At 30.9% G+C, this 72,089-nt stretch overlaps 6 protein-coding genes across 18 annotated transcripts in view; 3 read left to right on the top strand and 3 right to left on the bottom strand.

Annotated features, from left to right (window-relative positions):
- The first annotated feature begins 451 nt into the window (after positions 1 to 451).
- On the top strand, positions 452 to 3,550 carry LOC122514856 (organic cation transporter protein-like). Its single transcript, XM_043631974.1, has 7 exons — positions 452 to 699; positions 1,200 to 1,371; positions 1,483 to 1,741; positions 2,443 to 2,713; positions 2,804 to 3,021; positions 3,087 to 3,140; positions 3,243 to 3,550. Exons 1-7 carry the CDS (start codon positions 452 to 454, stop codon positions 3,407 to 3,409), a joined length of 1,389 nt encoding a protein of 462 aa, XP_043487909.1. The 3' UTR covers positions 3,410 to 3,550.
- A 210-nt stretch (positions 3,551 to 3,760) lies between these two features.
- LOC122523444 (phosphatidylinositol-3-phosphatase SAC1) lies at positions 3,761 to 7,835 on the bottom strand. The gene is given in 9 exon segments (XM_043645192.1): positions 3,761 to 5,247; positions 5,303 to 5,470; positions 5,535 to 5,912; positions 5,979 to 6,322; positions 6,449 to 6,560; positions 6,640 to 6,756; positions 6,758 to 6,978; positions 7,047 to 7,138; positions 7,478 to 7,835. Coding segments are annotated over 9 exon segments (1,749 nt in total). The 5' UTR covers positions 7,516 to 7,835; the 3' UTR covers positions 3,761 to 4,968.
- Positions 7,836 to 8,322: 487 nt separating this feature from the next.
- Positions 8,323 to 11,042, top strand: LOC122523450 (malate dehydrogenase, cytoplasmic). Its single transcript, XM_043645205.1, has 5 exons — positions 8,323 to 8,469; positions 8,917 to 9,112; positions 9,419 to 9,741; positions 10,170 to 10,547; positions 10,682 to 11,042. Exons 2-5 carry the CDS (start codon positions 8,917 to 8,919, stop codon positions 10,778 to 10,780), a joined length of 996 nt encoding a protein of 331 aa, XP_043501140.1. The 5' UTR covers positions 8,323 to 8,469; the 3' UTR covers positions 10,781 to 11,042.
- Positions 11,043 to 11,808: 766 nt separating this feature from the next.
- LOC122523384 (E3 ubiquitin-protein ligase HECTD1) lies at positions 11,809 to 25,884 on the bottom strand. Of its 12 annotated transcripts, none has more exons than XM_043645155.1 (26): positions 25,447 to 25,884; positions 25,009 to 25,063; positions 24,698 to 24,743; positions 24,089 to 24,228; positions 23,776 to 24,010; positions 23,316 to 23,656; positions 22,164 to 23,223; positions 20,629 to 21,025; positions 20,367 to 20,402; positions 19,927 to 20,193; positions 19,142 to 19,695; positions 18,787 to 19,061; positions 18,431 to 18,683; positions 17,951 to 18,329; positions 17,731 to 17,880; positions 17,594 to 17,637; positions 17,224 to 17,484; positions 16,862 to 17,069; positions 16,463 to 16,663; positions 16,014 to 16,273; positions 15,725 to 15,895; positions 15,420 to 15,635; positions 15,096 to 15,340; positions 14,345 to 14,921; positions 13,208 to 14,244; positions 11,809 to 13,103 (listed from the first exon to the last, which is right to left on the bottom strand). In XM_043645155.1, the coding sequence occupies exons 4-26, from the start codon at positions 24,226 to 24,228 to the stop codon at positions 12,821 to 12,823; spliced, it is 7,590 nt and encodes a 2,529-aa protein (XP_043501090.1). In that variant the 5' UTR covers positions 24,698 to 24,743; positions 25,009 to 25,063; positions 25,447 to 25,884; the 3' UTR covers positions 11,809 to 12,820. The 12 variants fall into 12 exon arrangements, with proteins under 12 accessions (XP_043501090.1, XP_043501084.1, XP_043501075.1 ...); XM_043645149.1 differs by having other exon boundaries at positions 17,594 to 17,640; XM_043645140.1 differs by having other exon boundaries at positions 17,594 to 17,655.
- Positions 25,885 to 26,535: 651 nt separating this feature from the next.
- Positions 26,536 to 28,596, bottom strand: LOC122523460 (E3 ubiquitin-protein ligase RNF8-like). The gene is made up of 4 exons (XM_043645217.1): positions 28,307 to 28,596; positions 27,348 to 28,203; positions 26,824 to 27,231; positions 26,536 to 26,738 (listed from the first exon to the last, which is right to left on the bottom strand). The coding sequence occupies exons 1-4, from the start codon at positions 28,430 to 28,432 to the stop codon at positions 26,704 to 26,706; spliced, it is 1,425 nt and encodes a 474-aa protein (XP_043501152.1). The 5' UTR covers positions 28,433 to 28,596; the 3' UTR covers positions 26,536 to 26,703.
- A 21,934-nt stretch (positions 28,597 to 50,530) lies between these two features.
- LOC122521202 (DE-cadherin) overlaps positions 50,531 to 72,089 on the top strand; it is a 157,682-nt gene continuing 136,123 nt past the window's right edge. For both annotated transcript variants that reach the window (XM_043641764.1, XM_043641847.1), the window contains exon 1: positions 50,531 to 51,236. In XM_043641764.1, coding sequence (XP_043497699.1) covers positions 51,125 to 51,236 — 112 coding nt within the window. In that variant the 5' untranslated portion in view covers positions 50,531 to 51,124. The remainder of the gene's footprint in view (positions 51,237 to 72,089) is intronic.

Below are 72,089 nucleotides of genomic sequence, written 5' to 3' on the forward strand. Positions count from 1 at the left end.
TTCATTTTTCCTACCTATAAATCATCTTAGGATATTTCCAGATCGACACATCGTAAGCTTATACATAGTTTTACTACAATATTTACTCCTTGTAGTAAAAGATTTACTATTGAAAAACTATACACCTTAATAGTATAAAATTTCTAAATCATTCATGGATCTTAGATTTTAGCATAAATTAATAAAAAATAATAAGATAAATAATAAATATTTGTATTATTTAAAAGACTACAATTATAAACAGAATAATTGAGAGAAATAGCGAGATATTGCGAAACGTACTTAGTAAAAGTTGAATAAGCAACAAAATAAATTCATGATCAAACACCATTAAGAAGAACAAATATTGATTCCTGATATTTTTAAACGGTAAGTTACATATTACTATTTACGTAAATGTTACGTTAAAGATATTACGTGTACTAATTCTAAGAAAACGTTGACAGAAAAAATGAATCCACTACTGATAGACACCATTTTAACTAAGGACGACTTCGAAGTAGCTCTTGCCGCATACAGTAAAAGGACATGGTTTATCACTTGGCTATTTATGCTGTGTTTCACATCGTGTACACTAAATGGTTTCCACGTGATGTCCTACGTCTTCTACAGCGTTTCACCGAAGCACTGGTGCTCGATTCCAGCATTGGAGAAAGCGAATTGGACGTCCGAGCAAATACGAACTGTATCTAGTCTCAGGTGGTTGATAATCCGAACTAATGCCAATAGGATCGAATTAGATATATGTTCTCGTACTGATTCACAATCGAGAGAGAGAAAGAGAATTTAGGAAGAGGAGAGAAGAGAGGGATGGACAAAGCAACTCGAGGAACGACGTATTCATTAAACTTGACAAATTGCATCATGATGGGAACGTAGTGGTATCGATCACAATGCCCTGCCCAGCCCTCTTTTATTCTTACCGTCGTTATACGAAATTTTGCGGTATTCATAGGGTGATAAATGATACGTCGTACCACAAACGAACGATCAACGATGTAAAACACAAGATACATCTGGGCATAATTCTATATTCGCTCCACCATAGGCGTAAATAAATTATCACGCGTATATGAATGATGGAATAAGAGTATATATGTAATATATATATATACCTGTATATCGAATAATACAGAAAGAAATTTACAGCTTGAATTGTCGCGTTAAATCGGTCGAAGTTAATCTTTCTTTCTTTTTAGTCCAGACGAATTATCCAACTGCGAATATTACGATTGGAATTATGAAGAACTAGCAAATATGGGCTATGATACAGCTTTGAAGAAAGTGGAGACCGATGAAAAGCCTAAAACCATTCCTTGCAAACAATTTTCTTATGAAATAGAATATAAGGACTCATCTTTTGTACCAGAGGTGCGATATAAAAATGATAAGATTAAAGATAACGTTCATGTGTTATTTCCTCTATTATAAATTCTTATGAATTATTATTATAATTCACAAGTCACAAATCATTTCTTACAGTGGGATATTGTATGCGATCGTCTAGTAATGAAAGCTACGGTTCAAACTGCAGTTTCCGTTGGCAAATTCGTTGGTGCCTTCATTTTTGGAGTGTTAGCTGATAGATATGGAAGGAAAATAACCTACCTCATTTCCTGTGTGATTTACATGATTAGTGGACCACTTATTGCCTTTACACATAAATATATCATCATGCTGATCTGCAGAGTTGGTCTTGGAGTAGCTGGAATCGGTATCTATCAAGCAACTTATTCGATACGTAAGTTCACACAAATTATTAGATATAATATACGTATATAATATAATATATACTATATATAATATATCAAGATCATCACTGTATTGATTTAATTGAAATTTGAAATCATAGTATTTTCAATAGATCACATAAAACACAAATTCAGTGGATATACATTTGAGACTCTTTTTACCCAATGAAAGCATACCGTGTAAAAAGATTATAAAAAAATTCGTGAAATTACTAATTTTTTACTAATAATAAGTATAAAATTTATGTTAAACTAAAGCAAACAATAAAAAAAAATAATTTTAAATATATAACTGCATTCAATAACAACATTTTATTTAATAAACAAATAAAAGAAAAGATAAAGTATATTTAAAAAATCAAAAAGTATCTTTTTTAAATTGACATTTTATTCATCACTCTCTAATATACGAAAACGAATACGTTTTCTTATTACTTGAAAAAAAATCACTTTCGTCACTCGAAATATTTAACAAAACATTAAGAATATCGTGTCAAACAAAGAGAAATCATTAAGAAAACCATGGAAATATGAATAAAAAGCGTTAAAAAATCGTTTAAAAATTAATCGTGCAAAAAAGTACCGTGTAAAAAAAGTCCCAGGTGTATTATATTTGTACATAGTTATATATTATATCTCGTTATCAAAAATCAATAATCAATGATCAATAAAATGTATCTTTCTGTTGAAGTGATAGAAATAAGTCCACCGCATCTGCGCTCCACTTTAGGAGTAATGTTTAATCAAAGTTATGCATTCGGAATGATTCTGATCGCAATAATTGCATATTTTATCAGAGAATGGAGAATATTACAAACGTTTATTTCTCTGCCGACGTTCATTCTGATTCTGCACATGTTAGCTATACCGGAGAGTCCAAGGTGGCTTTATTATTCAAAACATAAAGCGCGTGCTTGGAAGATGGTAGAAAATTTTGTAACACCCGAACAAAGGCAAATGATGTATGTTTTCGAACTAAACGAATTGGTCGTTAAAACGCGTTCTATTTAATTTCTTCAATTGTGTCTTTTCTCATCTTTTTTCTTCGTCAGTGCTGAACAGAGATTGAGTGTCGTGATAAAGGAAGAAAAAAAATTTACCCGTATTCAAAAATTCAAGATAATTCTAGGATACTTAAAAAACAAAGAGATGAGTGTTAGATTAATTCTCAATTGGACCATTTGGTTTTCTACGTCTATGTGTTATTACGCATTATTGATTACCGCTAGCCTTTTAAAGATAGACAGCTATCTTTACACCGGACTTTCTGGTAAATTAATACTTTTCTTTAAAAATGTGCACTTTCACTCACAGCTTATACTTGTTTTTTTGTAGGTATAGCCGAAGGACTCAGTTATATCATAGTCATACCTCTATTAAATATGCTTGGTAGGCGAGTTACATCATTCTCTTTACTTCTATGTGCATCTGGAGCATTTACAATTCTTCTCATTGTACCAAGTCACTTGAAAATAATTACAATGTTCACAGCTCTTTTTGGTAAACTCTGCGTTAGTAGCGTGTTCATTGCTGTGATAATACACTGTAGTGAACTTTTTCCAACTGTTATGAGAAACATAGCAATTGGTAGCAGTTCTACATGGGCACACATTGGCAGTACAATTGCACCGTACCTTGTGGATTATTTTGTAAGTTAATGAAAAAGATTTTTTTCTAAATATAATGGATTTTTAAAACTTCAAAAGAAAAACAGAAAAACGCGCTGTTAAGTTTTTATTAACACAATTAAATATCTACATCGTTTGTATTTAAATTGTTACGGCTGCTTTTTTCATTTATTTTTTCTTTTGTTAATACTAATACTAAAGTATACTACTACTTATTGAATTTTATTACAGAAAAAGTATTATTAATATATTAAAAAATATTTTTCCCTGCAAAGCTTTTTTTTAATTTCATTTGTATGATTTAGAATAGATACAAATATAAAATAGTTAGGAGGTACTTTGGTTTCAAGTATATGACTATAAATAATTTGGCTGATGAAATATTTTGCGTAACGTTGTTTATCGTGGCAGTTGAAAAATTAAATTTTGTATGTATATATGCAAAACAGGCTCATATTCATGATTACTATGTACGTACGCACACGTACATACAAATGTATTTATTATTATATATATATATAGCTTATTTGCTCCTCGTAATCTGTTAAAATATCGAAAATCAGTTAAATAAATTTCCATAATTTATTTTTCAACCTAATTATAAGTTTTAGTAATTGATACCAGTACTACGATCTCCAAATACCATTTCATGCAGAATAGTAAATGGGACGTAAAATTGTACAATCCCTGAAAAAGCTTATCTGGACTTTCCAAAATTCATTGATAATCCTTATTGCATTGTGCTATTATATATCAATTGCTTTAGTTAATCTACCTAAAAATGTTATATATTATAAATGCGGAAATATATTCTGACGTAAAAGTTATAATCCACGTAATCGTGTAATTGCACAACATATGATATTAATTTTTAAAAAAAGGATTATATCTCTACTTTATAGTGCAAATGCTCTTTTTATGATTATTGTATTTCTTTCTACTAAGTATATATTTTTACCGTAAGATACAATACCATTTATAATACACTAAAATCCAAAAGATTTGGACGATTGGAGAAATAAAGATGTTAAATATAATTTTATTACAATTACAGATTATTTATGGATGGTGGGTGCCAAATTCAATTTGTGGCTTCACAACATTTTTAAGTGCCTTACTAACACAAGTATTACCAGAAACTAAGGACTTAACTTTGTATAATACAATGGATGAGTTTATTTCAAGATGTAAAGCCAATCCCGAAGAACAACTATCTTGGAAACATAATATAGTATTCACAATACTTAAGAAATTGCAAATTGTCAAAAAACCTACACCTGAAACAACCTCTCAAGAAGAATGAAAAGCAATTCCACCATACACTTGTCCACCTCATAAAGAATATATGTACATCTTAAAATGTATGAAAATATGCACTATAATGTTTTACAATTCACGAGGAAAAATCATATGGAATGCAAGAATATACAGATGCTTCTTTAACTTCCATACAATAAAATACTTCTACTTAACGGCCTAATAATAAAATGTGTATGAAGTTAAAACTTTTCTTGATTTAAATCATCTTTCCTTGTTAATTATAAAGTTTTTATAGTGCATATGTCTTAAAAACGAATTGCATATTCCTTCTATATTAATTTAGGTTTATCTACATATTGCTTTCCATGATGAATAATGGTTGCAAAAGTTCCAGCAACCATAGCACCCCAAAATAACATATAGAGTAAAGCTTCTGTAGTATATCGAGAGGGGAGAATTATATGTGCAACAAGCATCGATGATGCAATCAGCAAAACAAGTGGGAATGTAGCATATCGCCAATTTCGATCGGATTCCAAAGGACACTGAATCAAAGTACATTCGCCATCTTGCACAATATAGCGACCTAGGAAGAGTTCCAATGAATCCTGTAAAAATATATAAATTAATATTGAACCATTTATTTTAAAGTAAATTACGTACCTGTCGATAACCATCAGCGAAATTATTTTTATAGTATCTTGTTAATGAGTTGATACCATCTCTAAAAGCACCCAATTTTGTACGTTTTCCAGTTCGTGTAAAATCAGTTTTTAATGCACCAGTACCAGAATATTGTATGCTTATAACGTCTGCATTATCAGCCCATACCTAAAATAATAAACGAAGTTTTTTCTCTTTCTAATGTATTTATTATTTCATATTATATAGATACCTGTTTGAAAAGGTTTTCAAAAGAAGGATGATCTTCGATTTTTCGAAGTACTTCCAGCTTTGCTAATATTTCATTTAAAACTCTTTTTGCTAACATACTTTGAACAACGTTAGTGCGATCAAGACAGTCGATACAATTTGTACGGAAAACACCATCTTGCGCAGAAAGTAATAGTCCATCTCTCGTGAGAAGGAAATAGCCCATTTGCTCCTGATCATGAGCTAATCGGTCCATCAAAATATTTAATCTATCCCATCTTAATCTTCTACATTCTGCGTGAAAATCGAAACCTTCATACCGTACATTTTGATTATTAATTCTTTGAACTACATCGCGATATGATTTTTCTAATGTACCTTCTAGCCCATGTTGCTCAATCTAGAAAATAATATAAATTTCTTTAGACAAAAATTATATACATAAATTTAAAATCTCATAACTTACCAAGTTTACCAAAATTTGTTTTCCATAATGGAAAATTTGAGAATCAAAATGTCTGGCACATGCAGTTTGATGATCTTCATGAACACTTAACTGTGGCTTAGGTTTATATTTCAAATTTGGAGCTTGATACCAAAATAAAGGTATGGAACCTCGCGTTTGTACAAAAGAACTACGATACCCATTTAACTCAATTAACTGTTCTGTTTCTACATAATTAGAAACATTTCCAGTAGAATCTATACCACGTGAAAAAAGTCTTGTACCTGCGCGATGAATACTACGCCTTGAAACAATACCCCAATTGAATGCGATATTATTGACAACAACAGTGTTCAGAGATACGACTATAGATATTAAATGTCAAGGAATATATTGATTAAACTAATTTTTTATATTAATCGTAAACAATAAAACTAATGTAAACAAATTACTGATATATTTGAAAAATATAACTTTCTTAAAAAGGATACATCCATGTATAATAGGCAAGCAAAATTTGTATAGCTCAACCCTTGCCGTTAAATCTTGCAAAAGGTAAGAGTTCCATACAAATCGAGGATCTGCCCTGTCATGAAGTGTCATCTAAATAAAATCATGGAATTATTAATAGAAATGATAGATACATACAGACAAACTGTTAGAATATCTATATAATACTAACTTGTAAAAATTCGGGTGTGGTGTTATGTAGCCTTTGTGTAGTATGACTAAGGTCGTATGTATAACTAAAGTAAAAGTAAGGTGTATTTAGAACGGATTTAACCATCTCTAAATATAGCATTATTCTGTACTTGTTTTTCACTCAAATGTAAAGATGATCTCGAATATGGTATCACATCTGTGGAAACAATTCTATAAATTTGTTGACCAGCTATTATTCCAATCATTAGCGCATCTGTAATTACTATAAGATAACGACACGCTAAAAGGCGAATATTTCCTACTATTCCCCATATCTTTCTACGACTTGCAGTAGGTGGTATTAAGCTGGCAGTACCAACTAGAAATAAAAAAAAATTTATCTAGCAACATGATTGTAAATAATAGAATATGTAAAATATAACTTACCTTGAGTATAAACTTGTTGACTTACTCTATCAACTACGAGTAATACTTTAGTACCCACTGGTTCGACATAAAATTTCTCTGGTGTAGCATATCTGAAAAAAATGAAATATAAATCAGATATTCTGTGCACAAGAGTCATTTATTTGTCAAATTGATTAACTTCCTAAAACAAGAAGTAAAGAAAATTGTTGAAGTTACATACATTATCATATCATTTATTGTTCAACGGCCATACAAAATTTTGTTGTTTAATGATATTAAGCTCATTATTAACAAAATTAATTTTAAATATAGAAAGTTAAACATCAATTAAGAGCTTCTGCACTAAAATTTAAAAAAATTCTAAAAGTGGAGATTTAAATCGCTTTGGCCTGTGAGTGGTTTATATAAACTTAAAAACTAGATATTTCCTACATATATACAATACTTACAGATATAAGTTATCATACAAATCCGTACTTAACTTCATATTGCGTGAAGCGTATTAGTACTAAATTATAAATATTTTATCTCACAAAAAAAAGGAGTATTGCAGCTCGTGATCGCTTAGACAAATAAAACTATAAGAATATTAACATAAATACACTGAAAAAACGTTATGATAAAATATTGTCAATTTAATCTTAGAATTCGCATTATCTGTCAAAATTACAGTAAAGTAATCACTGTAGTTAGGTTACGGTCGACTTTCTTACGTAGCACTATCTTGATACACTGACGTTTTCTATGATTGGCTAATGTTAAAGTATTCGACCAATCCGTAAATTCACAATAAAATACCTGGTAATAGCAACTTTAAAAAAAAAAACGTTCGAATAAAATTAAAGATATTATAATTACAGTTATATTACAATAACACAATTTAACATTATAAATTTATAAAAAGTTATATAATTTCTTAAAATCTTCTATTTCGAACAAATATAATTGAACATTCACATATGAAAATTTGTTATAGCTAAATTTATAAATATTCCACCAAACACTGTAATTTAATACTTATACTACTATAAAATATTAGAAACAAAATAGACACTAGCTTGACTTTGATAAAGATAAGAATTTAATTTGCTACCAATCATAAATTGAGATAAAGTATAATGTATCTACATAAACAGAATTCTAATCATAATAGTTTATTTTTAAGTAAATTTTTTCATAACTTTTAACAAAACATATTAAGTATACTTATTTTATACGTAATATCAAACTGTACTATTGAAAGTAACACGTGATAGATCTACGTTCTTATTGGTTGAATAAGAATGATTGGTTTCCAGCGTTCTTATTAGATCTGCTGTCCAGTGAGTGCATCGATGGAATCATTAAACGTCATTGCTTAATCGCATACTTGACAGTATTTTAACCGAACTTTGTTACATTACTGAATTATTAATTTTATTTGTCGAAAATTAAATAAGAGGTAAACTTTTTATATTTTTATTGTAATTATTATTTCAGAAATATTAAAAATATTTTATTTGATACAGCTGATGACTTTAAGAGTGTGATAACTATTGTAATGAAATTATCATTCCACTAATATAACCTACATTTGACCTTCGCTCTTTACAAGATCATTAATACTTCATATTTTGTTCTTTTTATAACCGAATTATTGGCTTAAATAATATTTTACCATTTACTTAATAAATTTTTTGTTGTGAAAATTTTCTGCAATTGACTAAATGTAGTATATTTACTTTATGAATATAATATTATATATATAATTTTATTTATATTATAAATTCATGCTTGCTTTCTTAACAGCTGTATTTGTATGATAAATATATATATATATATATATATATATAAATCCAAAAAGTTAACTTTTTTTATTAAAACAATAAATTGTTTTTCATGGTTTTAGATGGAACCGATAAATGTTGTTGTAACTGGGGCTGCTGGCCAAATTGCTTATTCTTTACTGTATCACATTGCATCGGGATCAGTTTTTGGTCCACAGCAACCAATTAAACTTAAATTATTAGATATACCACCCATGATGAAAGTTTTAGATGGAGTAATTATGGAACTCGAGGATTTAGCACTTCCTCTTCTTAGAGGTAAATGAACTGAAATTTCATTTTCATTATTATATATTTTTTGTATTGAAGTATATAACTTCTATATATTCATATTAGAGCTAGATATTTCATAGATAAAGGTGACACGTTACGTAACAAAAATGTTATGTAATACCTCAGTATATTGATAGTACTTATATGTTGTTATTATACAAATGAAATATGTGAGAAAAAAGATGTATGTGAATTTAACTATACTATAGAAAGTAATTTCCTTCTTGAAAATTAAAAAAAATACAAAGTTAAAAAGAGAAAATACAATACTATGAAAAATTTGGTTTACAGAAATTATACCAACAACCGATCCAGTTGTAGCTTTTAATGATGTAGCAGCTGCTTTCTTAGTTGGCTCTATGCCACGAAAAGAAGGAATGGAACGCAAAGATCTTTTAGCTGCCAATGTTGCGATTTTCAAGGTACAAGGGGAAGCACTAAATAAATATGCAAGACGAGATGTAAAAGTCTTAGTTGTTGGAAATCCGGCTAATACAAATGCCCTTATATGCGCACATTATGCACCATCTATTCCAAAAGAAAATTTCTCAGCAATGACAAGATTGGATCAAAATCGAGCTCAAGCTGCTTTAGCAAATCGACTAGGTGTTCAAGTAAACTAAAATTATTAAAAAAGATATTACTTTCTTAACACTTTAATGGCAGCGCTTTTAACAAAAAGGTTTGCTCTTGCCACCAGAACACAAATACAGTTAAGCTTCTTTTTCTTGCAAAAAAAATATTTCATATGTTCTTCATGGATTGTTTAATTTTCCTTTTTCTATGATTTAGACAATTTTACGCTGTCGCATTTCCAGATTTAATCTGTTAATTTTGTTTAATAATTTTTACAATAATGTTTATTATTGATAAAATCAATAATTTATGCTAGATAATAAACACATTAACTAAATTAATTCATGCGTACATGAAGTCGGTCAATAATCACTGGCTCAGTGAACTCACGTATAGGCGAATCCGGCCGTTAAAGTGTTAATTTGCAATAAGTACATTTCAATACTTTTGATTTTCTTATCTATAGGTTGATAAAGTAAAAAATGTTATTATTTGGGGCAATCACAGTTCAACTCAATATCCTGATGCAACGCATGCTACTGTGACCATTGACAATTCTTCTAAAAGTGTACCATCTGTAATAAATGATAATGATTGGTTAGATAATACTTTTGTAGAAATGATTCAAAAACGTGGAGCTGCTGTGATTGCAGCAAGAAAAATGTCTTCTGCCATGTCAGCAGCTAAAGCTGCGGCAGATCATATGAGAGATTGGTGGGTGGGAACCAAACCAGGTCACTGGGTGAGCATGGGTGTTATGTCAGATGGAAGCTATGGTATAGCAAAGGACATTGTTTTCTCTTTTCCTGTTACCATAGAAAATAAACAATACAAGATTGTTCAAGTACGTATTACTTGTAGAATCCTTAATTATTATAATTTTAATATTCCATTATATTAAGTACATTCTACATTATATTACTTTTTATAGATAATTGCACCTTTTAATTGAAATAAAAATGATTTATTATTTTGCAGGGACTTTCAATTAGCGAGTTTGCTCAACGTAAACTAAACCTTACAGCCCAGGAATTAGAGGAGGAGCGTAAAGAAGCAGATCACGTCCTTCAAAATTGACTAGAATCTGGAAAAGATTCTATTTTAGAAAAAGAACTATCTATACCAGCCAAGTTATAAAAAATATCTAATCTGTTGTATATAGATCATATTAAAGGAGATATGGGAATAATCATGTCTCTTAAAGAATAGTAATTTGCTATTACGGGAATCAATATTATAAATATTAGTAGTAAATTTAAATAATAGTTCAAATTCGACTTGATATTCATTTGAAATGTTACTTTACATTTATAAATAAACTTTTTCTATGTAATACAAATCATCAGAATTAATTAGAAATAATAAAATTAAGATATTAAAAAATATTACTGAAAATTTTACTATACAATTACATTTAATATTCGAAAATTAGTAATAGTATTTTACATTTAAGAAATCATAATCTAAGTGAAAACCCATAAAATCATTAAGTTGTCACTTTGTCTTATTTGCCCATAATTAATAATAGAACCAATGAAAATGTAAATGTTAAACAACACATATACTTTATAACGTTTTTTTTTCTTTTATTCTTCTCCCCAAGATTCAATAATAATTTATATTACAGTAATAGTAACTATTTTTCATGTCCATATTTTCACTCACTTTTTCTGACAATTATATTATTTTTATATCTTTTTTCCTAAGCACTATTATTATAATCATACTGATTTTTGCCTACAAATAGAATTATTTTGTGAGCATTAAGTAGCATATTGTACAAAGATGCAGAGTGCTTGGTTTTACAAAATTTCTATACGCTCGCATTAAAATCAAATTATATACTTGGTTCGCTTTGTTCTGAAAATGTCATTTCTGAAGATATTTAAATTTTAAAGATATAACAACCGCATAAAGACACTTTATTAGAAGGACAGATGTTTAAAAGCTGTAGTAATTGGTCTGGATGCTGAAAAACATCACTTTCATAGTGATAATAATAAATTAGCATTTTTGCAAACAATTTTGATTAGCATCACTTCTAAGTGATGCTAATAGCACAATGCATTATTATGGCTAAAATATTTGTATAAAGAAAATATGAATTTTCATTGAAATTGCATCTTATTTGAATCATTTTCCAAGCACAACAATATTTCACATAAAACGGTACGAACATTGTTCTAAATTTGAGGAACTACAAAGTTCTTGTTTCATAAAGACAGCAAATACACTTGAAAACACTCGCAAATATTACGTTTTTATGGGAAAATACATTCTCTCATGTTGGACAAAGCTTGCAATATGCTGTACGTGAAATACCTGGAACAGACTGTAAGAAACTATTGTTTATGTGTAAAATATAAATTTGTTGCTCCTTTTGTAACGATTATAATATAATAAATTAACAGATCCTTTAATGTTATAAATAGAACTTAATCTTATATAATTATTCGTCTATTTAATTGGGTAGACATCATGTAAAATATAATTAGTTCGATAAAATCTTATTATTGAAAATTATGGTACCATAATCAATGACCCAAATAAAAAATACTTGATGTTACTAAATGAGATTGATGAAAGTTAGAGATGCAATATACTCTCTTTATTACACGATCGCGTACATTACCAATGACTTGTGAGCATATAATATAAGCAATAAATCATTAGAAAGACTTAATTTCACTCACTATTCAGTATACATTAAATATAAGATTTAATTAAATACTTTATTTATATAGTTACGTGAATAACCCCTCAAATGAATGAATTTAACAGTATCTTATACTGCTAAGCATTCAATTCTATGATTTTTAATTTTGTATTCTAATAAGTAAGAATCCTTTTGATATACATATACATATATGTATATGTATATAGAAAGTAATGAAAACACAATGCTTCCGTTCCAGGCTACGTACATCATTATCACTTACAACTGTATTATTTTTATTGGACACGGTTTGACGTAATTGTCAAATAACACTTAAAGGCCGTATTGAGTTTTCATATCTGAATTGCACATTTGAATTAGCCAAATAAGTTCAAATCGTGCAGTTAACGATCAAATATTTCTTTTTGCTATAAAACAATTCCTTGCTTGAGTAAAAATATTTAATTCAAGTGGAATCCTCTTTCTCTGGTAGCAGCCAATAATCGTTCTTTTAAAATTTCTTCTGTAGGATATTCTGGCAATTTTAAATAATGTACGCAAGTATTAACGGAAGGATAACCACCAGACCCAGCATCTACTTTCCGCACAACTGTCAATCTAGGATGTAAATTACATAAACCTCCTGGTGGTAATGCTGAGCATCCTGTAGCAAATTGTAGGAAAGCTTTTCTCTCTGGACCAGTTAGTGATACTAGTACATTGACAAATCGTTGAAAACCAGGACTATAAAGGGAAAATTATATTAATATCGCACGTCATTTCTTGTTATTAATAGATTTTGGAAAATAAAGAATATTAAGAATTATAAATAAGATATAACCATTTACCTTTCTCTTGTATAACCAAGTTTTGGTTCTGTATAATTAAGCAAATCTTCTTTAGTCCATTGTGGATTTTGTTCACCGCACAGCATAGCTCTCACTTCTTCTGGACTGAAGGCATGTAATTTTTCCATAGGAAAAACTTTAGAGAAGCCAGATTTAAATGCTTCAAGCTGCCTGCAAATGCCTCTATCCAAACAATAAGTGCTTGTTAAATCAGCATATTCCTTAGCATTCTCAACAGTTACAGGAATCTCCGATCCTCCTTCTATTAATTCCACTTGATCATGTTGAAAAACTCTCGAACTTGGAGAATATGTCATACTCAAAGCTAAATCCTCGATAGCTACTGACGTTCCAGATGGATGAGTGATACATAGTGATGTTTCTTCATCGGCAGAACTGCGTCCATCGGAAAGTGTCCTATCACGCTTAGCTATTCTATTTAATATTTCTTTTATGAATTCACCTCTCACTGGATCAACAATAACGAGATCTTCGATATCCAGAAGACCACTATACCATGGAGAAGGTTCTAATGCCGAATAAGCTGCATCAGTCTCACCTTCCTCTGAGATGAAACTACTTGACATACTAGATGACATACTCTCTTGTGTTACACCAGTTAAACCAATTTTTTCATTTACATTATTTGTAATATCACCACGGCACATTAACTTTAAAAAGGGACGAGATAACGGTAGATCAACTAATCTATTATCTTGGAGAACTTTTGCCAAAAATACACCAAGGAACCAAAAATATCTGACAGCACGATCACAAGCTGCAGAATCCTGAGGTAGAGGAGCAGGAAACAACCCACTAGGGCGTACAACATAATATCCAGCTGGACGCACCTGTTCTCCAGAGACACATGTTTGCTGATTATCATTCGATTCCTCATCGTCGCATAACCAAAGGCCTAAATCTTTACGCTGTAATTCTGCTGCTACTAATGCAAAAAATTCCAAGGTTGGTCCCAAGCCAGTACCTTCCTCGCCAACAAACTCGACCTCTAATATGCTCTTGCGGCTTGCATGTACCTAGAATAAATATTAGAAATATATTGTTAAGGGGAATTATATTAACATAATAATTACTAGAGTTTTAATATACTAGTATAGGGCATATAAGATATTGTACCTTTAATACTTGTTCAGCCCAGTCTAATAGTTTCTCTCCCCTTGGTACACTAACTCTTTCATGCTTAAGTCTGCCCACGCGAAATTCGTGACTATCATCGCGTCGTGGACTTAACCCAGGTGCTCTCTGCCTTTCAAGAACAGCATCTCTTTGTGTTTGTAACCAAACAATAGATCGAGACGCACCAAATGCAGTGCAACTAAAGTATAATCGCCTAGTCTCAAAAGGTAATAAAAATGGACAGCTTCTTGCTAATTCTTCACACCAATTTGGTAATGCACCAGCAGCTAAAGCCAATGGGTCCTGAATTTGTTGTACTACTTTGTTTGTTATCTTTTTTGAGGTAAAATCATCTGGATGTACCCAGCACATTGCATCCTCTGATTCTACAATGTCTGATACAGTGCTTTTAACATCATCACGAGTAGTACTCAAAACAAATACGTGTCTTAACAATTGCAAAACATCTTCTACAGTACATGCGTTTGTATTTTGTGTAGAATTACGAGAATACAGCGTTACAATTGGGGTCGCTCTACCAGATGATTCTTCTTCTCTGGCTTCTTTATATATTATACTGTAAATAAAAATATTATTAAACTCTCGATAACAAAAGATTAAGAAAAATTACTTAATAATCTTCATAAGTTATTAGGCACAGACTTTACCAAGCTGCTAGGTAGATAATTTTTTATAAAATCTATACTTCCTTGAGCCAATAAAGTGTTTTAAAAATAAATATTCATCTTACGTGTATGTTGGTTCCCATATTCTTCTTAATTTTTCTTGACGACTGCCTAATTCTGTTAACTGCATCAATTCTTGAACTGCTTGGAAGATACTAGCGTGTGGTTCTAACAGCGGCAACTCTACGTCTGGTATTCCTGGAAGTCCTGGACCTTTTAATGTTAATGAGAGTCTTGGCATTGGCAACGATCCGACTCGCGTATTTATTTGTGTTTCACTACCAGGTGGTGGAACTTCCAAATCTGTTGTCTATTTATAACATCGTCTTATAATATTGCACGTAATGTGCCTTATTAAGTATTTAAAAGAATAAAAAGAGGTAACTTACTTGATTTATATTTGTTCTACCGGGTCTTGGGTCAAAAGCAGGAATAAGAGCAGAAAATTGACGTTTTAGAACGAATTCATCATCCCATGCTCGCCTCTTACTGCTTTGTGGTGCTTCTTCTTCCATGAACGCTGCTAATAAATTACGACTGACCATAACTTCTTCATACTCTCCTTCACAACCATCACCTTCTTCTTCATTTTCTTCGTCATCTTCCTATATTAAACAATTTACAATTAAACATAAGATCTATATAAATCAATGACATGTTCGTAGTAAATGTCATTAGAAATTCTCTCTCTTACTTCTTGATCATTTTCATCGTTATCTTCCTCTTCTTCTAATACACCATCTTCATCATCTTCTAATTCGGTAAGAAGCGTAGGACCTCCAGTAGTCCTACCGCCACCAGCGCTAGAGCCTGCAACTCCACTGCAAGACTCCAAAAAATCTTCGAGACTAACCTGAAGCCATAACTACTCATTACATTAAGGAGAAAGGTGTCATATAATTTATTTTTAGCTCTTTTACATTTTTACAATTATACTACTTTACAATAATAATGATACTTATTTAAAACAGATTAGATCTTACCTGTTCACTATCACTACTTGTGCTCGTAAGTGACATAGTAAGTCCTTGTCCTAATCCTGCTCCAGTTGTTGTTGTTACTCCACTACCAGCAACTTGACTACTGCTGGTCAAACTTGGATAACTCTGAGCTGTGCTAAGCAAACCACCAGGGAAGTTAGGACTTAGTGCCAATCGAACAAGACTTGAAGAAACCGAGTTCGGTCCACGTGGATTAGAACCAGTATTAGAATTAGAAGCTATATGCTGTCCACCTGTAGGCCCTGAAACAATTGGTGCTTAAATGATGATAGCATAACTTATTAATTAATTGTTTCTTACAATTGAGCAAACTAATGAACGGACTAGTTTATTATCGTTTCTTATAACTTTTGGCATGATGTAGTTTATGTTTTGTGATATATCAACTACAAAACAAGCATGCTTACATGCATTATTATTTATGAACTGACCTAAAGTTCGTCTTCTTGCCATTGCAGCAAACGTTTCCAGTAACCCGGTAGCGGACGCTGGTTCCAAAGTATTGTTAGTGTCAGAGCAAGCAAGATTGGGCACAGACACAGACATAGGATTTGTAACCACTACAGGACAACCTCCTGTAGTATTTTGGGCAGAGGAGCTAGCTTCTTTGTCCCGACTGCATTCTTTACCAGCTAGTTGGAGAATAAAACTGAACTTCGTGAGTACTTACAATTTCACAAAATGAAAATCGATAATAGATTTTCTTCAAATTATGATTTATCCGGTTACTTCAAATTATATGCTAATGAAATTTCGAAATTCGGACTGTACTGTGTCTGTCGCATATGAAGTAAATATATTTCACTAGGGAAGAATGAAATAAAACATACCATCCGTGATACCAGGATGATGTCTTGGCACAGGTTTAATTCTGAGTGAACTTTCGTCTGTCTCTCCAGACACACTGATTCGAACAGGCACCAAACCAAGCAATTCACCACTCAGGAAGCTGTTTGTATTATTACGTAATCTATCAGCTCCTTCTCTCATACGATCTAGTACTTCTGCAGCTTCCAAACTTAATAATCCTGCACTAGGCTAAAATTTCATAATGTAAATAACAATATGTTATTTTATATTTTATTACTATGTATGATCGTAACAATATAATATTAAGGTATATAATAATATATAAAGCTTATAATATATATAATAGTTATATAAGATATATAATAATAAATAAATTTAATACCTTATTTCCTCGAACAGCAGCAAATAATGATTTGGAACTACTAGAAGCGCGATTGCTATTACTATTCGCTGGACAATCTGTATTAAGAGCAAGACTTTCGACAATAGTAGCTAAATCACTTGTAACTGTAGTATCGGGCCTCGGATGTAATACGACGGAAAGCTCCCCTGTTGAATTTGCTCCACCTTCCCCAGTTACAGCTACTACTGCTTCAGCGCGAGCAACTGATAATACACTTTCTGCTATCGATTCAGCTGCTTGCTATTTGCATTAAATAATTCTACTTTTTATCGAATTTTATATGTTACCTTCATGAAAAGTTTACTATTTAATTACAAATATTTTATCAAAATTATGTTATATATTATACCTTAGCTGCAAGATTATCAGCACTCGCTGCTTGATCAGTGGAAGCTACTGAACCACGTATAGCTGTATCAGTACAATCAGGTAAACTAGGAGTACTACTAGATTTTCTTCCTGTTAATACTCCTCCACTACTTTTACCTTTTGCTCCACCATCCACGTCTATACAAGTACCAACTAATCTTAAGTCGTATTTGCCTTCTGCGCCCATTCTATATGAATTAGAGCCGCCATGGTCCCATGTTACATCAATCCAACCATTGTGCAGTTCTCCTGTAACTGTACCTTCACCTGATATTAAAAAGGAACAATTATTAGTTTGTATAGATTTTATATCAAGTATAACACGCAAAATATAAACCTGGTGGCACACCATCTTGATCCCTCCACTTCCAATCCAATCCTCTAATGACTCTAGCACCTGCGACTAAATGCCTTAGAACCTGTGTTTTAATTAATCTTCTTTGCTTTCTTACACCAGCTTCTGCTTCTCTAGCAGCACGACCAAGATCTTCACATACACCAGTAACTTCACCATAAACTTCAAATCCAGATACGGATAAATAATGTGTTTGACCGGAAGCATTTTTCCCAATTTGTTGCAATCGTAAATGACGCCATCCTTGTACTTCATCGCTCGGTGGCTCAAGAGTCCACGTTGCCGTACTACCAGGCTCATTTAAAGAACAGTCATCCACATGAGCATATAGTGTTGTCCAAGTGATACCATCTTTTGACGCCTGAATAAAAATTAAATAATTTTATTATAAATTTTAATATCTATAATTGTAATAAATTATAAATAATATTAAAAAATACTATAAATAATATTTATTGTTACCTGGAACACCCAATTTCTCAATGCACTTCTACCATATCCTCTAGCATGTCTTAAGGTATAAGAACTTGGAATAACCCACACTCCTAAATCTATTGAAAACCAAGCTCTTTTATCATCATTAGTATGACAATTTAACGCCGAAGAATCTCGACTAAGTATATCCTCAAGATGTCCATACGGTAAATTCCGCCCATCGCTTGAAGTAACAACAACTAAACCATATTGACCAGGATTTACCCACTCTGTACAAGATCTAGAAAAAAATAATAGAAAATAAATCAACAAATTTTTGTATTAAGTTGTTACATGTATTTCTTCTTAAGAAAAATGGAGAAAATTCATTAATTGCTATTTACTTTGCATTGGTTCCAATCCAATATAATACACCGTTTTCATCAAAATCATGTTGATACTTAAAAGTTAATCTACTGCCTTCTTTTAATTTTTTTACAAAAGTAAATGTTGATCTATCGTGATCGTGCCATTGTTTTGCTACCATTTTTAATAAATGATTTTCTAGTTGCTGTATAGTGCTCAACGGTTCCATCTTTAGACTTCTACCGGATCTATCGATAAGAGAACTTTCTCCTGAAGCTTTTTCTAAGCGAAAACGTAACCTCCTTGTTAAAATCTGTATAATAGAAAAGTTAATGTCAAATTTATATATATTGGTTGTATGTAAAAATATGAAAGTATAAAAATATTATTAACCTGAAGGCCATAACCAGAACCTGGAGTATCATATAAATAAACTGGTAATTTTTCTATAGATTCTAGTACCGAAACAAGCTTATGCACTAAAATTTTTGCAGAATTATGTTCTTTGTTAACATCTTTCGTTTGAAAGCAGCTTTTGAAAACGGCTATCCTCTGTAACCGCATCTTTGTTGCTCTGAGTGTTGGTGGCTGTGTTCCTGGTGGTGCAGCCAATAAAGATAATAATGTTTGTACCAATCCACTGGAGTGTAGCTCATATGCAGAAACTCTTCCTTCTTCATTCAACAATATTTTAAGCTCTTCTAACGAGCTCTGCAATATAGTACGCCACTCGCGATTCCCAGACTGTTGCTTTTGACAAGCTTTCTCTATTTGGTTTACAATAGTTCCGAGTTTGGCAACTACTCCACGTGGCTGTGCTTGTGCAGCTTTAAAGTAATGTTCATAAATATCTTGAGCCTGTACTTTAACTTTTTGCTTTATAGCTTCAATTTTGGATCTTAATCTTTTTCCTCGTTTTCCAGCCCAACCAGCTGAAAATTCTGGACCTAAATAATAATTAGTAAATTAGAAAATATATATGTTACCGGCAAAGTTCAAAATCCGACATTCTACAGAATGCCTAGGTATTGTTGATAATAATTCTTATATTTCATACATTGCCTAAAAACGCCAAACATTATGTACAATGCCTAGGCATTCTGCAGAATGCTGGCTTTTAGTACAATGCCGGTAACATATACATGTAATTATAGTTAAAAATAAAAACTTTAATATACCTAGACTTGTTTCTGCTGTAAAAGAGTGTTTTGTACCACGATTTGATTCAAAAATAAAACCGGGAAGGTCTTCTTTCAAAATAGTAGCTTGTTGCTGACCATCACTATTGTGTATGCATAATTCACTTTCTTTTTTGCTAGATAATGCCCAATTTCCTACAACTAATCTAGTAGGACCAGGACGAGATAGTACAGGTTGACTTGCAGAATTCGGTTTTACTTGACTACGTGTTCTCTGAAGTTTTTCCAAAAATTCACCGCGATTTTCTGCAATAAACATATAAACGTAATTACAATCATTTAAGACCATAAACAGATACTTTATTTCTTATAAAGTAGAACGGGTTGAGGAGAAATATTTAGAATGTTTTCAGAAAGTGAAATTTTAAGTTGGAGGAAATGTAAACCCAACAAAGAGAGTTATATATTTATGTACCTACCTTCGGTAGTAAGCGACTCTGTGTTCCTCCCCTTTCCTGTAGGCAGTTAGTAAAACCAGTTATTTACTAAACTAGACCCCTCGTAAAAGTTAATCACAAATGAAAAAGATAAAACATAAATCAATGATTTAAAAAAGTGAAATTATAACATTGCGCACTAAGAAGGGAAGAAAAGATAGCTTCGAGAAAAACAGTGATAAAATGAACAAATTATTGGGTGAAACATCATATCATACTGTTCAAAAAATAAGCATCTACTCACCTGATGTATCAGTTCCACCTTCTGGGCTTCCACTAGAGTACATTGTTGCTAATTTGCCATCAAGTATAAATCTAAACCATCCATTGCTTCCATTTGATAATTCTAAAGCAGCGGCATCTGACCAAACATATAAACAATCTCGACCTCTACAAATACACCAATCTCTCCAGTGATATGCTCTTCCAACTAACAGCTCTCGAGCGTCTTCCATGGTTTGTTCCTGTCCTGATTGATTTTGTTCTGTTTCTGGTTCTGGAGCTGTTTCCTGTGGTCCGGCTAATGAAGCAACTTTAGAAAATACTCCAAGACGAGCAAAGTGTTCCAAAAATTCATCCTTTCCTTTAATCATCAAATCTTGTATCATTTGCAGGACTACTAAATGTCCATCTTCATCTTCCTGTTAAAATGTTAAATTAAAAATAATTTATAGTATAAAAATACTATGAATATCTAAATATGAATCGAGCGAGATAGAAACAAGAAATACAATTTTTCCTCACTTAACAAACGCAAACACTACACAACTTTTTTAAGCACTAGAGTACCAGCGACCTTTAGTTCTTTTTAGCTAAATTATATGAGACACAAATAATATAAAATAGACATTTTTCGAGCAGGAAGTGAGTGCACTTCTGTGGAGTTTAAGCATATACTTCAACTGCAGGATACAAACAGTCGACAGAAGTGGACAAATAGTTTTATTATTACTAAAAAAGTGACTAAAACGAAATAAGTAAGAAATGTTTATGAAAAGCCCTTTTTTAGAACATACTGCCAGCTACCCAGTTTATGATTAGCCAATTATTTAAAATTTTCTAATATAAATATATGTAACTGTCCTCTTTTGTCAAATATTGTGCCCAAAAAGAAGTAGGACATCATGTTACTCATTGATGTTAACACCACCGTATAAAGTCAATATTTTTGCATTTTGTATAGCAGTAAATACTATGGTGCTATAAGACATTTTGAAACTTATTGAATATATAAATACATAAATATATATATTCTTTTTCTGAGTAGACGAGCAATACATGCGTAAGTTTGTTAGATCTCACGCTTTAAATAAATTATGATAGGAGCATTATGTTAATAATAAATATAAAGAGAATATTTATGTAGTCATTAATAAACTCAGCAGAAAAACTGAGTATATGAAAAGGATAAAAGGAGAAAAAAGGGACGTTGATCTAGTGAGCGGCAGAAATATGGTACAGACGTTACCGTCTTATCAAGAATGTAGTTCTGGGAACTGGCAGACTTGCGTGATGAAATGCAGGGCAATTTGGGGCCAATGATCGGCTTGAGAGGCAGAGGCGGTGGCGATGGCGCCTTTATCTCAACCTCCTGTGAACAATCTTAACTAAATCACTGGCACTCTTTGCTTGTCTGTCTGTTTGTCTATCTATCTGTTGGAACGTGTTCTTGGGTTATTAAAATGATTCAAAGAGTCATACTTTTTAATAGCGTTTGCTATGGAAGTATTAAAGAATATCTAACATATACTTAATACATAAAAAGAAATTTTATCTTACCTCATTATCTAATACATTTGCAATAACTTCCACAAGCATAGCACCACAACCACCTGTACTATCTGAACCACACGTTTCAACAAGTAATTCTGATTGGATATAATGTACCATTTTTCTAATTAAACTTAAGCTTGCTTTTCTAACACTCGGGAGCATTGTTGACTGGAAAGTTGTACAAAATACCGGTAAAAGTCTTTTTAAATATACTGGAGCCATTTCGGGATCACCCTTTGGTTCTGTAAATTCTTCCGTTTCTGCTTCTGGTTTTCTATGCTCTTGATTTGGCGGTAACATCCACTCCCCAGGTGATTGTAATATAGCTGCAACTTCTCTATGACCTTCATCCACGCGTTCTCTAGCTTTATCTAGAGGAGTCTTTCCATCTTCGTCTCTAAGATCAGGATTTGCTCCATGCCTAAGCAAAACTTTTGCAATCGCCGGCCTTCCAAAACAGGCTGCATAATGCAAACTTGACGATCGTTGACCTTTATTAACATCCGCTCCTCTATCACATAAAAATTCAACCATTTCTTGTGTACCAAATGCCGAAGCCCAATTTAATAGTGTTTGTCCAACATCATCCATAAAGTTAACTTCAATACCTCCAGAATCTATAGCTTCTATCAATGCATCTGTGTCTTTGGATCTTATGCAATCAATTAGTTGTCTATGAGACTTTTCACCTGCACTATCCAAACGTCTTAATCTTGGTAATAATGGCCCTGAAGAACCTCCTGTAGTGCCACGACCAAGAGCTGATCTACCCTCAAACAATAAAACCAACAAAAGATCAACTAGCCTCATAGAATCGAGAGCACATCTTTCATCTCCTTTCAGGGCCTTTTCTATTGCATCTGGTAATTCTGAGCGTAAAAGATCATGAGTTATTGATGGAGATCCCCTACATAATGTAGATAGAAGACTGATTATAGTGGAAACTGAAGCACAAGACTTTGGTTCTGGAGTAGGAGCAGTTGTTGCAGCAGGAGGCAGTGGAGGTGTCTTTTGATTACTGGAAGCTGCTGTGATAGATGTACCAGGCCCTGCAGCGTTTGATAATCTATATGGCAAATTAATTTAGAATATTCATTACAATTTATATAAATATATATATCATAGATGATTAGTTTCATATTTGTTATCAATTCTTACCTATAGAGAAGTTCAGAAACCAATCCATTGCAAGCTAATGGAGCAGGATCAGTTCCTCTTCTGGAAAATCTATCAGCCAATGATGCAAAGCAACGAAGTGCGCCATCTGCCACATGTGCATCCTCATGCCTAAGCAAAGTTGATAATGCTTCTACACAATCGGGCAAAGTTTTATCTTGAGGTTCAACTTTGCCACATAAACGAGTGACTACAGCCATTGCAGAATGTAATGTATCTCGATGAACGCGTGCTCCATGTTCTCTGATGAAACATAATGCACATGGAAGGCCTCCTGCTTCAAAAACAGCACCTGCTTCTCTTGCACAAACGAGTTCTAAAACCTGCATATTAAAATTAAGATATAAATATTATTATAAAATAATTACAATTACAACTAACATGATTACAATTGATTTACTAAATGAAAAAAAATTCCTTTCTCCTTATTTATTTATTATACCTTTATGCATTGTTCTGCGAGGTCTCTGCTAGCTCTGGAACCTAATCCAGCACCTGACAGACGACCACAAATCGCTTTTACTGCACCTTCCATAGCTACTACTCTGCGCGTACATTCTGCAGAAACGTCTAAATAATATGTTATTGCTCGAGCTGTTACTTCTAAGACACTGTCAGGTGCAAGTTCGTCTAAGAAAATTCTACATAATGCAGGCAAAAATGTGCGTGGTGGACAGCTGAAAAGTTAATAAATATTAAAATAGTCAACTAAAACAACTTAAATGAATGGATTATTGCTTAAAAACATTACATACCATTCGAAGCAACGATCGACATTATCAGACATAAGTAGTAACATGCATAGTTGTTCTAATGCAATTAATTGCATATCTCTCTCATCCCCCTGGCCCATACTGAGCCATTCTAGTAATGTTTCCGGATCTACGTCTGTCATCTAAATACAGATGTATGATAAATATAAAATATCATTATACTTTATGCTAATATAATAAAAGTAATATGATATTAATAAAAAAACAATGAACTATATTCTCTTTATTAACCAGTTAGTTGTGATTGATGAGTATAATCGCCATGAAAAATAACAATATTTTGTGTTATCGCTTCATTTTTGTTACACAATTTATGTACACACTTTTCAAAGAGGTTATCACAGCTAATTGGTTAAATAGCAAATGGTAACTATTTTCCCCGTATGACGAATATACTCGTCAATCACAGTTATCTAGTTAATAACAAAAATAATTATTATATATATAAATTGAAATAAATAAACATTTTTACTGAACATCAGTCGACAATATTTTAAGCAAAAAACAAAGAAAGATTATTGTCAGTAAGATGTTATAAATAACACACTTTGTTCTATCGTTACAAGATATATAGAATTTCAAAATGCTTACCTTATGTCTTTTATAGCACCAACTAAATGGGTTTCAATCTGACGATCTGAAAATATAATATTGCACTATACTATGAAATAAAAAATGACACAGCTAAATTATCTAATATAAAATTGATTTAGAGGTTCTTTTTTTCTTCTTTCTTTTTATCTCGAAAAGTAAAAATACTTACGATAACAAGAATAAAATAATAAGTTGAAAAAATAATTCGTTAATTATCGTATTTCAAAATTTAACATCTAACGTAACGAATCACAAATAAACACAACTGTTTTTTTCACTAGAAGCAGCAGCTCTATATTAAGACTCACTTTGACAGCTTTCTCTCTCCCGTGGTGTATACGGCTTAGGCTGAATGTTATTTTTCTAGAAAGAGGCGAGAAGGATAATTGAACGCTGCACTTGTTAAATGTTAAACGCGCGCTCCGGATAAGACTTGAACAGTTCGATAAATAAAGGCACGTGGCATTAAGAGATAGCACGATGTCCTATATATATATATATACATATATATACATTGGTACTTGCCGTTAGAACACAAAAGGGTTGAAAAAAAATTAAACACGACAATGGCAATCATTAGGAATGTTCTCATTCATCGAAATAACGTCTAAGAGGCAACCTTTGACCGTGTTACGTGCACAACTTTTGTAAACGAATCAAAGACGATTATCGGTGTCATCCAATATGCACACTATCATCTAGAACTTTTTTGCTCGAAAATATAGCAAACAACGAAGATACATTACCGTTTCGCACAGTATTCCATTCTTCGTAAGGGGTCAGGTCGCCATCCTTTACGAAACGTCTCGTTTCCCGACGAGAAAACGAATGCGACGACGTACTTGTTCCGTACTTTGTACGAACAAATTTATTGGCAAATCACGAACGAATTAAGTGCTCCAAACGAGCAAGGATATATTCTTATTTTCCGTCAAAGTATTGTCGTATATGTCTCGCCATTTACATGACGTTCCGAACACTTCGGAATCACGAACTAACAGCAGCGCTACCAAGCGTTTTCAATGGCTTTCAACGCAACGATTGCAGGAAGAGTTTTTCGCTTAGGTGGATTCTCATGTATTTTCTCATTCGCTCTCTCCCACATACCTAGCCATCACAGATCTCTTTATCGGTAGACAGACACAATTTCATGCCTCTTCATCGCATGAATCACGGTCATACATTAAACGAGTATATATATATAATGATATGAAATATTATATATATATATATATATATATAATACTACTCATTATCCTCATCTATCATTACGATTATATTCCTAGTTAATTTCTAATATACTTCGATATAATTGAAAACATTCGTTATCTGTGAATAAATGCTTTTCAATATCGTCCAATTGGTAACATGCATTACGTGGAATTTCTATTGTTAATTCATGAATTTTAAAAGTCAAATCAATCCAACTAAATTTTTGCATACAAGGCGCTCCTACAAATCGATTGTCTGGATGTGGTAATCGATTAGATTGTTCGACTTGCGCGTCTGCTTAAATTACCATTATTCTCATATGATGAAATTACTCAATCAGCAAGTTTATGAATATTTCCTTATGCTATAAAAAATATTTTTTATATGTAAATATAGAAGGATTCAATCATTGAAAAAATATATAAAGAAACATTAATTAATGTTTTTTTCTTTTCTTCTTTCTATCTCCAGGTTTCAATACAAAATCATTTTCATAATATTTTCTTATAAAGGTTTTGTATATTTATCAAATAAATTATAATTATCACTGTTCTATTAAACTACAATTTATAACAAAATTAAACTCTTTCTTTTTGTCGTTTTCTACAAGTAGATAATCATTAAATAAAAAAAATTATATTCAATATTTATAAAATATATAACCCGCCGTATAACAGTTGGCAAGTACAAAATTTGTAGTGAGTCCTATTGACAACTCTGTTTTTTTACAAATTTCACACTTGACTATCCAGTATATATATATTTCAAAGTTTTACACCTCCTTCTACTACCTATTTTATACGGCCTTTTTTCATCTTTTCTAAAACTGTGTGAGAAAAAACATTATATATAATTTTATGATACAAATAAAATATAGATAACATGATTATACACTAGGGAAAGGAACATACCTTTACGCTCTCTTACAATTTCAGCTCTTTTATCTTTCATATGCGTAGGCAAACTGTCTAACATCTTTTCAATAAAATTATCTAGAACTAAAGATCTGTTCATAGATGTAACAAAAACTCGACAAATTGGACATTCTCTGCGTTTCTTACTCCATTCGTTAATGCAATGAAGACAAAATGTATGCATACAATTTAAAGTTGTTGCATTTATAAATAATTCGGAGCATACACTACATGTCAATTGTTCATCCATTATAGTACTAACTTTGTTCATCACATCTTTGGATGTTATGCTGTTGTCTTCATTATTTTCTGTTAAATCTATAGTATCTATGATACACACTTTTGAGTTATCCACAACTTTAAGTAATACGCAGCTGTCTTCCGTAAACATGGTAGTTCCAGATTCTTGTAATTTTGGAGGAAAAAAGAAAATAAAAAAAATAAAATGTAAAATAAAATATTAAAAATAAGTAGAAATTATTTAAATATATATCATATATCTTATAATTAAAAAGAAATACCATTTTCTGATCCTAGGGATTCTGATTTTATTTGTTTATCTTTTAAAGCTTTTGTAGTTTCTTTAAGCTTTTCTTCTAATTGAATTTTTTCGGTTAACAATCGCGCTTGAATGGTTTTTTCTTTTTTTATTCTGTCTTTCATTTTATTCTTCCATTCTACTTGCTCTTCTCTCCATTTTTCCATTTGTTCTTTCATTTTAACTTCCAGCAATTCTTTTTCTTGTTTACTTATATCTAGTGCCTTTTGCCACTTTTGTCTCTCTTCATTTAAACGTGCTTCAAACAGAATTTGTTCGTTTTCTAATTTTTTTTGTAATTCTGAATACATATTTTGTAAATGTTTTTCTTGGTTGTTATTGGCTGTTATTTTATTTTCTAATTTTACAATCTGATCCTTTAAACTTTCTTTATCATCTGGTACTATATCCCATTGCTCTAACAAATCATTAAATTTTTGTTTTAACTCTAATTGTTGCTTTTGCTTATTTTCTAATCCATCTTGTAATTCTTTCTTTTGACTTTCTTGATTTTCAACAAGTGTTTTCTGTTCCAAAATCAAAACATTGTTAAATAATTCTTCGTCAAGTTTCTGTTTTTTACAACTAGTTTCTTTCGTAAGGTTTAGAGTAAACACATATTTATAATCGCTATTGGTACTAAGCTGAATAATATCTCCAACTGAAAGTTTCCGTTTGCTTCCTGATTCAAGAACAACATCATTAACAAATGTATAACTAGAACTCGAATCCTTGATAGCCCATTCGCCATTCCCTTCATATCTTATAATACAATGTTTTCTAGATATTGATGTATCTAATATAATTTCATCATTATCTTTTCCTCTCCCTATTTTAAACTGTTTAAAGAAATAGTTTAAGTTTGTTTTTGTTTTCATTAATAAGATAAGATTATATAAGGGCTAATTAATTATAAAATAACCAGAAATAATAAGTTATTACCACAGATTTATCGATATGAATATCAGGTGTCGTAGACTCATTCTTGTTTAATCTCACTAAAATTGGTTCCAGAATTTTTACTTCATTATCTGAAATAAATCTTTTTTTCATGTTTGAATTTTCCATTTTTACGAGAAACTTTGTAGACAAATATAATACAAAAACATCGAGTATAGGTTATGTTCTTTCGTCAAATTATTATGCTTTTCTTGATCATATTTATTCATTTATTGATAATTTATTATAACACATAGTCACAGGTAAATATTTGTATAAATGTTATTTGGCGAGAAAAATGTTAAACTTTTTTAATCACTAACTATAGTTAATATAAAAAATCAAATAGTAGATTATTTTATATTCTGAACAAAAATGTTTCTCTTGCTTTTTACATCGTGCTATCTAGTGAAAAAAACTTATATGACGAGTATCTCAAAAAACTGCCTTATCATAGAAAGTTAATTTAATCGGTAAACAGAAATTGATTATATCGACATACCTATAAAATTTAACCCTTAGTCTGCGAATAGCACCGCAAAAAAAAAAAAGTTGGCATAGAATCTCAACAGCTGAAAAAAATGAATAAGTGCATTTAATTGCTCGCTATTTGCAAATTTAAAATCCATAATTGCTAACTTTATTAATTAATTATTTAATTAGTTATTAATAATTGAAAATACACAAACTTTTTTCTTATTTCTAAGCAACAACTTATAGGGTAGTGAAAAGAAATAAAAATTATAATTTACAAAATATTTACCTTTTGTTTATACATTATGAACGATTAACCTATTTCTTTTCACTACCCTATAGGTTGTTACTTTGGAAATCAACTTTAAATATATCCCCTGCAGGTATATATATACCAACCTTACTTTCATTGTTTTCAAAGTGTGCTTGCGCCTTGAATTTGTGGTTTGGCATGCGTATAACATATCTCCCACTCATGACGTCGCCATTTCATAATTATTCAAAGTGTAATAATTATTTTCAACTAATTAACGATAAATAAAAAATATTTAATAAAATAAAGTTGACGAGCCGGACAAACAAAAAGTGAGCAATTTATTGAAAACAAAAAACACTAGAAAACTTCATTGCTTTGCTTAGAAATGGAAAAAAAACGTTTTTGTATTTTTAATTATTAGTAACTAATTAAATAATTAATTAGTAAAGTTAGCAATTATGGATTTTAAATTAGCAAATAGTTAGCAATTATATGCACTTATTCATTTTTTTCAGCTGTTAAAATTCTATGCCAACCTTTTTGTGCTCAACGCTTTGCATTTAACCAAATTCACTACAATAGTATTTTCTTACCGTACCGACGATCAAAGTCATTAGTAGTTAATATTCATTTACCCGATCGATATAGTTGACTACCGTCTTATTGATAAACGGAGTCGTAGTTAATAGGATCCTCGTTTTACTAATCGAATACATTACAATTTAACTATTAGCTTTAGTAAAAAGTTTGTTCATGTACATAGCGGTTTAACTGATCTCGGTAATGTAATTTAATACATTTTGTAAGAAAAGATTTTGTTGTAATAAAGATCATGTAACAAATCGTTATAATATATGTCGTGTTAATTAGGTAAATTTGATAAATAACAAAACTTTATATTCTTATGAAAAAAAGGAAAAAACGCACTAACGGACTTTTTATCCAACTTAATAAAAAATCAACTCCGATACGTTTGAGTTATCCACCCTTTATATGAGAGAACATATGCCAAACAAATCGAATGCTTGGGATGAAAGTGCGGGACACGTTATTTCGCATTCAGAGGAAATATGGAGGCTTAGAAAAATATCAATTGGGGTGGGGGTTGGGGGGTGGTGGTAAAAAAAAAGCACGCAACGAATTGCACGCACGTAGAGTAGTTGGGGGAAAAAGTATGTATGTATCGTGTTTGACGCGTTTACACTGAAAATCCGAAAGAGAATATGTTTTATCTTTCTTTCTCTCTTTTTTTTTTGTTCCATATCTTTTTTTGACGAATTCGATGGATATTTTGAAAAAAAAAGAAATAAAAGATAAAAAATATTCGTGATTCCGAAACACCTCGAAACCGTTGAAACATCCTTCCACCCCCCATCCCCCTACCTCTATCCTCACGATTCGGCACGCAAACGATTCTAATCCCTCGTTATTTGGACTATATCGTATTTTCTTTGTTATTTTCTTTTTTCATTCTCACTCGATATATGAAACGCGTCGATAAAAATTGAATTTATTTCGATTATCCTCGTGATCCCCACTTTCAGGTTTCTCTTATTTCCTTTTTTCTGTTATTTTTTTTCTTCTTCATTTCGTTTCGTTTCGTTTCGTTTCGAACTGCCAAACAGAATTCGAAAGTTAGATTCGAAATAAACTTTATACTTACGTGTTTGTTGGTGGTGGGTCGCATGCATTAAGTTGCATCGTACCTGACCTGCGTTTCTGTTGAAGTAAGGAGAGAGAGAGAGAGAGAAAGAGAGAAGATAAAGAAAGAAAAAACTAGAAAGAGAGAATGAGAAAAAAAGACATAACTTGAACCCTACGTAAATATCTAGCGCGATGGATCGATGAGTTGAACCCATTAAAGCGTTCACGGTATTGTTCTCGTTATGACGCACTAATACTATTACCACTACTACTATTATTACTATCACCATCACCATCACCATCACCACCACCACACCACACCACCACCATTACCAGCAGCATCATCACCGATGCTTTTATTATTTGGAGATTTGCAAAAAGCGATAATTTACTCTACCTCTATCTCTCATTCGGTGCGGCTCATCGGTGGGACCTGTCCGACAATGATTGCTTTAATTTTCCGCGATAACATCGTTTCCGCGTTTTAATATTAATCATTTTCGGTAATTCGCCGGATTATACCGTAACGTCGTAACAGAGAGAGAGAATTTCATTTTTAATAAGCCAAATTCGATCTGTCTGTTAGTCTTTGTGTTTATATTCAGGGGGAACAAAAAAAACCGATTTTCGTATTATATTATATAAATAGTATACAAAAATAACAATTATTTAAAGAAGAAAGAAAGAAAGGAAGAAAGAGAAAGAGAGAGAGAGAGGAAAAATAAAATAAAAATGTAATATTAATTTCGTATAATTATTTGCAAAACGAAGGTTTACATCCACATTGAATGATTGAAAGTTTTTTTGAACCACTGAAACCTTTATAAATCTTTAAACTCAACTAGATTTTATTACCTATCATTATTCGCGTATCTCTCAACTAACTTTACGTAATTTTATTTAATCTTTTAACCGTTCAATAAAACCCTCAAAGTTCATTATACGAATGTTAAATTTTTTTTTTCATTTTATCTATTTCATTAACGATACCTTTCGCGGTTGAAATAGACAAAAATTGAAAGTAGGAGGGAGGGGCGGAAAAATGGAAGGATAGGTGGGATAAAGGATGAGGAAAGTAAAAATGTGAAAATGAAATATATCGGATTTTCGTCTAGTCCAGCAAACAGCAGCAGCAGCAACAACACAAAGCTTCTTCGTCTCGAACATTTCCAAGTGTAAATCGACGTTTTTCCAGTCCGTTTTCCCCAACCCCCCAATCCTTCCAACCCCTCAATTCCCCTTTTTTCCTATTCGTTCGATCTCTCACGCTTATTTTTCGATTCGTAGATTATTCGTTCGTCTTTTTTTTCCTTTTTTTCTCTCTCTCTCTCTCTTTCTCTCTATTGGTTCGTCACAATGTAAGCTGGTTTGTTCCCAAAACATCAAATTATCGATACGAAATGAAAAGAAAACAACGGTATTCGAGTAACGATAACGTTACGCAAAGCTTACGTATACTCGGCGCTTATTCTAGTCTGATTCAAATTCATGCAAATTTACCTGGCCGGTGTATTAATGCCCGGTTCTACCGGATTCGAACCGTATCGTTTGATCATTATACCGTTCACGATATAACGCGTTAATTTCGCGTGTTAAAATCATTTTTGATCCAGCATATTAGTAAAGTACGCGTGTACTCCTAGTAATAACGATCATAACTCTGACGATTGGTCACTATACGTTTATTGGAAAATAAATAACTTGTTATAAGCGTGAGTATGGTGGTACGGTCTAACGAGTTTTCTATAAACACGTAACGAAATAATCTACAAATATTGAGAATCATTTAAAATGAAGAAATATTGTTCATTTGATTAATTATATTCGTAATCAATTGTTTCATCTCAAAAGAGTAATTAGAATTAATTATTGAAATATTATATATTTATACGTTATGATAAAGTAAAGATCGTGTATGGGTAGTTTAAAGAAAAAAATGATTCAATTACCGTCAATTGTTTGTATATTTGCAATAAGAAAATCCGACCAATGATATTATTTATATTTAATCAATACAAATAAATAAAATAATTAATTATCGAATTATTCCTATTTTCATTTGATCCTAAAATGTTTTACTTTATTTTTAGTTAAACGATTAAAGTTTTCGATGCTTCTTTTTTCTTAATAATTATTTCTTAAATATGTTAATCGAAATATTTTATATCTCGATAATTAATATTGCAAATATTCTTATTTAAATGTGTCTAAACTCGTATCAAAAATAGAAACCATATCGATAAATTCTCTTAAGCAACGTCAGTTTCAAACGAATAAATGAATTAAAATAATCTTAATGTTTAAAAAAAAAATTATTCCAATAAAATGGGCCTTTGGATTAAAAAAATAAAAATATTTTTGCCAAACGATAGAGAAAGAAGAGAAATCGAAAAGTGAAAATTGAATTTCCTTGTTTCCCTGAGAAAATTTCTTTACGAATTCGTCGTTTCACGGAAAACCTAACACCTCACGCGTGCACGTACGCATCAATTTTTTCCCCCTTCCTCACCGTACGAAGAAAAATACGTCGAAAGAATAAACCTAGCAACAAATTTTGTATTCTTTTTTTTCTTTTTTTTTTCTTTTCATGCGTGAAAATCGACAAACTTTGTTTCCTCTTTGATCATAATTCTCTCTCACAATCGCATATTTCAATTCTAAATCATCGCTCGTGCGTATTACTTTTGCTCGCAATGGAAAGAATACAAGATAAACGACAACAAATAAAACGAATCGAAATACGTAATACGTATCCTCGAATATTTTCATACCTTTTCATACATATATATATATATATATAATATATTAAAAAATAAATCTTCTTCTTCTTCTTCTTCTTCTTCTTCTTCTTCCTCTTTTTATTAGGACTTTGTCCTGTTATAATAGCTATTTTTTTTTAATTGCTATTTCTAATATAAATCTAATTTCTATTATAAATCTAATAATAAAATAAATATGTAAAGATAAAAGTGCATCGGTTGTTTCGTAGATTCATTCAGTCTCTTTATTAACGGTATTATGTCATTCTTCGTTTTCAACGTGTCACGGAATTTCACTATAACGAACCTTGCATCGACATTTCGCGATGCAATTACTCCGTCTTCATTACGATAATTGATTGGAAAAGTTAATGGTTATGTCAGTTTTAGAAATGTTCAAACTTGTATTTTAACTTATTCACGATGATGATAAACATCGTTTCTTTTGGCAAACAATTAATAAAATTAATCGTCGATTTTATACTATTTTCAAAACGTATGGGAGGGGGGAATAAAAAAAACAAAAATTATTCTTTTAATATAATATATTCTATAATAATCATTGACCGAGTTTTCGATAACGGAGAAAGCGCGATGCGATGTCATTTACTTTTTTTTTAAACAAAATCACGAAATAAAAAACAAAAATCCGTGTTGGAAATCACAAGGGGCGGAGAGATGGGGGATGGGGAAAGAAAAGGAAATATAAAGAGGAGATAGAGAAAGTTACGGAATTGAATTTTCTATCTCGTAAAGTTGAGCTTCCCTAAATAAACGGGGGCATTCTGAAAGCCGTTTTAATAGTGTAACGGATTTGCATTTTTATTCTCAAAGAAGAAAAGTACTACTATCATCTTCTATCTCTTATTGCTTACCACTTACTTTGTTTTTTCTTTTCTTTTCTTTTTTTTTCTTTTTATCATAAAAATCCGTAAGCAGAATGAATTTTATATCCAATCGTTTACTTACTTCTATTTCATTATCATTACGAATTATCTTTCGATAGGATTCATTTTGTTTCTTTTTTTTTTTTTTTACAAATGAGACCGTGTAAAAATGTATAACTACTTGAATGATATACATTTCATTTGTGTATAACACTCGTTTAAATAAAAAAAAAAATATACACATAATTGGATTGCAAACGGAAAAATCCTCAAGATAAATTTCTACATTTATATTTAAACATTTTATATTAAATATTTTAATTCGTTCCATATTTCGTAACAAAATATTCTACTTATCGTTTTATTTAATTTTGTCGGTTAAAATTTAATTTATTATTAATTTAAGTTTCGTAAATTCTTTTTACAAGAATATCAAATACATTATTTTTCTCATATATCACACACATACTGTTTACATTTTATTTTGTATAATTGCAATCAAATGTAATCTAATTTCTATTTAACTTTATTTTACGATAGTTTCAATATTTATGCAATATTATAATATTATACTCGTTGTTTTTTCTAAATATTCGAGTATTTAAATGTTATTTATATCAAGATACAGATATTGTAAATAGTAAATTATGCTCTTTTTACTACGTTTAAAAGAGAGAAAGAGATAGATAACTTTAAGATTTTATTTTAATAGTACAGTTTTATTTAACTTTGATTAAAACTTATGTTTCGTATAATTTTTTACAAAAATATCAAATACATTATTTTTCACAAAATATCAAAATTATTTTTCACATATATCACACATACTGTTTACATTTTACTCTTAATAATTGCAACCAAATGTAATCTAATTTCCATTTAATTTTATTATACGTTAATTTTAATAATTATGTAATATTATAATATTATATTTCTTTTTTTTTCTCTAAATATATCCAGGTATATTATTATATTGAGATTTTATTTATATCGTGATACTAATATAGTAAATAGTGAATCGTGCCCTTTTTTCCTACGTTTAAGAGAAAGATAGAGAGAGATAGAGATAACTTTAAGAAGGACGAATAATCGAGGATGCACTTACTTAGACGAATGGGCGTATTCGATATCGAGACTCGTGGGGTAGTAGTTACAACCGAGTGAAAAGTTTGGTCTCATCGAAGAGGAAGTTTCGTCTACTTAACGTTGAAAGCCACTACCATCATCGCCATCATATGCCATTAACGCATAGCTCGTGTATTAACCGCAAATACGTACAACGTATATAGCAACGTTCTGACTTTCTCAGAAGTAGGTAGGTGGCTGTTGCAAAGACTCCATGAGTGTTTGTATAAATGTTAAGAGGTAGGGAAAGGTAAAGAGAGAGAGAGAAAGAGAGAGAGTGGGAGACTTTACTTCAAATTAGACGTTCTTGGTTTAACTAAACTCGCAATATGTTTCACAGTAAAGTCAGCACCAAAATTCAGATTAATTTTCATTATAATTTTAAACATAGCAACGTATCCCTTTTTCATATATTTACTCTTATTATTTTTATTTAATAATTTGATCAATCGTTTGTCTTTATATTTCTTTTGTTTTTTTTTTAATTTTTGAGAACTTCACTAGAACGTATTTTAAAATAAAAATATATCGTTTCGTTTAATTATATATATGTACATATTATATTATTTAAATAAAATTAATATTATATTATTTAATTATATATTCTGTAATATTTCTTTTTTTTAATACATTTTATATATATTTTTAATTTAAATGAATCTTTTTAGATATTCATGTTCGAAAGAATTACTTTATGTATGAAATAAAATGAAAAGTAACCTATCTCAATATTTTTGGTAATGATTTCTTGATTTCATAATAATCCATTTGAATAATCTTCGTTGGAAGATACTATATAATACATATATATATCTAGAAATTTATTCAATATTACAAGTATCCATTTACGTCGACATTTGAATATTTGAATATATATATGTAAGTTACTTTCTTAATGAAATATGCGACCTATGGAAGTTATTAATTATCAAGGAAAGGAAATATCGTATAAACTTATATACACGAATGAGAAAATACTTCCCTTTTGAGTAAGAATCTATGAAAATTGTAAGTTTAAGGTGTACAGTGTTATACATCATCCAATAGGAATGAGAAATTTCTCGAATATTTTGAATTATTTCTGACGATACATTTTTTTATCATCATATATTTATTAGTAATCAACTTTTGTGATTTTGACGAGCAATTTGAGATATATCTTTTAGCATAAATTTTAAAAAGTTTAGATTATGTCGTGATAAATTTTGGATAGTAAGTTAACACTCATAAAAACCGAATATATTAATCTATGCTTATGACAAATGTTCGTTATCTTTTTACCTCATCAAAAAGTGGTTTATTATCGCGACGTATTTTTTTTTTTTTTAAATATATAATAATAAGTAAATATAAAGATACAACAACACAAAGTTTCCTCAATAATCTTATAAGTGCTGATTATTCGTGCTACTTCGATCAATCAGAATGCTTTTAAGATAAATGAAAGTTTCCTTTAATCATGTCTAAAATTAAAATTGTTTTTTTCTTCCCTCTGGTGTATATTTATAGAGGGTCGGTTACATTTTATCGTACAAAATTTTCAAAATATTTCGATAAAGTATCGTTTTCTCTATTATAAATGGAATAGTTACTCGAATAACGACACGAAGCGACACTACTAAAAGATTAATCGTTTTTATCTTTTGCCAGTTTGAAAATACACACACACGGGACAACGCGTTTATCTTTAAATCTAGGATAAAAAATGATTCTTTTTTAGTCGAGTCGTCATTTGTAATAATCGAATCGTACTCGAAAATATGAAACGGAAAGAATAAAAAAATAATTAATCGAACGTAGAGCTAAATCTGTTTGAATGATTCGATTTTTCTTCTTTTTTTTTTTTAATTTAATTGAGTTGGTTCATTCTTTTCTGTATACTTTTTTCCGTCTATCTTTCATTTTTATTTTTATATTTATTTTTATTTTACTATTGCAGTATCCAGTTAATCGAATATCAAATTCCTTCCCAATGAAAGAGTTATCTCACTGCTAGAACTTTATTTCAGTTTAATAAACTTTTGGTTCATTGTTGAAAATAATTTTTCTTTTCCCATTATTAATTACTACTTTATATGATCTTACACATATAGGTAACAAAATTATTTTAAACTCGTTATTATTAATTTAATACTTCGATTTTATAATTATCGTATTTAATTTGTTCTCGATCGAAACACTGTGATTTAACTTTTTCTAATTTTCATTATCTTAGATATTTAAATAGGTATATACATATTTGTTATATAAATGTTTAAATCAAACTATTTTTTCAATTAATTTATTCGACGATGAGTATAATTGAAAGAAATGTTACGTCGATAAAATCCTACAAAAATTCAACTTTTTCATTATTTTATATTTGCAATTTTTAATCTACACAAGAAGTGAATGGTGATTAAACGATACGATATTGTAATATAATAAATGAAAAATCTCGTAGAAAAGAAATCAGATATAAATCATAATTTTTTTGAGATACTGAAAAATAGAATCATTTTATAAGAGTAGAATTCTTTCATTCGCATTTCACAGAAAATTTTAGTGTTTAATTACGATAGAAGAAAATAAACAATTAATTAGATAGGAAGACAGATAGATAGATAAATAAATAATTAATTAGATATATAGATAAATAGATAGAGAAAATAAGTGAATTATTTATTATTCTATTTTTTAAAATTATATTCGTAAACTGTTCTATTTATCGTCTTTGACCTTAAGTAGATTGTAAATATTTTACAATATCAACCGATCGAACGTTAAGCTCTAAAACTCATACCCCACATACTTAACGTATCCATCAAACTCATACAGAAGAAGAATTATCGAACGTGAGAAATTCAATGTGAGTTTAAATTCTAGCTAAACTTAACCGATTAAAAATAATCTATTATCGATTATTTCAAATTAAACGAATACGATATCGAACTTCTTTTTGTTTTTCCAAACATCGTTTGTCCATTCAATTCTTCATTAAATTATCTAACACAGTACATTATTTTCTTAATCAACAAATAATAGCGTTTGACGTGATTTACCAATAGTTAACAACAAATCGTTAAATTATGATCGATTGATTACAAGTAATTTATTTAGATCAAGCGTATTATTACGTTTATTATTATCCTAAATAGTCTCAAATTTATTCTTATCACAAAAACGAACAGAACAAAAGGAAACTTAAGCAAGGAGTCTCCCCCCCTCCCCTCTTATTTTAATCGTTCAAACGAAATTCTTATTTAAACATTAATGAAAAAAGAATAATAAAAAGAACAAATTTAACAATCGTTGAGGTGAAGGTGAGAATAACAGAAAAATAACGTAACGTGATTACATATAAAATTTATCTATAAAACAATATATAAATATAAAAATTAATTATTAAATCATATATAAAACACACAAACACACACACAGGAAAGTGACGTTTATCTATTTGTAAAAAAAAAAAAATTGAAGAAAAGGAAGAGGGAAAAGGCAAAAAAAAATGCGTTAGAAAGAAATTATAGGATTGTAATTACGAGCTGCTCGTGCACAAAGTGAACCGAGTTGGGTCAGGAATTAGTTAGTTTACTCTCTGTGGGTCTAAGGGACGTTTCTTTCACGTTTCATTAAATCCGATTCTTCCTTACTCGTTTTCTAGGAAAAGGCTGGAACCACCTTGCTTGGTATTTGCTCTAATTTAGAAAGTTGATTCGTCGAAAGTGCTTAGTTGTTGTATTTGGATCAGGATGGACGACGGGTTCTGGTTGCGACGGCTACGACACGAGTGCAAAATAAAGAGAAAGAGAGAGAGAGAAAGAGAGAGAGAGAAAGAGAGAGAGAGAGAGAGAAAGAGAGAGAGAGAATAAGGGGTAGGGAAAACTAGAACGTCCTATGGGAATGCATTTGATACCCTGGCATTGCCACAGGGCTGGTTAACTGTCCATTCGATATACCATTTGGCTGATAAAAGAACAAACATTTCGCTTTGTCATTATTCATACAGTTTCACTCGGAACGATCGTGTTCGATTTTAACGATCGCATTTCGTTATGTTCGTTCGTTATATGTTCGTTCGTTCGTTCTATTCGATTCTAACTCACACCCACCTTCTTTCGTATTAAATTACATTATCCTTTGTGTAAAAGAGGAAAATTATTATTACAAATCTGACAAATAAGTTTGTGTCTTTAATGTAAGGTATTAATGTGTCACGATTTTTCCGGACGTTTTTTAATTATCTTTTTGCATATTATATAAAAATATCATAGTTATATATATATATATATATAACGTGTTGAAATAAATAAATACATATATAGAATATATTTTTTATTGACTTTTTGATTATTTAAAGAGAAGATTTATTTTTTCTTCGCACAGAAATAAATCCTCCTTTGCTAATTAGTAAAAGTATCTCTGGTTAGTTAAAAGTTTTCTATTAAACGATGTTTGTTTCCTATTGACTGTAAAAGAAAAAAAAACAAGATAGTAACATTTTCTGAGTGAGAGCCAGCGTTTTCGTATACACCCACGGTGAATAACATTTTCTAACAATATACTGCTTTTCCAGTTTCCTTCGAATTATTATTTCATTCAAAATTTGCAGGTTTACAAGGACGAAGTACTTTGTAATGATCTCTTGTCAACGTGTCGCGTAACAAGCGAAGTATACTTTGTAATGATCTCTCGTCGACACTCTCGCGTAAAAAAGTAGTTTGCAAACGAGGATGAGTGGAATTTGTAACCGTTTATTTTATAAAAGTACAGTTTGGACACTATGCTTCCTCTGAATGAAAATATTATTATATAATAGACGAAATAAACTAATAAAAAATAAACGCGACAAGAAATAACATGAAATATCGACCGAAAGTATATTTCTCAATTATTTGCATTCTTATTTTTTCTTTCATTTTTTGCATTTTTTTTTCTTTTTTTATATTCATATTTTTAATATCTAAATGACTGGAATCGTGATAATAATAGTATCGAACGATTTCAATAAATTTATGTTAAATATTGTGAAATCATTACGTTATAAAGTACGGTTACGAGAATGTAAGTTTAATTACAATTAAAATGATATTCAAATTTTTTTGTTCAAAATAACATAGCTACTTATAAAATTAAATAATCACGTATACGCGACTGTAACAATTTAAACGATCGAGTAAATATTTGAAATATAATAGTACAAAGCATTGTTCGTATACATTTCCATATATATATCTACGCATACACGTATTACGTATCTATATACAATTCTATGAAATGTATGTTTAACAAAACGAATAATTATTCAAATAATTTCTTTAACAAATATCTATTGTAAAAATTTAAATAGAAAATAAATCTTCGAAAAGAATACTTTCTAGATTAAAAAAACAAGAAAGAAAAATCCTACATAGTTCTATGTTCATTGTCGATTAATTAAACGTTAAATTGTTTACAATGTAAATATAAAAAGCGAAAAGATTATAAATCGATTCTTAGATCAAAATTTGTGTTATATAGTGTGTCTAAATTTATAGAAAAAAAAAAATCAAAAAAATGTACGCATATTATACTGGTGGGAAAAAAAGATAGATTCGTGTGGGGTTTCACGAAGTGTTACCATTCGTGCTTTGTGTAAAAGAAGATTTTCTGGAGCGTGTAGACGATTTATACATATACATATACATATACATATACATATACATATAGGACGTTGAATTTTCACCGACCGTTTCGTACGTCGTCTTCTTCGTCGTCGTCGTCGTTTTCTCTGATCTATGCAAATGATATATTTTCCTTTTGAGAACGTACGCTTGATGTTTCTTCCAAAGCCGTGTTTGAATATATTATATACTTCATATACTTATACGTATTCTCTTGACTAGGTTGCGCATCTTACAAACCACACTTCCTTCTCTTTCATGTCATCGTCGAAGTATGGAGTGGGGGACGGGGGCCGAAAAAAGGGAAGGGAGGAAAGAAAAAAAAATGATAAATTATAAGAAAAAGATGGATTATTTCGCGTGTATTACAAAAAGGAATTTAATCGTTTTACATTCTCGCACACTCTCACATATTTTGCGTTTGTTTTTTTTTCCTTTCAAATTGATATTAATAATATCCAACGAGTTTTTTTTTGTTTTTTTTTGCGGGGTTCTTTTGTAAGTATAAGCAAGTAATAGAAATAATAATCGTATTTTTTAATCGTAATTGCAATTAATATAACGAGTTCAATTCTTCTTATTATTTTTCTTGACGCAAAGCCCCGATCTATCACGCGATCGTAGTAATATTGATTTTCTCTCGTATGATAACTGTAACGTATATTAAATTTACATATTACGGGTGTAATTATTTATCAGTATATTTATTGATGGATCTAAGTGTAAAATACTACCAATACGGATATATACACGGGATAATTATTCAAACTATATAACAACAATTGGATTGAACGATACAATAATAATGATATTTATCTAAAAGAATTGAAAAAAATACAAAAAATCAATCGATAGACAAGTTGAAATTATTCGCTTTCAAATGTTGAAAATAGATTTACGGATTAAATAATATGTATACATATATATTTTGTTGATAAATATTCCAAACTAGTAAGTGTAAAATTAATATTTCCATTCGTATGATAAACTATCATATTTAAACGTTTCCTATTTGTAAATATGCGTGCGTATTCGTGCAACCCATTTAAATGTGTGAATTTCTTTTTGATATGAAATAGAATAATTAGAAAACAAAATATTCATCAAATTAAATGACTTTTATTTTGAAATAATACGATGGGAAAGATAATATATTACAAAAGATAATACAACGAAAAAATAATACAAAATAAAATGAAATAAATAAGATCGTGAGATCAGAAAGATCTAAGGTAAATCGTTCACCATTGAGGAAGAGTTGAAGGTATCCCTTTTCAGATAAGAAAAAAAAAATATTTTCTACGAAAGAGTAGGTATAGTATTCGATAAAAGACGGTTCTTACTTCGTGATGGCCCATATATACCAATAAGTCGACAATTTATGATAGTACTGCTCGTATTCGTGTTTCCTTTTCTCTCTCTCTCTCTCTCTCTCTCTCTCTCTCTCTCTCTTGTACGTTCTCGTATTCGTTCTTATTCCCGTTCGATAATTCTTCGATCACGGAAACCACGATATTCGAAAGTTTCCGAGAGTCCCCGGAGCCGTGAGCGAAAAATAGTTTTCAAACTATGAAGCGTAAAGTTCTTCCGTAAAGTTTCGAGTTCTCTGGATGATTGCACGTATACGAGGAACATGGGACGACAAACGTCTACTATTTGGAACGTTTATTTATCATTTTCCAGACGAATTAGACAAAACTAACAATAGGAGAATAATTTATATTTATTCAATGATAAAATTAATCGTTTATATTTGACAATGAATTTAATTACGTAAAGGGAAATAAGAATCTAAACGATTAATTTCAAATTCAACACATTGGAATTTTGAAAAAAAAAGTAAATAAACAATTTAAATTATTATTTTTGTTATTATATAAATCATCCTATAATATAATTGTATAAGTTCATTTTAATATTATTATTTTGTATATGAATCCTACCTATAATATATAATTGTATATAAATCTATTTAATATTATTATTTATATATATATTTAAAGGTTTGCTTTTGAAAAAGATATATTCGCCAATTCAAATAATATTTTTCAAATACGTATACTAACATTCGTTATTATTTTGATGAAAATAATATTACACCAAAAAACTTGACAAAACAACAAGTTTTGTAACAAACGGCAAATAATAGCAACTAGAACGAAATTCGTTAACTCGTCTAACAGACAAATTTGTTGTACGCACGAAAAGAAATCTTCCCCCCATCTTCCCCCCTGCCCCAACTTAGATGCGGTTAAAGATAGCAAGATCCGCAAAAAGTTTTCGTTTCGCACCTGCAAATGACACGTTGACGATATTTATTCGGCCCTACGTGCGATAGTGCTTCCTACTCGGAAAACTATCGTCAACGTAAACTTTAAGATGCTTACTAGAACACGTGGACCTTTTGTTCGCGTTCTGAAATACGAAGCTTTCGTCGTAAGCCACTCTCTCGGGTTCGTTCACACAAAACGGTAACTTTGCCTTCAATTTTTAAATAAATAGTCTGAATTGGTAGAACAATTGAAATTCAATCGATTTATTTATTTAGTTTCTTTTTTATATATGTATTTATATATGTTAACGTGAAAAATCCAAATTGAGAAATGTCAAGATTCGCATGGTGCAATGTCAACACGCACCAAATACGTCGGTGAAAGAGTGAATATTTAGGTTTATTTAGATACATTGATATTTCGGACATATACTATAAGTGATTATGTGAATCTTGACATTTTCACAATTTCGGTCTTTCACAGTAACATATAAGTATTATTATATAATCCACTTTTAGGTCAGAACTATATTAACTTCAATTTTACGATTATTATTATTAATGGACTTTAAATATATCTCGAGAGATACTTTCACTTTTTATATTTAATATTAATAATTATCTAATAATTTTAGGCTTAAAGTTTCTAAATAAAAATAATTTTTATAATAAACGTAGGTATATCACTTAATCAGTTTTTTTACTTTTTTGTTTTGCTAAATTAATTAATGCAATTTTCAGTTGACTAATATGTCTTCTATAAAATAATTTATCAACTGACATATATAATATAATAATTTATTTTAAAATTGTCAAATATACAAATGTATTAATTTCTACAATCAAAAATATTAACATTATCAAACTTTATAGATATTAAAAACGTCTTTAAGATAAAAAAAGTTTGAAATGAAAGAAAACTTGAAATATAAATTGATTTATTTATTCTTATTTGTTTTACGAAACAATTTATTAATTGAAACAATGAAGAGAAACAAGTTTGTTCAAGTTCAAATAAATATACATAATTATTAATATTTAAAGATATATAAATATTTTGTTGAAAATATGTTTTTAGAAAATGTTTGTTTGTCATTTAAATATAATACGGAATATAACCAAAATACAAGGAATTTTCGCATACTCGATACCTTCGAGGAATCCCTTAGCACCTGTTCGTACCTTCGTCTACACGACGAGGTCTGCTTTTCAAAGGACGCGCGTAAGTACTCAGGCGTAACTGCAACAAGTGGGTACCCGTAGAAACATGAACTTTTTATCGAAGCATCAAAGAATGTCGAGCGATTATACGATCTTTTATAAATATACAGGGTGAGATGAGAATTAAATGGGAGTTCAGAATTAAGAGAAGATACGTTATAGTAAATGTTGATTTTTACGAAGTTTCTTTTTTTAATGATTTCCAAAATAATTACTCTTTTTCAAATTACGTACATTACTTTAATATTCCGCAAACAATTGTTTATATAATAAATCAATATGTCGTTTTATCAAATCATTTATTTCGTATAATTCATTTTTGTAATAGATAATAATAATAATATTGAAGAAAATATATAGTTATCGAATGAAATATAATTATTAAGTGATCTATTCTTTTTCTCAACTTTGATTTCAACAAATTTTGGAGTATATTTTGAAGGTTATGTTTGCATGCATTTTTCGAGTTACTTTAACATGTAATTAACACCGTTTTAAACAATTTAAAGTAACGATAAAGTAACTCTATTAACGTTTTTAGGAATTCTATTAAAATTTCAATAATTACTTTTCCATTATTGATTAAAAAAATAAAAATCATTTTCGTTAACTTTAAAAATGTTTAGATAAGATAAAAACGTTTTGTCATGGCATAGAAATAAGAACGCAGCTGGTTACACGGAATAATTAACCTGTTGTGTTAGACATCAAACGAAAACGTATGTAATATTTAAATAGATACGTATATACATGTATAAAGGTTCATTCTACAGGTTCATATAATAACTATAGTATGCATATATACAGACACACGTTAATGAATATCAGTGGTAGTAGAATAGTATCGTTGCTTTAATCAAGAGTATCGCGTTACTTTATTTGGCAGATATAAACTATTACGTTTCCAGTGTATATCCTGGATTTTCATTGTTACACGATATCCAACTATGAAATTATTGCATTAACTCGTTATACATTTTTTTTAAATTTCGATAAATATTTCGATGAAATAATTGATATACTTTTTGTAACAAGCAATGTTACCAGATGTAGGGAAAATATATGAACGCGTGTCACCAAATTTAATTTATATAAATTAGCAACCTAAAAAATAATGTTTCAAGAACAATATTTTTTTGATCAAGGTTGCTAGTAAGAAAAGACAAAAATTATGATTTAAGAATACAAATGCATATTAAGTAAATAAACCAAAGACAAAAAAAAGATTAATTCTAGCTGAGATTTTGTAGAATTCACGTACGTTTCAATTACTTTATATTTCAGTTTACTTCAAAATATATTCACGTTTAGAGCAAACTATTTACTAATTATTATATTATTATCGAGAAAATAATGAAGACATATTACAAATATATTAAACGTTATATTTATTAATTTATTATATAGAAATATTTTCTATGCATCTATTAATATCCTCAAAAATATGTATCCTGCGTTACATGAATAACTGAAAAATGTAAACTATCATTTAAAAAGTATACATACATTATACTATGTAACTATAAAAAAAATTGAAAAGAGTCAATATAATCTGTACTAATCCTAATAATTTAAATCAATACTAAACTGATTTTTAAAACGTATAACTTACCAAATTTAGACACCAATACGATATTTTATAGGAAGGACATAGTGTTGCCCTGTTCTACTTGTGAAATTCATATTTTATTCATACCAAAATACAAGATTAACTGTTTCATCCTCTTCTCAATACATTTGCACATTCAAATAAGAATTTTGATAGGGTTTGTGTTAAGCAATCCAACTACCAAGATAACGTTGTCTGGAATTTGACCGTTAAGATCACAATAACCGTCTCGAATTATATAGAGCGTACTGAATAGGAAAGGAAGAAGGTATTTACGTATGTGTTCATATACAGATACACAGATGCATAGTTACGTATGTGTATATATACATAAGTATGACTTGGCTAACGATACTTCTCTTGTTTCCTCGTTACCGTTATCTTCCTGTAATTCTAATGGTCCATTGCACTCTCTCTCTCTCACTCTCTATTTTCTATTTCTTTTTCTTTATATGTAATTTAAATCGATTCAATAGGATGATCATTTATTTTCGAATAATATATGAAAATAAGATAAAAAAAAACATAATATCACATCGTACACAATTTACTATCACATAAATTAGGTATACGTATTCAGGTTATATAAATATATACATACGTATATGTAAATATGTATATTATGTGACCGTTGAATTTGATCAAAGTGCATTCCTGTGATCAATTGAGAACGAAGCTCGGTGATAACTTCGATGGGTACGATAGATAAATAAAATATACAGTTCGCTACGAGAATAAATTGTAATTTGATCGTATTATCAGAGTTTCTTCGACTTACGTGTCATTTCTAAAAAGTGTCGTTTAAATGTATATATATGTTACCGTCAAAGTATTTTTGACAACGCCTAGGAATTGGTAGCAATAGCGGATTTTCGGCTTTGACGGTAACATATATATACTTACATTTATATCACAAAATTCAATATATATTTCGAAACTTATATACAGTTAGTCTTCCTATAACATGATTTCGCTACAGAATGATTCATAAATTACGACAAACCTTTGTACAATACATTGTACTTTTACAGCACTGATTAACATGATTTTTGCTTAACATATTTAATATACTAATATTACTTTAAAATATTATGTATAATTATAAATTAATGTATATATATAATTATAAACTCTGGGTTTCATATAACGCGGTATTTTTTAGAAATTTATCTATGTATGTTATAGGAAGGTTACCTGTATATATATCTAACAATCACATCTATCGTCTATTTTATTTCGTTAATTATTCGTTAAAAGAAAAATTGAAATATGATTTCCTTCAACGTTTGGTTTTATATAATATTATTTTTTCTAGACGAGGTTTTCCATCACTACCTACACTTGTTCGAATGAACAAATTAAAAAAGAAGGAAGAAGACGTATCGAATGTATGTAATAACTTCTTTCTCTCTTTCTCTCTCTCTCTCTCTCTCTCTTTCTCTTTCTCTTTCTCTTTCTTTTTCATACAGGGTAGAAATAAAAAAAAAGAAGGAAAATGACGTCGCGAGTTCCTAATTAACTGGCAAAGGTACAATAATTACCGTAATTTCTCGTGAATACGAACGTGTTGTACGGGATGCGAGACCAAAGCAAACACAACAGTGTGTCTGGTTGCGAAGCCATTAGCGATGCCTGTGTACTTTTGAAAAACGTATATATGTTTCCTGTCGTAGATTCCGTATCAAGGATTACATTTTTTTTTCTTTTTTCTTTCGTCCGCTTTTTTTTGTTTTTTTCTGTTTTCTTTTCCCGATAAGTTTGTTCGTCCTTTACTTTTCCTTTTGATGTCTTTAGTTTCCTATCTTTATCTATCTATTTTTGTTCCCTTTTTCTTTGAATACGTATATCCGATAACGAAGGACCACGATAATAAATGTCGTGCTTCAACTTCGAACTCGCATCAAATTGACAATGACTATAGGGATTACGTAAATCGAAAAAGGACAGGGGGAGGGGGACCGAAAATAAAATCAATTTTTCAACAGTTTCGTTAGATCTATAATAATATATCGTAAAAAAGACAAAAGAAAGAAGAAGAAATATCATTGGATTTGAAGTTATGTAAAAAAATGCGAATAAAAAAACACAAACAATTTGTGTGCGTGAACGATAGCTGAAGGGGGTGGTGAGGGCGGCGGTTCGGGAAGCAATTTTTCTTTTTTTTTTCTTTTTTTCCTATTTTCAGAGTTCAGTGTCTATATCGGTAGTGGTTTGTATGACGAATGAGCAGTGCTTTTCAATAAGAAATGTATGTCTTACCTCACTCCCCCTTTTCCTCTCCCCACCCCTTTCTACTACATCGACGCGCGAAAGTGTCTTTTACAGTCTAAATCTGTGCCAAGAAGAAGAAGAAGAAGAAGGAAGAGAAGAAGAAAAAGCGATAGAAGAAGTGGATGAAGAGAAGGGGGAAGGGGGAACAGGCAAACCAAGAAAGACCCACCGGAAGATGCTTTGAATAATGTATTTCAATATGCCGCTTCTTCGAGATGTCCAACGGGGAAGTTGGTCGCAAGGAAGAGTCGTGGCTTTTCGAATAAGAGGTGGTTGAGAGATAAAGGTGAAGGTGAAGGTGGAGGTGGAGGTGGAGGTGGAGGTGGTAGTGGTGGTGGTGGTGGCGGTGGTTGTAGCGGTGGAAGCGGAGAAGAAGAAGAAGAGGAAAACGAGCGTCATAAAACTTTTGCATTTTGCTGCACATGCCGGTCTTTCGGGATGGTATCCTGCTAACGCTATTCCGAGAGTTTCGTATTTTTATTTTTTTATTTTTTTTTTCTTTTTTTTTTGGAAGACGTACGTACGTACGTACAAGTTTGATGGTAGTAATATTTAGAAATTGTTTTTTCCTTTTTTTTTATTTCATTTAATTTCATCGATCGAACAATTATTTTTATATTATTATAATAATATAAATGAGATATTTTTAGAATTCTTTTACGTGTGAGATATTATATTTAATGCGTTTTATTTAAATGCAAAATATACGCGAGTTATATGATTATGTGATTATTTTGTAAAAGTCAAATCCCCCCTCCCCTGTTTGCATTAATCCTCGAGTAGAATAATTCGTAAAAGATGATGATGATTATTATTATTATTATTACTTATCACCGGTCGCGAAATATTTCGCAAACCACAATTATTCGTCGTTCGTGTCACCGACCGTTAAATAAATACGCTTTACAAAGATTTTCACTTTTAATTAGTTTGAAATATTTTGACGGATATATTTTTTTTCGAATAGTAAATGTGCTTTCTCAGCGGTGCATTGTCGCGCAATTGTTACCTATTGATTATTCTTAAACGATGACGTATAAGTTTTTTTTATTAAAAACAAAATTTTAAAATATTTTCATACATTCCTCCGTTTCGAAATAAAGTGATTATATTATTAAAAAAAAGAAAAGAAAAAAAACAGCATGTCGGAATATTTTTTTGATCGACTGTACGTAAATACTGACTGTGCACTTACTTTAGTATCCGTAAAGCGTATAAATGCTCTTTTTTTTTGCACGCTTTGTTTATTCGCGCTAAATATATTTTCCATGAATTAAAATGGGAACGTTATTTAAACGACGTGTTTTGCTCATTCACTTTTGTTTCAGATGCAGGCATTAAACTTAGTAACGCAAAATGTAATTTTTAATAGAAGGGCCCGAGCAATTTATAAGGTTTAAAAAATAATTCTCTTTGGAAAAAGAAAAAACATTTTTGCGGAGCAGGGAAAGAATGTTGTCATTCATGCATAACACGTTACATTGTATTTTTGTCGTATACTAGAAAAGTTTAGTTTATTAATAAAATATCTACGTTTCTAATGTATTCTCTTATATTTGTATCTAAATAATTGTATTTATTTTCCAAACGTTATACAATTCTAATAAAACATTTATCTTCGATCGAAAATCTCTGATTCACTGATAAACAATTGTATCAAGTTAATCCAACACAAAATAAAATAGTTAATAAATCTAAACAAAGATAACATAACTCGATACAATGAACCATAGAAGCACAGTGAAATAATTGTAAGACGTTTAAATAAGAAAAATAAAACTGGATTATAGAAAAAGTGACGATTATAAAAAAAAAAAAAGAAAGAAAAAAAAACCGTAAAGTAGAGAAATCGTAAGATTAGAAAAAAAGACGTGGTACCAAAGTTAGTAGGGACGTACCTGTTGGAAGATCAACAAGTAGTTCGGTGCTTGATGGTAGTGGTGGTGGGGGTAACGGTTCTGTTGCTTGCTCGCTCGCACGGGGTTTGGTGGCGCGAAGGTACGAGGGGGTAACGTCCTGGAGAGGGACGGGAACGAACCACCACGGTGGTGGGGGAAACTCGAGGCTGGTACGCGGAGCGTGAGAGAGCGAGAGAGAGTTGCAGGCAAGAAGCAGGCGGGTACGCATCAGGGCAGGCAAACCGAGTGGCTTGCGTCCGCGTTCGCGTCGTCGTCGTTCAGTCGGGTAGGCGCGTTTGTACGGCGTCGGTCTTCGGCTTAAAGAGATTCTCGCCGCGTATGTTGAACGTACGTCGGACCGTACGTGTGACGTGTGTTTCTGTTTTGAAAAAAAAAAGAAAGAGGAAAAAGGTGGAAAAAAAAGAAGAAGAAGAAGAAGTAGTAAGAAGAGGAATACGTAGAGAGGAGGAGGTAGGCCATGAGATTAGTGCGTGTAGATGATGGTGTACTATAATAGTGTATGTTCGAACGCGGTGAACAACAACTCTGCGATAATACGGTAACGAAGAAACTGTGTGTGCTATTTCTCATTATACGAGAATAACGAGGAGGAAGAGGAGAAGAAGAAGAGGAAGAGGAGGAAAAGGACGACGAAGCAACGAAAACATCGCTGACGCTTAACAAGGACGCCTCTCTCTCTCTCTATCGAGGAAAGTTTGTATAGTGAGAACTTAACGGAAAAAAGGATAATATAAAAGCAATGTGGAAGACGAAGACAAAACGAAGCGGCAATACTGCTTCGAGTAGTTTTGGGGCCTGGGCGAGGCCCTGGCATCTTCTACCACTTACTCTTCTTCTCTATGGAGCTCTCGGTGAGTGAAGCATATCTTTCTCGAGGTTGCACGTATCTCTCTGTTTCTTTCTCTCTCTTTCTTTCTTTTATCTTCTATCTCTTCTTCTCTCTCTCTCTATCTCTCTCTCTCTTTTCTTTTACCTCTCACCGTCGTACGTTCTACGCGTGGTTCCATTGGTCGAAAGCGCATGCGCTGTACCATCGTGCTTGGAAAGGCTGCGATTGGCATCTTTTACAACACGGACGATAGAGGGGAAGGCACACCGGCCTTAGGCCCATTCGCAGGGCCCTGTGATTCGTCACCGTTCGAAGGAACTCACTGAGGCGACGTTCTTTTCTAAGAATTTCTTTCTTCTGATTCAGACTTTCTTTTTTTTTTCTTCTTCTTTACGTTAGAATATAACTGTCTATACAATACGCGACACCGATATATCTTTTTATTTCAATCAGTACTAAAAAGTAATTTATGTAAGTTTTTTTTTTTATTATTATTTACAATTTTAAAAAAACACTGCATTGTTCCAGATTCGTTATATTTTCATTCCTTCTTGTGTGTTGGTTAATAGTCGGATATCATTAGTCAAGAAGTTACGAAACACTTTTAATCATTAGATCTGTATAGAATAAATGCATAACTTTGCTTCTAATGACGATTTATAGTTAAAAATAAACATAGACGTTTAATGTTTTTAGTCGAATGAGAAAACAACACGTTGAAAGAAACAACAAAGTTTCCTCTTCTCATTAGCTATAACGTTAAGAACAATGATCATTACCGACCGAGACGTATACAGATATGTAGGTAAAAGCGAATGGTAGGTACGTTCCAGTGCGATTCGAAGGTAGGACTCGCCATTGGTCGAATCCGTTACGCGTGACCAATAGAAAATAATCTTTTTCTCCTTTATTCTCTTTCTCGTATACAGCTGTGAGTCCAGATTGAAACGTATCCCAAGATTCTTCGAAATATTCTCTTTCTACACATATAACGTATTATTTTATTCCTTCGAAAATAATGTAATAACCATAACTCGGTGATCGATAAATCATATTAGATTATATTAATTTTCGATTTCTGTAATAATTAGTATGAAAATCTGTACAGATCCCGTTACCTTGGATCGTGTTGTTTTTATGCGTGTGATACAATTTCTCATTTTTCTAACGGTTGTTTCTGTGAGTTGACTATATATTATTATTATTATCAATGAAGCTTGCTATATACCATAATTATCTTACATTTTAAGAAAAGTTAAAACAAGTTTTTTCGTGTACAATAGAGTCCAGTTGAATAAAAAAAGAAAGTTTCTTTGTTTTGGTTAAATGATAATACGAAACCAAAGATTAATTTATCTGTTATATTCATTTACTTTTCATGGACTTTTACCAGACTGTACAAAGTTCTCTTACAGGGAACAAACTTTCAAGATGTCGGGGCTATTGTGCTTAGTTATCGAAAAAGCAGCTTAACCTGTAAGTTAAAGTCAACTTTGTTAAAGCTATAGAACTCTGTACATTGTTTCGACGAAATAATTAAGAAATGAATAACTTTTCTGTAAAGAGATCGTTATTAATTTAACCCTACTTATTCAATGACACTTTTAACGATACCGTAGTTATTTTGTGATATCACGTGACCTATACCCAATTGTTTTTCGAATGATTCATTTTTTTTTTTTTTAAAAGAGACAGGATATATCGTATAAAATGTTGTTTACTTTTTCGTTAAATGTTTCGTAATCATGTTTCGTAAAATTGTTTCCCAAAGAAGGATCATCAGCTTTTGAATAAATAAATGTTGTTAATAATTAAATCTATCGATACGTTTATATCTATATTTGTTTTTTGATTGTCAATTTTTTATTCAACACGATTTTCGGTAATTTTTTTCCGCTTCTACCGTTCTCTTGTACGGATCCATACAAAAACGAAGAAAAAAAAAGGAAAAAAAAGAAATGAAAAAGTGAATACGCGTTAATTGTATTTTAATGACAACGATTGTGAATATTTTCATTTTGTCACAGGAAAATAAAAATTAATAGATAGTCGTGATAAATAGATAAAAAGGAATAAGGAAATTCTTCTCGTTAATCAATCGTGTTCGTACCTATTTACACGGAAATAAAAGAAATTCGATAGCTCTTTGAAGAAGAGATAGGAGACGTCTATCAAAAAGTGTCGATAAACTTTTCTTTTCTTTTCTTTTCTTTTTTTTTTACTCTTGATCATCGTAGCCATTTTAGATCGTATAATACCATTTGACTTTAGAGCGTAGGAGGAGGTGGAGGAGAGTCTTTGCTTGTGTCGAGGGTTGGGGGAGGGGGAGGATTGATATCGATGAATTAATTGCTTCGAAATTGCGCGCGCACACAGCGGGTCGATTGTTTCGTTCGTTCGTTTTACGTTTATTGGCTTATATCGCGTGAGTTTGTCCTTTAAAAGCTTCTGTGAATCAATCGTATCGAACATGTCCATTTACTTTTTTTTTTCCTTTCTCTTTCTCTTTATCTTCTAACCCTCCACCCCCACCCAACCTTTCTCTCTTTCTCTCTTTCTCTTTTACGATTTAACGCCGCAAAGAGAAAAGCAAAGCAATAAGGTTTTTTTTTTATCGAAAAGTGATCAGATTTGTACGGTTAAAGGAAAAAAAAATGATTAGCTGAAATAGTCGATTAATCAATTTTTGAATAACACATGCAAACAAACAACAAAATTTTGTGTTGGAATAATTTCACTTTCGGTATCGATTTCCATCATTTTCTATTTAAAACAAAATTTTTGTATTATATGTTTGTTTAATTTTCAGCTGAGATAATTATTCCGAACAACGGATTAAACATCTTAAGTTTAGAAAAATTAACAAAAATATTCTTCTCGGGATATATTTTCTAATATAAATAATAGTTATATAGAAAGAAACAAATTGTTGATTTAAGTCCACTGTCATAATCATCGTCACGTAATAATAAATTTGAAAGATTCTTACTAATGCGAATGATAATTATTATTATTATCGTCATCGTCATTTTTTATGGGTTTAACGTTAGCTTGAATGATTATGAAATCAAATAAAACAAATTGTTGAAATCATTCGTGTAATTTAATGTGAACAATTATAAACGTATATCAATAATACGTGAGAAATTATAAAACGTATTAATAATACGTGAACAAAAGTGATAAGTTGGAGAAAGAAAGAGAGAGAAAAAAAATCAGTTCGTACGAATAAGAAGTAGTGATTTGAAATGGAAAGAGTTGGTTGTGTACCCCATGGGCAGTAACTAACGTTCATAAATAACCGCGAGAAGGTTTTCAACGGTTGAGAGTGGACCACTGTTAGTAGAGAGACGGTGTTACTTTTATTAGCGTTAATTGACCCAAGATCCGTCTGGAACGTCTCCATTGAGCCAATCAGGGTCGCGTTTCCATTTCATGTTGGCATGATTCGAGAGAGGCCTTCTTCTTACTTCGACCCGGTCCCCTCGGATCTTTTTTCTTTTTTATCTTCGATAATCTTAACGCCAAAGCCAATGTAGCATGTGTATTATAATATCTAAATTTATACTGATCTTTGACAAAAAATGTTTTTTTTTTATTTTTTTTTTATTACAATTAAATGTAATAATTATGATAAATGTGTCAATAATTATGCGAAAATTGATTAAAATCTAAACAAATCAATTATAATATTATTATTAAACAATATTTATAACGTTGTAATTTATAATTTAAAAAAAAAAGAAACGAAGAAAAGCAGTAACACATCTAACGTAGAACCTTTTTCATTCAACAATTGAAAAGGAAAAAAAAGTCAGAGAATGGTCATTCCATAATCATCATCAATGTCATTGGGGCGTGTATCCCTTATTTAAATCCCAACCTTTTTGTTTTGTTTTCTCTGTCTTTTTTTTTTTTTTTTTTTTGTTAGGATCTCGAAACTTTGAAGAGAGGGAAAATTTCGTAGAATTTTCCCGTGATCCTTATTTTTTTTTCTTCTTCTTTTTCCTTCTACCCTACACTACCCTTCTCTTCTTTCCATCGTTGCGACGTGCTGCTAGTTTGTCCCTTTTATATCTACCAACCTTTCGCATTCTTCCAACAACGTAAGAGATGCACAAGGACGGTTAAAGCGAAAAAGATTTACTTTTACCCAGATTCTCAGCTCTTCTTCTTCTTCTTCTTCTTCTCCTCCTCTTCCTTCGTCTCCTTCTTCCTCTACTGAATTCCTGAATTCTTAGGTTTCGAGAACCTGAAACTCTGTTACTACTCTTTTTCTCTACACTATAGTATAATACTACTTGCTAGGATGAAAATCAGTAGTAGTAGTAGTAGTAGTAGTAGTAGTAGTAGTAGTAGTAGTAGTAGTAGTAGTAGTAACCAAGCGAACCACTAAAGTAGCGTAAAATCCCTTTTGGATTTTGCCAAATTCCTTGGGGAACTTCAACGTTTCAAGAATCTTGTTAGTCTTTACGTTTACCAGATGTCAGGTAAGAGGTGAGGAAGGTATACTTTAAAAAAAAAAAGAAAAAAAAAAGGAAAGAGGAGGCAGAATAATTACAAGATATATGAGAATGAGGAAAAAAACGCCACCCCCGACAAAATAAGAGATGGGAGAGAGAGAGACAGGTAGATTATGTGTTCCTTTTCTCGTTTTCAATTAAAAATCTAATTATTCGTTCATCGAAAACTTTACAGATAGTCTTATTTGTTAATCTTCCTTCTCTTTTTGCAGTTCTCTGATCCTTTTTCTCTCTCTCTCTCTCTCTTTCTCTTTCCCTTTCTCGTACTATTCAACGTGGCATCGACCTTTTCCTGGTTTACAGTTCCTCTCTGTTGATTCTACCCGCGTACAGAATAATCTCATCACGTAGTAATCCATTTTCTTTACGTTTTCGCGATTCGCATTCGCGAAGAAATACGCGAAAAAAGAATGGAAAGAAGGTTGGTGGAAGGAAAGAAGAAGAAGAAGACGAACGAACGAACGAACGAACGAACGAATCCCGGAGTTCGAGTTCGTTTCGAAAGGAGCGAACCTCGTTAAAAGTTCATCGATGCAATTTGTTAAAAGGTTTTTCCGCTAATTCCCATTGATCTCTGCTAGTCGTAGAAGAACTTGGAAAGGTGGAAGGAAGAAACCCCCATCCTTTTCTATCCCTATGAGAAAAAGGTATATCGTAAATTTGTACAAATAATCAAGAATGATTATTACCATTGGAATATCAACACTGCTGTTTTTTTGTTTACTTGTATTAGTTGTTAATACGAATCTCATTCGATTATTTATTTAATTATTTATTTAATTAATTACAATCATTTTTCAAAGGGTGCTCCTCGCGTGCGTGTCTGTGTGTGCGTATGCGTATGCGTATGCATGTCTGTAATTATTTACAATTCATTATCCATGAATCCACTATGTGAATCATTCGAATAATAAATTAAAGTAATGAACTATGTTCTGAAATAAAGAACATAGAGGGACTATTTGATAATATACTTCGTAGCTTTGAAAATTTAACGTCAAGGAAAGTTGAATAAAACGTGCATTACTATTTGTTGGTTTGGGTTTACGTTATAAAACGACTCGTACTTACAATAAGTACGGAATTATACGCTTGAGTTAGGTATACGATAACACTACTATTGAAACCTTGCTTTCTCTCTCTCTCTCATTCTCATTCTCACTCGTTGATGAAGGATAACTTCGATCTGGTTAATTAACTTATTTATGAATTTCGAGTCGTTGGAACTTATTTCAACGACGATTTATAAACCTAATTTCTTTTTCTTTTTTTCCTTTTCACTAATCGATTATTATTATTAGACTTTTTTTCTTTTTTTTTCGATTTTGCGCGTGGCACAATTTTCGATTTTGTTAACCAACCCCACCCCCGACCCGTTTTTTCTTCTTTTTTTTATTACGCATAAACTAGAACGACGATCGTTCTTTTCTTTTTTTAAGTTTGCATTTTGCGCGCCAGTTTAAATATCATTCGATTTTCTTATCCGACCAACTTTCTTCTTTTTCTATCAGGAAAAATCTTTATCTTTCCTTATATATAGTTATTAATATCTAAGAAAAATCGGTTTTATCGATTGATGAAGATTAAAGTTTAGTTGGATGTACCTGTGTTCCCGTTCTACTACTACTACTTATTCTTCTACGTTTTGTTTGTCAATTAATTTTGTTAAATGCGCCGCGTACCTTCGAATCGATCCACTGTAATTCGATTAGAACTTCCTCTCCCCGAGTTAAGATTCGTATTATTAACGAGTTATCATTATTCTTATCAATTGGAAACAAATCTGTTTGATTTGAATTCATATTATAATTTACGACACGGATAATTAATAATATTATATATATAATTTATTTTATATTTAACGAGAGATCGTTATTTGATTAAAAAAATTAGATTTGTTATACTGGAATAATAATACTAGGCAATACATATATATATCTATATTTTGTGAATAAATAAAACAAAACAATTAAAAAAGAAAAGAAAAAAAAAACATATATATTAATAATATTATACACAATTGTCGCGACAAAAAAAAGAAAAACAATTTATAATCGATATTTGAACCACGGAATTTTGTTGCTTTTTATTTTTTCGATACTATATTATTCGCGATACTATAAGAGAGAAATATATATAACCGATGCGAAATCTCGAATTGTCTTTTACTTTACAAGAAACAAATTGATGAAGAAGAAAGAAAAATAAGAGAGAGAGAGAGAGAGAGAGAGAGAGAATGAAAGAGAAGTAGAGTGAGATTTTTCCAATAAAGTAAACAAGATCCTTCTTTACCGTTGAGAAAATCTTCTAGTCTTTTACTTTTCTGTTTCTTTTTCTTCTTCTTCTTCTCTCCTCCTCCTTCTCCTCCTTCTCCTCCTTCTCCTCCTCCTCCTTCTCCTCCTCCTTCTCCTCCTCTTCTTCTTCTTCTTCTTCTTCTTCTCGTACTTTTCATTTACAATCTATGCGCGCGATTTCAGGATAAAAGTTAGAAAAAAAGAAAAGAAAAAGAAAAAAGAAATAGAAAAAACAAAAGGAAGAGGAAGCACTGGAGAAGGGCGGAGAAGGAGGAGGAGGAGGAGGAAGAGGAGATACCCATTTAGAAATAGAAAGTAGTTTTTACGAGCATAGTGGCCATGTGCCGGCACATTGTGTATGTATAGTGCACGCGCATAATCGTGTCTCACATCTGGTAGAAATCACGAGCATACGACAGCTGCTGCTGCTGCTGCTGTTGCTGATGCTGATGGTGGTAGTGGTATGGTGGTGGTGTTGCACCGCGTTTCAGCCAGATTAAGAATTTTTCCGAGTGCTTTTTTCTGATCTTAATCGAGTGGGATATGACTACTACTATCCTAAGAAGTAGCGAGAGAGAGAGAGAGAGAGAGAGAGAGAGAATGATTGTTTTTCTTTTACTTATAATTGTTTCTTGTACATTTTCTATATTTGTTTCTTTTTCATATTTTTTTAATATATCGTTATTGCATCGTTACAGGGCTGTTTCAAAAAGTCGTTCTACGATCAATAATGATAGTAACAACAAATCGATTTTAGTGTTTCTTCATAGAATTGTAATATTTATTATTTGGTTTTCTTTTTATTTCGGGATATTATTAATTCGTAGTTGTGTAGCGTTGTTTAAAAAATAACTTACTCTCCAAATAACTGTTAATGATACTAAAACTATCGAGATTCAATTTATATACTTATTCCTTTAAGGGGTTATACGCAGTTGCGAGGCTCGAAAAAGACGTATTTTCATGAATTTTTTCTAGAAACAGTTTTTATTTCTCAAACAAAAGTGATGGTAATTCAAATAGAGCCAACTTTTGAGAATACAATAGCGCGTCGATTATGTAAAAATATTAATCTGCACTGCTCCTGTAGATGATTTCCTGAACGTCCTCTAAAAAAAGACGTTTGGCGGTGATCTTCATTTTGGCGGTTTGGATTATTGAAATTAAAAAATGTGGTGGATTCTTTTAAAGGATAGATTAATGCAGGTATTAAAACCAAGGAATAATAAAAATTTTGATTTTTGACAAATTGGCGTCTATTTGAAAAAAAGTTGTTGTTTTCGACTAAAATTTTCGCTCTAAATTGTTACAAAAAAATAGTAATAAATTTTTTAAAAATTATTCCTTATACTTAATACCTGAGGAATATATCTAAGAAGATTGTGTAAAAATTCGAAATCGATCGGTTAAGCCGTTTTTGAAAAATCGAGATCACCGACTTTGAAAATACCGTTTTGAGAAAAACGCGTTTAAAGTTTCAAAGAGACGTTTACACATAGTTAAAAATTTTTGTTTGCAGCTTACATGAAGTGAAGAATATTTGTCGGATCGATTTGAAATTTTCAGAGAATATACTTAAATATATGTACATTCCGAAAATGAAAAAAAAAAAAAATCGATTGTTTAAAAACTCTAATTGCGTATAACCCCTTAAAAAAAAAACCACATATATTTTCATATATGAATGAAATTTATAGCCAATTGGGGATAGCGTCAACAATACATGTTTCATTTTTTTTTTTTATTTAAAAACGAATAATGTACATTTTATGCGTTTTGGTCGAACTTTTTTTTACAAATTACAGAACGCGGTCATTTGATCGCGCGCGATACGTTTAACGTTAAAAAAAGAAAAACAAAATTGGTTTATGATTTTTCATCTCGATAAAAGCTACTTTTTCTGTTAAATACCTCATAATATTTTCTTTTTCCCTTAATCACACATCGGTTAGCGGATATTATAAACCGTGGATTGCATTAATTGGTGATTTTATTTGTATTTATTTTACCAATCGTATCGCAACATTTGTTAACATTATAATTATTTAATTCAAATTACATAGGTAAAAAAAAGAAAAAAAAAACAAAAATGTTCTGCTTCTGACGATGGGTTATAAAATGGTTTGAGTTAATTTATTTCTTTTACTTTATTTTAATTCTTTAATCATCTAACCTTGTGGAAACGAAAAAAGGAGTGAGGAGAGAAGGAGAAGAAAGAAAGGAGGGGGGGTTATATTCCAGTTGGAAAGTATCGAGGACGAATTCACATAGAAAGAGAAAGAGAAAGAAATTCGTATACTTTTTTTCCCGTTCTTTCTAGCCCTCGGGTGAGAAGGAAAAGGAGGAGAAGGAGGAAGAGGAGGAGGAGGAGGAGGAGGAGGTAGGTACTCTCTTGAAGGTTCACTTTTGAAGAAAACTTTTGTAGAAACTTTTTAGTGGGTAGTAAGTACGTACGGTACGTACGTACATAGTGGTTACCTTCCGGGCGATTTTCCGATTTGGTTTTGGAAAAAGAAAAACCCTAAGAAGAAACCTTACGAACCCAAAATCCCGAAATAACTATCTACCTCGCTAGTTTTCTTTCTTTTTACATTTAAGAACTAGCTAATGTTTTTAACTAGGAATCGAAAGGGAATAAAGATAGGAACTTGGTTTAGGTTTGTCACGGGCTTGGACAAATAAATCGGTCCTGTGTGTATATATTCTTCTGTGTATTATCCTTTGTGTATCCTAAGCGTGTATGTGTGTATATATATGTGCTTGTGTGTAAGTGAAAGAGAGAGAGAGAGAGAGAGGTGTAGGAACGCGGTGAACGTTGAGAAGAAAGAAAGAAAGAAAGAAGGAAAAGGAAAAGGTAGTAGATAGGCCGTAAAGGGAAGAAGGAAAGGAAAGGGACAGGATGGGTTGGGAAGGGAAGGGAAGGAAAGGTCTTAACGGTGGGGGCAGAGGGGAAAGAGTCGTGAGAGGACAAAGAATGGTCGGCGGGGTCGCCGTCCGTTTGTTGTAGGTGCATACCCCGTGTGTAGAAGAAGAACACGTCACGTAGAGTTTCTCTGTGTTCTGCACTTATAAAACTAGAAGGATAGAAAGAGAAAAAACGAAAAGAGTAGAGAGGGAGGGGGGAAGAAGTATACAGAAAGGTAGAAGAGAAGAAAGGGGAGGGGAGTAGAAAAGAAGAAGAAGAAGAAGAAGAGAGAACAAGCAAGCAGCAGCAACAGGACTGGCTACGTTGAAATAGTGGGCCCTTGCCCTTTTTACATGTACAGTTGGATTGGTGTAAAATTTTACTGGTTGTACTTGGTTGGTTGGTTGGTTGGAGAATCGTTTCTTCTTCTTCATGGTTTTCTTCTTATTTACTTATTTCGGGCAACGTCAAAACTGCTTTTTTTTTCATTTTTTTTTTTTTATCTACCTTCTGCTCGTTTACCGGTGACTATCTCTTTTCCGAGTGATAAGCCTCTTCGATGATAACACGTATGTTAGGTTGTATGTGTATATGTACGTGTAAAACGTGTGTTGTATGTATGTTGAGCTTTATCCGAGAACTCACCTACGATATAATATATATTTTTGCTTTTATATTATCTCGATTCTCGATACGTTTGATATCTATCTATACCTATCTGCCTATCTATCTATCTACGTAAGCGAGCAACTTCGATATATCTTTTTTCAAATATTTTACTTTCTCTATCGATAAAAAAAAATCTTTACTAGGTCGACATTCTTCCTTCCTTCTTCTTCTTCTTTTCTTCTAAAAGGGAAAATGTGAACGATTTTATATACATTTTTTCTGAAACAATTTTGTTCTTAATTACAAATTATTACATCGTTTGTATCGTTAAACTAACATTTATGGTTTTAATTTAAAAGATTATTGCTCGTATATTTTTCAATAGGGGGGGGGGAATCAAGTTTTTTGGAAAAAGTATATACGCTTTCATATTCTATTATGGATGTTTTTTTTTTGTGGTGTAGATGGAGATATATTTATAAATGAAAATGTAAATAGTGTTAGTAGACGATATTGCATTTATCGTATTTTTTGTTCTTATTTAATGATAAATGGTAATGGGAATAAAATCATTATAAAACCAACAATGAATTTCTTTTTGTTCCTTTTTTTTTTAAATGTTATTAGTCATCATAAGTGAAAAATTACTGTTAAGAAAGGTTTGTTAGTTGCGTGGCAAAGCACACTTGCTGTTTAAAAAAAACGCACCCATTACGTTTACTTTTTCGATGCTTTAAACCGTCATTTTAAACTCGACTCTTTTTTACCTAACTTTGTTCTCTTTTCCTCTCTTCCTTATCCACGCTCGTCTAAATATTAGGAGAAGCCAGGAAAGAGCTGTGGAAGATATACCGGGTGACCATTCTATATATTCGTTCAGTGATTCATTTCCTCGTAACTTTTAAAGAAGGAAATAACATTATTTAACATAACACGTTATATCGTATCGTCGTTAAATTTTCTTCCATGTTAACGGAAAAAGAAGAAAAAAAAAAAGAAAATACATTATCGATCGCGCATATTTTTTATTTATTTATTTAAATGAAAAACAATCTTTTAGAAAATACGTATGCAATATGTATGCATATATATGCGCACGTGTGTTGCGCACATGTATTATTACGATTGTGTCTGTGAAACACGGGATAACAAAATTATTAAATATCTGTTACAATTTATCTCGAGTTAAACGATTAACCTTAAAATAAACGTTAACACTTGTTGTTATCTCGAAAAAGAAATAACACGTGAATTTTAATCAAGTTCATGATTCATTGCCAAAACGATAAAATCGTATGGTAGGCATGAAACTTATATGTGTTAGTATTTGTAATACATATATATATATATATATAGTACAGTTGTGAAAAAACGTCACGTGAGTTTTAGTAAATGATTGAGATGATATTTCGATGGAATATTACAAAAAACTTTCGTTGAGTTAGTTAATCTTCTCATTTCGTAATATATATACACACACACACACACACATATATATATAAAGAATATTATCCGAAGGAGAACTTAAACCGGAAATGCTCGGAAACGATACCTGATGTTCGATAGCTGTTGAAAACGTATTATTTACATTTGAAAATCTCCGGCTCTCTTGAGCTGTTGCACGGTTGTCAGATTCGTATTATGGTTGCATAATTTTTCTATGTAAATTTTCTTCCGTTCCAACATTTCACGCTTTTATTGATTTTATTCGTCTGATTTTTTTTTTTTTTTTTTTTTCCAGTTAGAAAACTTATTTGCAATCGAAGAATTTTACGAGTTCGAATTAAATTATTATATTCGTGCCGGTTGGGGAAAAGACAAATAGTAGATTTTAGTTTTTTTTTTCTTTTTTTATATTTTCAAGTAAAAATTGTAAATTAAAATATATATGATTTTGTAACGTTATGACATTGCAGAAACTAGTTAAAAAATTTTATATGTGCACGCGTTGTGTTTGTAATATTAATAATACATATTTTGGAAAAAAAATATATGTATATATAAATAATGTAAGTAATTTACAACAAATTTGTATTGGACAATATCAATTTATTTTAATCAAGAAAAAAGTAGTTCAATATTACTGTACATAACAAAGATGCTAGATTAGAATTTGGAGACACATATTATTCTAAAATTAAATAAACAAAAAATATCATTTTCCAAGGATTTAATTTCGACGAATCTACATAACATCGCAGTTTTCACAATGCATTTGTGCTTATCTTATATATATATATATATATAATATATAAGTCGTGATATTTTTTTTCGAAAAAATATAAAAATTGATAAAATTTGAGTTTCGTTTTAGAGGCTTATATTCTATCGAATAGAAAATCGATTCTTTATCCGATATACGCGCGCGCGCGCGTGCGTGCGTGCGTGTGTGTGTGTGTGTGTGTGTGTGTGTGTGTGTGTGTGTTACTCTTCCTTAGTCGACAAACTAAAGAAAATGCAAAGGAGGGTAGTTTTGCATACAAAAAAGGTCAGGTACCACCCACCGACATTCGCGCACATTTTACCCATAGTCGGCTTTAAGAAAATCATTTGGAACGTATAGCAATTGTCAAATTAGAATTTCGATTTTAGAAAAGGGGTGGAAAAGAAAAAGAAAATAAATTATAATTTAAGAAAATAAGAAATATTATAATTATTCGTTAAACGAATTATAACGAAATGGAGAGAAATGTGTGAAAGGAAAAAGAAAAATTTTAAAAGTAAATACTGACCCCCAGACAGTATCGTTGTTAATAATTTATATATACATATATATATAAATGTAATTACAGTGGGTTTTTATAGTGACACGATAAAAAATATATAATGAACTCTTTTCATAGTTGTTTTGTATTTACATTTTAAAATACAAAATTAATATATATACATAACTCGTGAATTTAGTTGCGTCAAGTATATATACGTAATTTCATTATTAAAAAATATCTTTATATAATATTTTTAACGAGCCGTAACTGTGGATTTATTTTTTATTTACTCGTTCATTATTGATATATTATTATGATGAGAAATTTCTTTTAATATTCTTGTATTTTCTAAATATCATATCACAAATGATTTTGATATCTCGAGAAAAATTCATGAATTTCTGTTTAATAAGTTTATAAAAAAGTTTATCGATTTGGAATAACTTATAAAATCCTTCTTCTTTATTTTTTTTTTTTTAAATCCAGTATATATATATCATTTTCCGTTTAAATCGTGACGTGCCATGTATGTAAAGTAGACATTTTTGGTATTCCCAAAAAGAAAAAAAGAATAAAATATGCGGTTGGTGCGTTTAGTGCATTTCCTTGTTACGTTTTAAAATGATCTGTATAATAATACTACGCTTTCAGTACCCATTAAATATATATATATATATATATATATATATATATCAATTTTCAATAGAGAGTCGATTATTCGGTTAAAAATATTTTTCGTGTAATTGATCGTATCGTATAAGAAAGTTCAGAAAAATGATCGTTCGAATAAAGAATATATTTACATATTAAACAATTCAAAACAATTTTCTCGTTTTATTTAATTCGTTTAACGAAAATTCATCGTTACAAAATTATCGTACAATTTTGTATTAGCTTTTTTACGATGTATTTTGAAATTAAGAATGACAAAAAAGAAAAAGAATAGGAAAGATAGATAGGAAGAACAAAACAATTATGTTATGGTTTTTACGTGAGGTCACGTATTATTACACGCGTAAATTTATAATATATATAATATAATAATATAAAAAGATTATATATATATTTTTAATAAATAATATAAATAAATGAGATAATATATATAGATATACAAAAGTATAAACACGACGTAACGTTTCGTACTTAGGTTCCAGTGGTGAAGTTTGGTTGTTACGGACTCTGGGACACGGTGCATCATCGTAGTTTTAATTACTTACGCCTAGGAAGAGACCGCAGAAGCCAGCAGCACGCTGCAAGCTGCAAGCTGCAAGCGAATTGCATTGCCGACTTTTCTCCCACTCCTTCTACCTATCCTCCTACTCCTCCTCCTCCTTCTGCCCCACTTCCTCCTTTTCCTCCTTCTCCTCTTCCTCCTACTACTACTATTACTACTACTACTACTACTACTATTCGCCGTTTAAATTAGCAACTTATGTCCTGTATAATTTATTTGCACTTCTCAACGTCCCGTCCCAGAACGATGTCGCGATTCGTAGAAACCTGCGATACGTTTTGCGTTTTCTGCGATACTACACTACAACCCCACTCATCCACCCGTATACCCGAGGGTACAAAACGGGACTAAATATTAAAGCAGAACGTGTATTATAACATTATACTGTATAATATAAGCGAATCGCGTAACTCAATCTTTCCTAATTATCTTCATCGTTTACGTAACTAACACTTTGTCTCTTTTCACTCTTGTTATCTTTTTGGTTTCTCTTTCTTTTCTTTTTTTTGGTTTTGTTTTTTTGTTTTTGATACACTTATATGAAAGGATTTATAATATATTTATTTATTTATTTATTTAATAAGGAGTGAGAGAGAAAGAGAGAATGAGAGTGAATGAGAGTGAGAGTGTTGTAAAATATTTTAAGAATTTTTTTTTATATCGATCGTATTTTATTTTATATTATTTTACTTTTCTCCCCTCTTATACGGATATTATTTAATATAAATTTAATTTAATGATAATTACGAGTTATATATACGAAGTAAAGATTTCAAAATATATTCATTACATCTGGCTCCTTCGTGTATATGTAAATGTCCGATAATTATCATATGCAATGGTTTCAATTTGTTATCTTATTTTTTTTTCTTTTCTCCTTTTTTTTTTCTTTTTAAATACTTGGAATTAATTTAAATATCCTATTTTTTAAATATCCTATTTTATTCTATATTAGTTACCTTCTTGCAAAAGTTAGATACATTTGTATATTCATAATAATAATATAATAATAATGATAATAATATAAACATTTAGTACGTTAGCATTCTAAGTAGGTATATCTTAACATTTCAAATTTCATTCTTCCTTCTTCCTTTCTTTCATTTTCTTTTTCTTCTTCAAACGTGTATATATAGAGCAACAGATGTTTTAAACATGAATGTACTATTTTTATTTATTATTTTGCCTAAGAATATCTACATTTTTAATTATAACCATCATTCTCATATGCGTTGTGATTATTTATGACAGTGAATTTATAAGTAAAAAAAAAAAGAAGTAAATATTTAAAAAAGAAAATTCTCTTTTCTCAATTAATTTATATTTCAAAATTTAACTATTAATATATAACGACATAACTGTATATAATTTATTATTAATATTAATATTATATAAATATGAAAAAAAAATACTAATGTTATAAATATAACTATTTATATTAAAAAAAAATCATGAAATATATTTTGTCTATTATCCGATGTATTTTACTGTTATAATTTCCGGCACGTATGTACTTTATATATATATGTGTGCTGTGTATGTGTGTATATATATGTATATCGGGTGTTCGAGATATAACGTACGTCATAGCATAAGATTCGAATGGATCTTAAGATGTCCTATGATAGTCCTCGCTTTCCCATTCCATTTTTATCGCATAACGGAAAGCGATTTGGAAAGGAAAAGGAAAGGAAAGATAGAAAAGAAAAAAAAAAGAAGAAAGAAAAAAAAATTATTGAGAAGAAAAAGAAAACGGAAATGGAAGATGCACACCTAGTTGGTGGGTGGGGTTAGGGTTGGGGTTGGAGTTGGGAGACGCATTTTGCTTTTGAATTTTCTTTTGATATCGCGTAAGGAGATGAAGCGAATGACTGAAAAGAACCCCTTTACCCACTCACGCTACGTAAAAGCACACTTGCATTTACCTTTTCTTTTCTTTTATTTTATTTTCATTTTCATTTTCATTTTCATTTTCATTTTTTTTCTACTTTCCCCCCTATTCTCTGATAAAATTTCAATTTGGAAAGTAAATGAAGAAGAAGAAAGCTGCGCGTGAAAAAAATTGCGTTCATCGTTTTTCTCGCATTCCTATACATTTAAATATTTTTTTTTTTTTATTGATGAATAATAGTAACGTAGGAGGTGGGGTGGGATGAGTCGATCATAGTTAATTTTTTAAATATAACATATATAGTTTTGTTCTAGTATTCCTCTAATATTTGTCATAATCTTTAGCATTAACAGATATAAAGTAATCGATTGTTATATATTTTTTTACATTGAATTTATTGCCATAAAAAGATAAACAAATTAACGATCACAATTTTGGTATTAAATTTTAGAATACTATAGATATTAAAGAATACATTAATATACGATATAAAAATGAAGATTAGAATTTATTCAAAACGATCGGGAAACGTGATTAACTAATTTAATTGTTAATTGTTTATTACAGATGAATGATTTGAATAATCCAATAATAAATGCACTCTGTTAAGCAGGTAGTACCGTGTTAACATAGTGTAGACATTGTCAGTCCTAGTGACCTTTCCTCATTACTTTCATTAGCGCACGAAATATAATGCTGAGAAATCCTAGAAGGGTTGAGAGAGAGAGAGAGAGAGAAAGAAAGAGATAGAGAGTGAGTGAGAGAAAGGAAAAGAAAATGGTTGGTACTGAACCTTCTTGTAAATTCTAGTAGCGTGTCATATGTCGCATTCGTTCCGTATTTCTCATTAAAGAAGTAAACTGAAAATGAAGATAGATTTCCACGTTATATGCGAGCCACTAATTTCTATTTCGGTGAATGGTTTATTTAACCGTCCTGTTTGTTATTAGTGTTGGATTGTTTAAAAGAATACGATATATTGCATACCGAGGAAACAATTTCGAATCTCTTAAAAAAAAAAAAAGAAATAAAATCAGGAATAGAAGGAACATGCAAAAAAAAAGGAAAAAAAGAAAAAAGAAACATCCGGTAAGAAAATAAGATGAAAAGAGGAGCGAGTAGTAGACGACGATTTAAGTCGGCGGCTGTAAGATGGTAAACGATTGATAATTATTATACGAATGTTTTAGTTACATTTGTCAAATGGAGAATAATTTGATTGGAAGATAGGTTGAAGGGAAAGGACAAGGAATGAGAGAAGAAGAGGGGATAGGGGGGTTAGTATCGTGAACTTGGAAGCTATGAAAGCTGTCGTTGTAGTCAACTGGTGCTTACTTGGTTGGTTGGTTGCTTGCTTGTACTGGTTCCTGTTGTGGCTATCTAGGAGTCGAGTCGTTTGACACTTGCACTCGCGGTTACCTCGTTCCTCGATATATATCGCTTGAATGCACCAACGGGTGTGTGTGGGTGTGTGTGTGTGTGTGTGTGGTGTGTGTGGTGTGTGTGTGTGTGTGTGTGTGTTTGTGTGTGTGTGTGTGTGTGTGTGTGTGTGTGTGTGTGTGTGAATACGCACGTAGAAGCGTGTATACGTTAAACGAAAACTTAAACCTAATATCGATAATAGCTTAACACAGCAGCAACGATAGTCGTCGTTGGTTTGGGTTTTAGTAGTAGTAGTAGTAGTAGTTGTTGCTGCTGTTAGAAATCCCGTATTGATTTACTTGGAAGTCATTTTCAATACACCGTGTTCCAACATAGTACTTTCTCTCTCTCTCCTCTCTCTCTCTCTCTCTCTCTCTCTCTCGCTCTCTCTCTCTGCATCACGCATATATAACCGGAGTTGTTTCGAGAGGGAGGTGGTTATATTCGTAATCACTGTAAATTAGATATAATTGATATTTTGGTTTACATCAGATTGCGCAAGAATTTCTAAGAGTATTGTTATATTTTTAAATGCATATTTATTCGATCGGAGAAGAATATTTTTGTTTATATTGTCCAATGAGAAATTATATATAATTCTTATTCGAATGATTAACAATTGTTCTCGCTCTAATGTTATTTATTATTTACTTATCATATATTAATAATAATATTAAATCATTATTTTTGATTTATACTATAGTGAATCTAATTATCATGTTTTTTGATACGATTCTAAGCGGCATATTAAGCGATTATTTTTATGTCAAATTATATTTTCTATTAAATAGCATATATTTGATTATACTTGTGCAATAAAAAATTCATATAGATTATTAAAAGTTAGATTAATCATGGAAATATGTAAATATATTCGCGTATAAGAATATAGAAATTTTGTATTAGAAAATATTATTGATTATATTTTCAATTGAAGACAATAGGTATACGAATAATTCTTTTTGACTCACTGTATGTAAGTACCTGGTATATATATATGAGAATCCCTTTAAATTGGTCAAGGATGATCGTGCCGCAGTGGATCGAAAATTCACTATTCGTTTGTCTCTCTCTCTCTCTCTTTCTCTCTTTCTCTTTCTCAATATATAGATTCTCTTGAAATAGTAAAAGATCCAAAGACATTGGCATACTCGGTCGAGTATCGTTGCACGTTTTAAAGGAATATGACCTTATCGAATTTTGTTCCTTTAGAAGAAGGAAGGAAGGATTAATTCGCTGACGATGTGCACCACGATGGCTTTCTTCTTGAAATCGATAACTACTCTATTCGAGGAAGTATAGTTAGGTGGGATGTTTCTCGTGCGAACATTATCCTTCCTTAGGCTGACGCATCTAGATTAGATTAATAGTCATCTATACTTATACATACATATATAGTAACTATAATTATATATATAATATATTTATAATTTAATTATAATATATATAATATAATAATTTTTTATATATTGATATACATATATCTATATGTTAATATAATTTTTAAATAAAAGTTATTATCTTAAGAACATCGCTTAAAATTTAATATTTAAAGTAAGGAAGAACACCATCATTATTATTATTATTATTATTATTATTATTATTATTATTATTATTATTATTATTATTATTATTATTATTAACAATAACTATTTCGCGTTAACGACATTCCGAATAAGAAATATGACTTCACTCGTTAAATATTCTAAAGATAAATAATAGTCCATTCTCTCCGATGACTTTGTTTAAGCTAATGCTTAATGTTATTGTCGAATGTATATATCTATCCGATGTACGTCGTTAAAATTCATCGCTCGATTGACTCATGAATTATCGTCCTCGTGGTTGGATGAAACGAGCCTAAGTATATCGAGGTAGTAGTAAGTACTGAAGTTAACTTAATATTAAACTTGAATGCTTCTCATTTTAGCCATTTTGATTCTGTTTTCATCGACAAAATTGAATGAGAGAACGAGAGAAAGTGTGTGGGGAGAAGGTATCGTTTTCGAATATTCAATGGTTTATTTTATTTCAATTTTATAAACCACCCTAATAATATTAATAATATTTTAATTTCAACACGAATCAAGGTTTTATTTTTGAATTGATTAATTGAAATTACGAAGATTTAAAGAACTATATATTTATATATTCTTTTGATATATATAATTGAATTGAATTGAATTATTTTTAAAAAAAATATACCCCCCTCTCTCTCTCTTTCTCTTTCGTTTGATTATAGTAAAAGAAACAAGTGTAAATAATGTGTAGATAAATAAATTTGTAGAGTAGAGTCGTAACGACGAAAAGTGGTTAAGGTAAGGAACATAAGATATCAACGTGATAGTAATTTCGTCTTAGACGTCGAATCCCCCCTTCCTTTCTCCCTCTCTCCCTATCTCCCTCTCCCTTTCCCCCATTTCTTAACGTTTACCGTATTTCTTTTTTTCTCTTTCTCTTTCTCTCTTTCTCGCGCACGTACACACGTAGTCCTCGCGAACTTGTTATTTGGTTGTATGCGAAAGAAAGACAAAAAAGTAAATGAAAGAGAGAGAGAGAGAGAGAGAAAAGTAGAGAAGTAGAGGAGGAAGTTACCAAAGGGTTCTACTAACTAGAAATTTAAAAGTTCGAGCGAGAAAGGAAAGCACGTAGCCATTGCCTTTTTCTTGAAGCAGCTTTTAAACGAAAGCTCAGGGAACTGGGGAGAATGAGGGCTACTTGAAGAGGAAAAGAGAGAAGAAAGGTGGTGGTGGTGGTAGTGCCTCTGTAGGAAAGAGGGTTGGCTCGTAGATGTCGAGGGTGGGAAAGGGGTGAGGGGATAGGGAGAAGGAAGGGAGAGCCTGGAGACGGCGAAGAAGCTCATTTCGTTGCTTCTCTCGCTGCCATGCCGAGTGAAATGACCTTAAATCTCGAAAAGCTTCTCAGTGCTATTGAAACACCCGTAGAAAAGTATCGTATCTTGCGCCCCACCTCCTACTCCCCTTACCCCTACCCACTACCTCTGCCTCTATCCCCACCCGTATATCTTTTTTACTTTTTCTTCCTCTTCTACTTTTTTTCTTTTTTCTTTTTTCTTTCTTTTTACCTAAAGTCACTCGTGATATCGGTCTTACGTCGCATTTACATCGTTAGTATTTTTCTCACTTGGTTGTGATTATCGTTGTATTCTTTTGTTTACTTTTTGTTTTTTTTTTGTTGTTGTGTTGTTGTTGTTTGTTGTTTGTTGTTGTTGGTAATCCTTTTTTTTTTTTATCTGTTTCTATTTTTTCCGTCATCATCGAGAACATCG

The sequence above is a fragment of the Polistes fuscatus genome, unplaced genomic scaffold, assembly GCF_010416935.1.
Source record: "Polistes fuscatus isolate 324 unplaced genomic scaffold, CU_Pfus_HIC Scaffold1, whole genome shotgun sequence".
Lineage (NCBI taxonomy): Eukaryota > Metazoa > Arthropoda > Insecta > Hymenoptera > Vespidae > Polistes > Polistes fuscatus.

Excerpts from the sequence above, each read along its gene's own strand:
- LOC122523384 (XM_043645098.1), bottom strand. The coding sequence starts at position 24,228 with ATGACAGACGTAGATCCGGAAACATTACTAGAATGGCTCAGTATGGGC. Across the intron at positions 17,881-17,950 it reads TCAAGATGGTGTGCCACCAG|GTGAAGGTACAGTTACAGGA; the intron begins GTTTATATTTTG and ends TTTTAATATCAG. Across the intron at positions 16,664-16,861 it reads TCATCCTGGTATCACGGATG|CTGGTAAAGAATGCAGTCGG; the intron begins GTATGTTTTATT and ends TTCTCCAACTAG.
- LOC122523460 (XM_043645217.1), bottom strand. The coding sequence starts at position 28,432 with ATGGAAAATTCAAACATGAAAAAAAGATTTATTTCAGATAATGAAGTA. Across the intron at positions 28,204-28,306 it reads TTCATATCGATAAATCTGTG|TTTAAAATAGGGAGAGGAAA; the intron begins GTAATAACTTAT and ends TTCTTTAAACAG. Across the intron at positions 26,739-26,823 it reads AATTGTAAGAGAGCGTAAAG|TTTTAGAAAAGATGAAAAAA; the intron begins GTATGTTCCTTT and ends TTTCTCACACAG.
- LOC122514856 (XM_043631974.1), top strand. The coding sequence starts at position 452 with ATGAATCCACTACTGATAGACACCATTTTAACTAAGGACGACTTCGAA. Across the intron at positions 1,742-2,442 it reads TCAAGCAACTTATTCGATAC|TGATAGAAATAAGTCCACCG; the intron begins GTAAGTTCACAC and ends TTTCTGTTGAAG. Across the intron at positions 3,141-3,242 it reads ACCTCTATTAAATATGCTTG|CTCTTTTTGGTAAACTCTGC; the intron begins GTAGGCGAGTTA and ends CAATGTTCACAG.
- LOC122523450 (XM_043645205.1), top strand. The coding sequence starts at position 8,917 with ATGGAACCGATAAATGTTGTTGTAACTGGGGCTGCTGGCCAAATTGCT. Across the intron at positions 9,113-9,418 it reads AGCACTTCCTCTTCTTAGAG|AAATTATACCAACAACCGAT; the intron begins GTAAATGAACTG and ends TTTGGTTTACAG. Across the intron at positions 10,548-10,681 it reads AACAATACAAGATTGTTCAA|GGACTTTCAATTAGCGAGTT; the intron begins GTACGTATTACT and ends ATTATTTTGCAG.